At 44.4% G+C, this 72,089-nt stretch overlaps 1 protein-coding gene across 1 annotated transcript; it reads right to left on the bottom strand.

Moving 5' to 3' along the window:
• Nucleotides 1-28,794: 28,794 nt before the first annotated feature.
• Nucleotides 28,795-69,840, bottom strand: LOC128702847 (protein bric-a-brac 2). The gene is made up of 2 exons (XM_053797279.2): nucleotides 68,784-69,840; nucleotides 28,795-28,872 (listed from the first exon to the last, which is right to left on the bottom strand). Exons 1-2 carry the CDS (start codon nucleotides 69,582-69,584, stop codon nucleotides 28,810-28,812), a joined length of 864 nt encoding a protein of 287 aa, XP_053653254.1. The 5' UTR covers nucleotides 69,585-69,840; the 3' UTR covers nucleotides 28,795-28,809.
• Nucleotides 69,841-72,089: the final 2,249 nt, after the last annotated feature.

Raw genomic sequence — 72,089 nt, 5'->3', positions numbered from 1 at the left:
TTGCACTTGGTAATGGGTCATTAAGGGCTGGACCCGTAGATGAGAAGGTGGTACAGAATCCTTGATGCTGGTGAAGGGCTTTTAATCCAAGGAATTGAAGCTACCTTCTTTCCCGGATCTAACCTGATAAACTTTCCTTTCCATGAGTTCCCTTACTACTTTAGCGCTTTCTTTAAACATAATAGTAATACACCTGGGCTGAACGTGATGCAGTAAGGCCGAGGGAGTCTCTCTCCCTCTCTCTCTCTCTCCCTCTCAGCCATAGCTTATAGTCATAGGGAAGCGCCAAACTCGTATGTGTCCTACACCGCTTTGGGAACGGAAGGTTATCAGGTTTCATACGAGGAATGGGAATGTAGCGTCAATTCCTTTGATCAGTTCACCGCTGACGGCAGCGCTAACTTACAGCAGAGACCTAGAAGATACTAGCGCGTAATGTAAATGTGGGATGAGGCGTATGTTACCTGTTGGGTGAGGCGTATGTTTCCTGTTGGGTAAGGTGTGTGTCACCTGTTGGGTGAGGTGTGTGTCACCTGTTGGGTGTGGCGTATGCCACCTGTACAGGATGGTGATACTTGCACAGTACGCTCTACTCCGAGTCAAGTTGCGCTACGCTACTACGCGGAGATATAAAATACATGTGCGTATCACATCTGTATATAGGCTGGGGTTCCTAACTAAATAACAAGTGAAACGTGTACTGTAATACAAGAAGTCTACGGTGTCAAGGTGCACGTGTTCACAACATCAGTGTTCTCACACTGCATCAGAGGCGAGAGTCTTCCATACGAGTGTGAAACGGAAGTCTGTTGAACTTTTTGCGTTAGGGCAAGATTGCTGGTCTTTCCTTTCGGTCTCACGAAAATGTAAGATGGCAGGTAAATTCTACGAATTTCTACTTTTATTCCGTACACTGCTTTCCTGTTTCTCTCTCAGCGCGAGTGCACGCACTCATGCACATGCGCTCGCGAGCACACAGGTTAGAGCCACTGAGTGCATCAGAGATGAGAAAAAAAAGTCAATCAAGAAGGCAGAACATTCGTGTCTTCTTCCAAGAATGTCAACAAGAGCTTAGCCACACCACCACATTCCTACCACTCTCACAACTTGTAGTCTTTATAGTGTGCTTCTAGTACGTGCACCTATTTTGCTATGCTAACATTTACCTGAATACTTTACAATAATCTTTTAGTACGAAGACCTAATAATTTTGCAATGAAATCTCTAACACACAGCGCTCAATACTTCACAATGCACCTCTCAACACATGAACCTCAGCACCTCACAATGCACCTCTCAACACATGAACCTCAGCACCTCACAATGCACCTCTCAACACATGAACCTCAGCACCTCACAATGCACCTCTCAACACATGAACCTCAGCACCTCACAATGCACCTCTCAACACATGAACCTCAGCACCTCACAATGCACCTCTCAACACATGAACCTCAGCACCTCACAATGCACCTCTCAACACATGAACCTCAGCACCTCACAATGCACCTCTCAACATATGAACCTCAGCACCTCACAATGCACCTCTCAACACATGTACCTCAGCACCTCACAATGCACCTCTCAACACATGTACCTCAGCACCTCACAATGCACCTATAACACACGGACCTAATTACCGGCTTTTCCGATGATTATTCTTATAAACATCTTTCACCACTCCGTCAAAATTATCACTAGGATAAAAACTTATAAAAAAATTTAATATAACCATTAAATCATAACCTAAATGACCAAAATTATTATAGTCGATGAAGGTCTCAAAAACGAAGCCAAAATGTATTTTTTTTTATCACCAGAGGTTCTTGTATTTTTCGAAAACTTGTTTTAAATGAAATTAATGTGTGTGGCGCTGCATTAATTAAAACTATTTCACCCATTCAATATAATGGAACTTGAAGTTGTCGATAGACACTTTAAAACAATTCAAGACTGAGGAAACTTGCCAACTAGTGACTTCAGTCCTAATACAGAGACTACTAAAACAAGATAATATATATGTCGTGCCGAATAGGCAGAACTTGCAATCTTGGCTTAAATAGCAACGCTCATCTTGCCATTTAGGACAAGCGAAAATTTGTGTATGCAATAATTTCGCCAAAATCATTCTGAGCCTAACGAAAAAAATATACTTAAATGTGTTTGTTTAGTATTAAATTACTGTAAACAAATCTAAAATATATTTAGTTGGATTATGCTAAAATAAATTGTTCTTGTTATAATAAGGTTAGGTAAGTTTTCTAAGATTCTTTTGGTGCAAAATTATAAGTTTTTACATTAACATTAATGAAAAAAATATATCTTTAAACGTATAAGAGAAAATTTTAGAAAGGACTTAATTTTAAATGAGTTCTTGCTAATTGACCAGTTTTACATATTCGGCACGACAATATATATATATATATATATATATATATATATATATATATATATATATATATATATATATATATATATATATATGGATCCAGCTTCGGTAGTAATCGGTTTACTAAAACCCTGGAAACGGTATAGCAACCGTATTTTTGAGAGACAGGGTACTGGAGGCTGCTGTGATGACAGCGTAGGTTTCTCTCCCGAATTACTAGCTTGGCTTCTGCCCAGTTCATGAGGCGGCTTTATCTACAAGTACCATGACACTCTGGAGCACTTTTCACCATTGCTTGCTTGTCCAGCTCCTGCGGTGTACACAAGCGTTGTACTGCTCGTAGAGGTAGCAACAACTCTGTCCAACAGAGGAACATATACGGCCACCTCATAAAATGGGGAAGGAGTCAAGCCTGTAATGAAAAAAGTACCTACGCCGACTTAAGTGTATAGGAACCCGCCTTGAGAGCAACCACCAACCCTAAAAAATCCTGTAGTTACAACACGAGGAAAGTCTTGGCAAACGTACTGGGGTCCACCCTGGATGCTGCAGTTAGATAACACCAGCCAACGAGGTCACGCCTACTACCGCCGTTTATATACATTACGTCCCTGCTTTGTATTTGTCTTTGCTTCTTTTCATCTGTACTATATAATAATGTTTGGTGTAGCAGTCTCCACGTTAGGACTTAAGAAGCAACCCGTGGCACAACTTTTCCTCAATGTCTTGTGTTTTTCCACGTTGTCATTATCACCATACATGCTATTCAAAGCTGTAATTAATGATATTGGCAACAAGTAGATAAGTGGGTGCAAAAGACAGAACGAAGAGCAGAGAACCAATGTTTTTCACAATCCTTTAAGGACTAAGCTTCATAAATACTTGATTTAGCCGAATCATAGGCGAAACGTCTAAAATACAAGCTTATTCTGCATTATGTGTATCATACACTTATTTTTATACACACAGCTGCCATTATTTGAATTTAAAAAAGGCACATACAGAAGATAATACAAATAGAATTTTTTTTTTAGCCACCGAAGTGGTTAATCTATCCTGTAGACTGTAGCGTAAGAGCATGTGGATACACAATAGACCTAGGAACTAGGCCCCAAAAGGGTTACAGGTGTACAATTGGATTTATATCTACAGTTCACTTATCTGTTACAAGAAATTTTAGGAAATTTGGTTAGTATATCCGGTATCTTATTTTCATTAAGATATCTTGACATGTCACATAGATTATACTGTCTATCGCTATATTCCTCAATAAGTGGACAATTAAGCACAGTGTTCAAGACAGTGACCATATGCCTGACCGCATAATTTGCATTTAGTTTGATCATAAACCATACCACGGGTGGGGTTTGAACCCGCGGTCAGAGTCTCAAAACTCCAGACCGTCGCGTTAGCCACTGGACTAGCTAGCTTAATAAGATTCGTCCAACTAGGTATATTTCTACACCATAGGAAGGTTCAAACCCCACCCGTGGTATGGTTTGTTTGCAATCGTGTCATTACGATTTCGTGAGTCATTTTGATCATCATCTGTGTGTCTCCTAAACTGCCAGAAGTACTTGTAACCAAGCCTAAGCCTGGCCACTACAACATCAGTCTGTTCACATTGGAAGTTGCTACATAAACACACTTATCTATGTTCATGTTATCATAGTGGGTTATAGATCTACTCAGACTTCTAATTCCATTCCTATAACATTCATTTTCATTATTTACTTCTCTCCTAATATTATTCCTAATGCTAGACACAGATATACCAAAGTTATATTCTACATTCTCCTTCAGGATACTCTTCTTGGCTAACATATCATTAACATGCACTTACGCTTGGGAAATTAGGAAAACTGGACCACCGCACTCACCAAACATTCAGAGTCGCGCAGCAAGACTTATGAATCCTGTCTGTATCCAAATTGGAAGTCTGGTTCCGTAGCCAGACTCGATAGTGGCAACGTTATCCTCAATCGAATACAGCAGCGGCTGACACCCCGAGATGGATGTCCATATCAACAATGCTAAACCAATTGAAAGCGATCCGTTAACCGTGATACAATAAGAAGAATCTCCCAGTCGAGCTACCAGGGTGTTCCATCGCTACTACTGCCTTCAGCTACCAGGGTGTTCCATCGCTACTACCGCCTTCAGTTACCAGGGTGTTCTATCGCTACCACCACTCTCACCTACCAGGGTGCTTCATCGATACTACAACCTTCAGCTACCAGGGTGCAGGGTGTTCCATTGCTACCACCACCCTCACCTACCTGATGCCGTGTTCCTCCTCACAGCTCGTGTGAAATTAGTTTGAAAAAACTTGCAGTTGTGGTCACGGTGTGGCCTATCCTAATCTTACCACAGTATAAATAAAATATAAATACACTTGGACGAAATCTGATTAGGCCAGCAGGGTTCAATGGACAACACACTGGCCTACTAGTTTTCAGACTGCCATGGAATGGATTTGAACCTTCCGTTTGGTGGCTCATTCAAATATTAATGTAGGAAACATTAACTAACACACTGTCAAAAGTTTTGAAGTCATATTTATATTTTTGGTCAAAATAAAAATTTTCAAGATTAATGCTAGATAATCGAATCTAGTTTATGATAACATATTTTAAAATTTACAGGCAAGGTTACTAGTGACGCTGGGCAGTGTGTAATATACTGGACGTAGTGAAACAAGGATAGGCTGCAGTTACCGGGATTCTACTTCTCAGTTATCTGTTAGAACATAAGAAAGGAGCAACACTGCAGCAGGCCTACTGGCCCATACTAGGCAGGTTCCTGTCAAACCTAAACCCACTAACAAAAAATATTTGCCCAACCCCCTTTTCAATGTTACCCAAGGAATACGCTTTGATAACCCTGTTAACTTTTGTGCAAGTCCCACTCAAATCCAACCCCCTCTCACCCATTACAGCATAAGAATGGAGGAACAGTGCCGCATGACTACTGGTTCGGTCTGAGATCAGGCCTCCGAGGTTAAGGAAACATCGTATGATCAACAAATCTTAAGAGGCTCCATGGAGCATTAACCCTGAAACACGCCAGGCAGCGTAAGGAAAGCAAAGGTACTTATATAATAAACAGAAGTTTTCAAGGTTTACTTGCTATCTAACGTGTTCATGGGACAGAAGAGACGATCAGCAATCCTGTCAAACGAGTTTCACACTCGTCTGACAGGAAGGTAGTACCTCCCTGAATGTCTGCTATCTACCAACCTATTATCTACATAATCCAGCTGTGAAGATACTATCAGGATAAAAATATACTCGGTCTTAACGCTAAACCCGCGAATAAATAAGTTTATTAGATACAAGATACATACCTAGATACGTGTAAATTACCTAGGTACAGTTTGATACGAGATCTATCGATACCTTAGTCATAAACATACGAAAGATTTCGTGGTCGCAAATTTCTTCGCTTTATACGCCACTGAAGAAAGGAAAATATAAAACACATTACTTACAGTGCCTGAAAATAAACAAAACAATAAACTCGCACTACAGTAAACAATAGAACGAACGGGGACTCTAAAGCGCAGTCCTTACATGTGGCAGACACGGCAACATCTTGCCTATCCTGTAGGCATGACTTACTTCCACATGTAGATTTGTCTAATGTGATATCGTCTACGACTGCTTCACCTCACCTGTCTACAGTATATAAGCCACTTCTTCCCGCATATGCTGTGTTCTTTTCAAGATTGATGGACTGATTACAGAGATTCCAGGCTGAGGGACTGATAACCTCAAACTGCTGATCTTCACCAATCTTCTTTGTATAGGCCTGATGAAGCCACTGTATGGCGAAACGTTTCCTCCGTAAGTCGGTAGAACACCTGTCGGTACAACAGAGAACCTGTCGGTTCTCTGAACTATTTATCTACATGTGGCAAACTCAATGATGATACCACTCACTGTTACCATTCTTACATGTGGCAGGCACTCAACGCTGATACCACTGTTACCAATATTTTGTTTATTCACCGACAGTCGTTTATACCGCGTGGGCGTTGACTCCCAAAACCCTCTCCAGGTATACCTGGAGAGGGTTTTGGGAGTCAACGCCCACGCGGCCCGTTTTGTGACCATATATAACGACTAATCTTGGTTTATAGAAGACTAATCGTGGTTTATCACGACTAATCATAGTTTATCACGACTAATCTTGGTTTCTCACGACTAATTTTGGTTTATCACAGCTGATCTTGGTTTATCACAGCTAATCTTGGTTTATCACAGCTAATCTTGGTTTATCACAGCTAATCTTGGTTTATCACAGCTAATCTTGGTTTATCACAGCTAATCTTGGTTTATTCAATGTTTATAAACCACTCATAACTTAATCCTGACAATGTTAATTAAAATGTCTCACTTTCAGAGTACTCCCCAGACAAGCTTCACCAGTACTCCCCAGACAAGCTTCACCACTACTCCCCAGACAAGCTTCACCAGTACTCTCCAGACAAGCTTCACCAGTACTCCCCAGACAAGCTTCACCACTACTCCCCAGACAAGCTTCACCACTACTCCCCAGACAAGCTTCACCAGTACTCCCCAGACAAGCTTCACCACTACTTCCCAGACAAGCTTCACCAGTACTCCCCAGACAAGCTTCACCAGTACTCCCCAGACAAGCTTCACCACTACTCCCCAGACAAGCTTCACCAGTACTCCCCAGACAAGCTTCACCACTACTCCCCAGACAAGCTTCACCAGTACTCCCCAGACAAGCTTCACCAGTACTCTCCAGACAAGCTTCACCAGTACTCTCCAGACAAGCTTCACCAGTACTCCCCAGACAAGCTTCACCACTACTCCCCAGACAAGCTTTACCACTACTCCCCAGACAAGCTTCACCAGTACTCCCCAGACAAGCTTCACCAGTACTCCCCAGACAAGCTTCACCACTACTCCCCAGACAAGCTTCACCAGTACTCCCCAGACAAGCTTCACCAGTACTCTCCAGACAAGCTTCACCAGTACTCCCCAGACAAGCTTCACCACTACTCCCCAGACAAGCTTCACCACTACTCCCCAGACAAGCTTCACCAGTACTCCCCAGACAAGCTTCACCAGTACTCCCCAGACAAGCTTCACCAGTACTCCCCAGGCAAGCTTCACCAGTACTCCCCAGGCAAGCTTCACCAGTACTCCCCAGACAAGCTTCACCAGTACTCCCCAGACAAACTTCACCAGTACTCCCCAGACAAGCTTCACCAGTACTCCCCAGACAAGCTTCACCAGTACTCCCTAGACAAACTTCACCAGTACTCCCCAGACAAGCTTCACCAGTACTCCCCAGACAAGCTTCACCAGTACTCTAGACAAACTTCACCAGTACTCCCCAGACAAGCTTCACCAGTACTCCCCAGATAAGCTTCACCAGTACTCCCCAGACAAGCTTCACCAGTACTCCCCAGACAAGCTTCACCAGTACTCCCCAGACAAGCTTCACCAGTACTCCCCAGACAAGCTTCACCAGTACTCCCCAGACAAGCTTCACCAGTACTCCCCAGACAAGCTTCACCAGTACTCCCCAGACAAGCTTCACCAGTACTCCCCAGACAAGCTTCACCAGTACTCCCCAGACAAGCTTCACCAGTACTCCCCAGACAAGCTTCACCAGTACTCCCCAGACAAGCTTCACCAGTACTCCCCAGACAAGCTTCACCAGTACTCCCTAGACAAACTTCACCAGTACTCCCCAGACAAACTTCACCAGTACTCCCTAGACAAACTTCACCAGTACTCCCCAGACAAGCTTCACCAGTACTCCCCAGACAAGCTTCACCAGTACTCCCTAGACAAACTTCACTACTCCCCAGACAAACTTCACCAGTACTCCCCAGACAAGCTTCACCAGTACTCCCCAGACAAGCTTCACCAGTACTACACAAGCTGAGATGAACGCTGTTATTTTTTTTAGTAAGGAGCGCTGAAGCTCTAAGGGGTCATAGAGCACCTTAGGAATGAGAAACACTGAGTTTCCATGCTAGGAATGGGAGAAGATACAACTAATTCCTTGGATCAAGAGCCCCTCACTGACAAAAATCTCAAATGATAGAAAAAAAACATACATACAATACCGGGACTTAAAGAATACACGAATAACCCGCACATAGGAGAGACAAGCTTAAGACGACGTTTCGGTCCGACTTGGACCATTTACATTATTGTTAGGTAAGACACATATGCAACAGTTAGGTATCCCGATACCTAACTGTTGCATATGTGTCTTACCTAACAACCTGTCGGTATTTTATACCATTTTAATGTTCATTTACATTATGACTTGTAAATGGTTCAAGTCGGACCAAAACGTCGTCACAAGCTTGTCTCTCCTATGTGCGGGTTATTCGTGTATTCTCCCTTGATAGGACGGTGAAGTGTTTCACATCACTATTTGCCAACGTGCATATTTACACGAACTTGTTAGTACGAGAAAAAAAAGATTCCAAAATTATTACTGACAAGAGTTTCTTGTTAAGGATGAACAAGGTAATTCAAACGACGTAAGTCTGTAAATTATAGGGATGAGATCTCTCTTATTTATCCAGTTACGATTAAGCCGGTATCTTGGACGCCCTTGTGGTGTCGATCTCGTAAAAATGTGATTTGGGCCAACAGGTGAAGTTACCTGGAGTGTAGCAAGGGTTGATATCCCTGCGGCATTGATCCTCGACTAGCATCACTCGGAGAGCCTTCAAAACTCCGTGGCTATGAAAGTGGTGTGGTTCGCAGGATATCGTACACTGCTGCTTAGCAGGTTGACTGGTCGTGCGTGTGAGGCCGCAGGTTGACTGGTCGTGCGTGTAAGGCCGCAGGTTGACTGGTCGTGTGTGTGAGGCCGCAGGTTGACTGGTCGTGCGTGTGAGGCCGCAGGTTGACTGGTCGTGCGTGTGAGGCCGCAGGTTGACTGGTCGTGTGTGTGAGGCCGCAGGTTGACAGGTCGTGCGTGTGAGGCCGCAGGTTGACTGGTCGTGCGTGAGGCCGCAGGTTGACTGGTCGTGCGTGTGAGGCCGCAGGTTGACTGGTCGTGTGTGTGAGGCCGCAGGTTGACTGGTCGTGCGTGTGAGGCCGCAGGTTGACTGGTCGTGCGTGTGAGGCCGCAGGTTGACTGGTCGTGCGTGTGAGGCCGCAGGTTGACTGGTCGTGTGTGAGAGGCCGCAGGTTCACTGGTCGCGTGTGTGAGAGGCCGCAGGTTCACTGGTCGCGTGTGAGAGGCCGCAGGTTCACTGGTCGCGTGTGTGAGAGGCCGCAGGTTCACTGGTCGCGTGTGTGAGAGGCCGCAGGTTCACTGGTCGCGTGTGTGAGAGGCCGCAGGTTCACTGGTCGCGTGTGTGAGAGGCCGCAGGTTCACTGGTCGCGTGTGTGAGAGGCCGCAGGTTCACTGGTCGCGTGTGTGAGAGGCCGCAGGTTCACTGGTCGCGTGTGTGAGAGGCCGCAGGTTCACTGGTCGCGTGTGTGAGAGGCCGCAGGTTCACTGGTCGCGTGTGTGAGAGGCCGCAGGCTCACTGGTCGCGTGTGTGAGAGGCCGCAGGCTCACTGGTCGCGTGTGTGAGAGGCCGCAGGTTCACTGGTCGCGTGTGTGAGAGGCCGCAGGTTCACTGGTCGCGTGTGTGAGAGGCCGCAGGTTCACTGGTCGCGTGCGTGAGAGGCCGCAGGCTCACTGGTCGCGTGTGTGAGAGGCCGCAGGCTCACTGGTCGCGTGTGTGAGAGGCCGCAGGTTCACTGGTCGCGTGTGAGAGGCCGCAGGTTCACTGGTCGCGTGTGTGAGAGGCCGCAGGTTCACTGGTCGCGTGTGTGAGAGGCCGCAGGTTCACTGGTCGCGTGTGTGAGAGGCCACAGGTTCACTGGTCGCGTGTGTGAGAAGCCACAGGTTCACTGGTCACGTGTGTGAGAGGCCGCAGGTTCACTGGTCGCGTGTGTGAGAGGCCGCAGGCTCACTGGTCGCGTGTGTGAGAGGCCGCAGGTTCACTGGTCGCGTGTGTGAGAGGCCTCAGGTTCACTGGTCGCGTGTGTGAGAGGCCGCAGGTTCACTGGTCGCGTGTGTGAGAGGCCGCAGGTTCACTGGTCGCGTGTGTGAGAGGCCACAGGTTCACTGGTCGCGTGTGTGAGAAGCCACAGGTTCACTGGTCACGTGTGTGAGAGGCCTCAGGTTCACTGGTCGCGTGTGTGAGAGGCCGCAGGCTCACTGGTCGCGTGTGTGAGAGGCCGCAGGTTCACTGGTCGCGTGTGTGAGAGGCCTCAGGTTCACTGGTCGCGTGTGTGAGAGGCCGCAGGTTCACTGGTCGCGTGTGTGAGAGGCCGCAGGTTCACTGGTCGCGTGTGTGAGAGGCCGCAGGCTCACTGGTCGCGTGTGTGAGAGGCCGCAGGTTCACTGGTCGCGTGTGTGAGAGGCCGCAGGCTCACTGGTCGCGTGTGTGAGAGGCCGCAGGCTCACTGGTCGCGTGATTGAGAGGCCGCAGGTTCACTGGTCGCGTGTGTGAGAGGCCTCAGGTTCACTGGTCGCGTGTGTGAGAGGCCTCAGGTTCACTGGTCGCGTGTGTGAGAGGCCTCAGGTTCACTGGTCGCGTGTGTGAGAGGCCTCAGGTTCACTGGTCGCGTGTGTGAGAGGCCGCAGGTTCACTGGTCGCGTGTGTGAGAGGCCTCAGGTTCACTGGTCGCGTGTGTGAGAGGCCTCAGGTTCACTGGTCGCGTGTGTGAGAGGCCGCAGGTTCACTGGTCGCGTGTGTGAGAGGCCGCAGGTTCACTGGTCGCGTGTGTGAGAGGCCGCAGGCTCACTGGTCGCGTGTGTGAGAGGCCGCAGGTTCACTGGTCGCGTGTGTGAGAGGCCGCAGGTTCGCTTCCCGACACACGTTACACTATGTGTTACTTTCTCGATACTGTGACATTTTCAAATCTGTCTAAATAATAACCTATAAGCAGAATTTCAAGATGGGAAATCAGAAATCACATTTCAAAATGTCAGTAATAACACGAAGTTAGAAATGGGATAATCACCCAAGTAAAGAAAATGTAACAGACCAATTTCTGGTCGAGTTATTACTGTTATTAATTTTATAAGAACTAAACAGTGTGCGTCATTCTAAGCATGTCGTCAAGGCTCGATCCTCTGTCCGCTAATCGGAATATGGGAAGAAATGCAAAATAAATCAAGCGAAAAGCAGAGGGTCCATGAATACAGTAAGTGACAACTCTGTCAACATGCGTGACCCAAGACTCTTCAATCTGCTATCAGCAATCAGAAATATTCCTGGAACACATATTACATTTTTCAAGAGGAAACTCTATCACTAGCCCCACCAAGTGCCAGATCAACTAGATGGTGATGGCTATATTAACCAGCAGGCCGCCAACAGCAATAGTTTGGTTAAATAAGCAATCAACAGAAAAGCCTGGCCCCAGGCCAGGCTGCGAGGATAGACAAATTCTAAATTCTAGAAACCGGTTACAAGTATACTACTGGACTGGAAGCTGGATGAAGGACATTTCCTGAATGGAAAATTACGAATGGATTAAGTTGAATAAAATCTGAATATGAGGATATATGGTCGACGGTCCTGGTGGGGAGATGGACAATGGAGGAGAGGACAGGTGCTCCATCCGGTGTAGATGCGCGCGTTCCACCACCACTGGCACACCACACCCTGATGATCATCACTGATTGATGGATGATGAAATAAAGAAGTGATGAAATGATGGATGATGAAATAAAGAAGTTATGAGATGAGGTGATGAGAAATGAGATAGATAAGGTGATGAGGTTTCGTTATATGAAATGAGGTTATATAATGATGGTATGGTGATATATGATTGAGCTGCTGCTACTGCTGATGATTATACTACTGTTACTGATGATGGTTGGGGCACTGCTATTGCTTATGCTGCTGCTCCTGTTATTACTGCTGCTGATGTTATTTCTGCTGCTGCTGCTGCTGCTGCTGCTATTTCTTCTGGTGCTTGAGGCACTGCTGTTTCTAAAGCTGTTACAACTACTCTTGTTATTACTGCTGGTGCTTGAGGCACTGCTGTTTCTAGAGCTGGTGCAGCTGATACTTCTGCTCCTGCCTCTTTTGCTAGATGGAACCCAAGAAAGCAGTTAGTCTGGAAGAGGTGAGAATAAGGGGAAAAAGAAATGGGAGGCTGAAACTGGAAGATGGGGGATAGGTAGGAAGGAAAGGATTGGAGAAGAAAGGACGTTAGGTATGGCATAAGACGGACAAGAGGATGATGCAAGGGAGAAGATATCTAGTGAGAGAGGACCCCGACAATAAAGAAATATGGAAATGGTCAATTATTAATTTGGGGTTGAAAGGTAAAAATACAGATAATGAAAGAATTAAAGAAAAGGACGAAGCAATAGCGTGAAAAAATGAGATGAAAGAATGAGAAAATTGTGAAACTTACTTGAAGAAGAATAGTAGTAATGGGAACTGCCAAACTCGTATGGGGTTATACAGTGTCCACCTGGAGGGTATTCATGGGATCAACGCCCCCCCGGCCCGGTCCAGGCCCCCTGTGGATCAGGGCCTGATCAACGAGGCTGTTACTGCTGGTTGCACTTAGTTCAACATACGAACCACAGCCCGTCTGATCCGGCACCAACTTTATCTGTCTAGGTCCCTCTTAAAGGCAGCCAGGTGGTCTATTGGTAATTCCTCTTATGCCTGGTGGGAGGCTCTTGAACAGTCTTGGGCCCCGGACAGTGTTTTCTCTTGGTGTACCAATGGAGCCCCTACTTTTCACTGGGAGTATTTTGCACCGCCTGCCCAGTCTTTTGCTTTCGTTGGGAGTGATTTCTGTGTGCAGATTGAGGATCATCCTTTCTAGGATTTTTCAAGTGTAGATTATGATCTCTCTCTCTCTCTTGCCTGCGTTCCAGCGAGTACATTTTTCATATCAGTTATTCTATCAGTCTTTCCTGTCTTACCTGACTGTATTTTAGCTTTCTTGTTTGTCCATCCATCCACTAAATTGTTTGCTCTTGTGAAGTCACTGCTATGTTTGCATCTACTACTCTCCAAGTTATTGTAAACAAAGGGTACGAAGTTTTACAACTCGCTTGCCATGGATTCTAACCCCACCCGTACCGTAATTTGTTGTAATCACGTTATTACGATTTCGTGAATCATGATAAAGGGATAAAAATAATTAGGCATGGGGGCTAATAATAATAATTAGGCATGGGGGCGATACTAAAAAAAAATTTACCGTTACCGGTACTCCGCTTCAGGCCGATATTGATACTGTGGCACACCCCATTCCGCCATTTTTTTTAATTTATCTTAAAATGCCTTCAGCTTTTCCTTATCCCAACAATCTTTCATAAATATTTTTGTGCATATTATGGGACACTACTCGCATATTTTACTCTACTCGCTTCGCCATGAACAGGAAGAGACGTCATTTCCACAAGCAGTGATGGCTGACGTTCCTTCACAACCACAGAGAATGCATGTGTGGTTGCATGTGTGCCTGCATGTGTGCCTGCATGTGTGCCTGCATGTGTGCCTGCATGTGTGCCTGCATGTGTGCCTGCATGTGTGCCTGCATGTGTATGCGTGCTTGTGTTTGTGTGCGACCGCACTTTAAGAATTCCTATTCCTGTGACTGATTTTGAGAGCCTTTCTATCCTACCATCCAGGTCTTTGACCAGTCTTCCTGTAGAATTTTGTTTAGTTTACGCAGCTTGGTGGTAGACCTAGTCGCGGAACCATCAACAGGTAAACCAGCCTTTGGAATAATGTAGATCCAAAGTTTAATGACCTTTCCATCGGTTCTTGATATTCCGAATCCAATTTCAGAACATCTTGACAATCCGCTCAGCTATTTAGTTGCATTATTTTTTAACATAATCAAAGCATAATTAGAAATTCGAATACGAATTAAAAAAAATATAGAAGTGTAAAATAAAACCAGTGAAAAGCACAATCAGCAGAACACTATCAACATGAAGGGTCCAGGACTCTTCAACCCGCTACCAGCAGATACCAGAAATACTGCTGGAACAAAGCTGAAATTTTTCGAGAGTGAACTGGACCACATCCAGGCTGGAATGAATATGCAAGCTACCGGGTCACTAACAGCAACAACCTGGTCGATCAAATTATCGACAAGGAAGTCTGGCCTCAGACCAGGCTGCGACTCAAAAAAAAAAAAAAAAAACTTTGAAACCGGTTACAGGATTACTAAATCCGCTGCAGTGTACTAACCACTGAACTGTTAGTTTTTTGTTTTAGCCGCCGAAGCTGGTAGTTTATTGCGCACCCCATATCCATTTTATGGACGGTAGCGCAAGAGCAAATGGATACACAAAAGACCTAGGAACTAGGCCCCAAAAGGGTTACCAGAAGTACATCTGGATTTATATCTATGATTTATCTTATCTATTGCAAGCAAACGTAGGAACTTTGTTTAAAATATCTGGGATCTTAATTTCACTATCTTGACATATCACATGTGTTATTATACTATCTCTATATTCCTTAATAAGTGGACAATTAAGCACATAGTCTACAAGACAGTGGCCATAAAACTGACCACATAATTTGCATTTAGTCTGATCATAAGAACATAAGAACATAAGAATGTAGGAACACTGCAGAAGGCCTACTGGCCCATACGAGGCAGGTCCTCATCAAAACGACATCTACCTAAAGCTACTCAAGAAATAACTCCCGTACCCCTTGACACCAATCAAACCCAGCCCCTCCCACTCATATATTTGTCCAGTCTCTTCTTAAAGCTACCCAAGGTCCTAACCTCTATCACCCCACTGGGAAGACTGTTCCACGCATCTACAACTCTGTTAGAAAACCAGTACTTACCTATGTCCTTTCTAAATCTAAATTTATCTATGAGTCTGCCAAACTGCCTAGCCTAAGCCTGGCTACTACATCAGTCAGTATGTTCATATTGCAAGTTGCTGAGTAAACATGCTTATTAACATTCATGTTATTCATAGTGAGTTATAGCTCTACTCACTGTACTAACTACATTCCTACGACATTCACTTGATTTCTCTAATTATTTTTAATGATAGACACACCTACATTTTTATTCATAATACTTCGGCTAATTTATCAACTTCATCAAGAAGGAGTAATTCAGTGTGATGGAATTCTTAAGAATTGTACATGAACTCCTTTCTACGATTTTTAAGTACCTATACCCTAAAGTCAGTACCTGATCAGCCGGGCTGTGGTTCGTACTTTGGACTACGTGCGGCCAGCAGTAACAGTCTGGTTGATCAGACCCTGACACACCTGAATCCTGGTAGTCCTGGCTTTTGCCTCAGTAGCACCAGCAAACAATTCGGTTTGAAGTTTAAACGCCCAGATGTTAATTATTTCCGTAAGGTTTTACAAAAGTATCGGTATCGGCCAGTTTTCGTGGTATCGGCGCTACTATTAAGGATATCAACCAATTATGTAATAATCGGTAAAAAATAGCTTCAGTATCGTCCCAACTCTAATTCTTTTATATTCCTTAGTTTTTAAATCGTAATTATTACATCTGAAATTTAGAAGGTGGACAGATAAGCCAGCAGATGGTCCAGGTCATGACCTGAAGTTCCTCCAAGAGTGGTCTAGGTCATGACCTGAAGTTCTCCAAGAGTGGTCTAGGTCATGACCTGAAGTTCCTCCAAGAGTGGTCTAGGTCATGACCTGAAGTTCCTCCAAGAGTGGTCTACGTCATGATCTGAAGTTCCTCCTCAAAACTTTAAGGGTGATGGACTGATTACATCGTCTTCAAGTATCTTCTGCTTCTATCAACTTTTCTGTACTCGACTGAAGAAGCCTACTGTGTAGGCGAAACGTCTCAAAATAAAGATACCTAACTGTTGCATATGTGTCTTACCTAACAAGAGTCAAGTCAGGAGGAACTTGGAAAAGTCCTCTGACAAATAAAACCATAACCATAAGTGACCACACGACTGAACACACAGTGACTACGCTGGCTCGGCTGGCTAGCCAAGCAGTGACCAGTGTAGTTAGTTGGCTGGCCAAGTAGTGACCAGTGTAGCTAGTTGGCTGGCCAAGTAGTGACCAGTGTAGCTAGTTGGCTGGCCAAGTAGTGACCAGGTTGACTGGCTGGCTGGATGAGCAGTGACCAGGGTGGGTGGACGAGCAGTGACCAGGGCGAGTGGGTGGACGAGCAGTGACCAGGGCGAGTAGGTGGACGAGCAGTGATCATGGTGGGTGGGTAGACGAGCAGTGATCATGGTGGGTGGGTAGACGAGCAGTGACTAGGGTGGGTGGGTTTTCGAGCAATGACCAGGGTGGGTGGGTGAGTGGACGAGCAGTGACAAAGGTGGGTGGACGAGCAGTAATCAGGGTGGGTGAACGAACAGTGACCAGGATGGGTGGACGAGCAGTGACCAGGGCGAGTGGGTGGACATCTTCCGCCCTCAGAGGATGAGCCAATCTAGCGTTTAGTCTATTACGATGGCCGCATCCTCCCTCCCTACTCACATTCCCACACTTTGCTTAAAACCTATTACAGACGAATGGAGGGATAGTAGGCTAGAGGGACTGATGAATGGAGGGATAGTAGGATGGAGGGACTGATGAATGGAGGGATAGTAGGATGGAGGGACTGGTGAATGGAGGGATAGTAGGATGGAGGGATAGTAGGATGGAGGGATAGGATGGAGGGACTGGTGAATGGAGGAATAGTAGGATGGAGGGACTGGTGAATGGAGGAATAGTAGGATGGAGGGACTGGTGAATGGAGGGATAGTAGGATGGAGGGACTGATGAATGGAGGAATAGTAGGATGGAGGGACTGATGAATGGAGGGATAGTAGGATGGACTGATGAATGGAGGGACTGATGAATGGAGGGATAGTAGGATGGAGGGACTGATGAATGGAGGGATAGTAGGATGGAGGGACTGTTGAATGGAGGGATAGTAGGATGAAGGGATAGTAGGATGGAGGGAACGGATGGAAGGATAGAAGGACGTAGGGATAATAGGATGTAGAGATACACGGTTGGATGGTAGGATGGACTAACGGATGAATGGTAGGATGGCGGGATAGTAGGATAAATAAAAAAAAAATGATGGGACGGGTGGATGGCTAGATAAATGCTTCCCACTTCCGTATTGAGGGCCTGGTCAACCAGGCTGTTGGTACTGGCAGCCCCGCACCACCTGCAGCAACAAGATGAACTTGTATTTTTTAATGAAAAATAACAAAAATAACTAAGGGAAAGTTTTCACTCATCTGGGGATGGAAGGTGACGGTGAGGATGAGTGAAAGTGACGGTGAGGATGAGTGAAAGTGACGGTGAGGATGAGTGAAAGTGACGGTGAGGATGAGTGAAAGTGACGGTGAGGATGAGTGAAGGTGGTGGTGAGGATGAGTGAAGGTGACGGTGAGGATGAGTGAAGGTGACGGTGAGGATGAGTGAAGGTGACGGTGAGGATGAGTGAAGGTGACGGTGAGGATGAGTGAAGGTGACGGTGAGGATGAGTGAAGGTGACGGTGAGGATGAGTGAAGGTGACGGTGAGGATGAGTGAAGGTGACGGTGAGGATGAGTGAAAGTGACGGTGAGGATGAGTGAAAGTGACGGTGAGGATGAGTGAAGGTGACGGTGAGGATGAGTGAAGGTGGTGGTGAGGATGAGTGAAGGTGGTGGTGAGGATGAGTGAAGGTGGTGGTGAGGATGAGTGAAGGTGATGGTGAGGATGAGTGAAGGTGATGGTGAGGATGAGTGAAGGTGGTGGTGAGGATGAGTGAAGGTGATGGTGAGGATGAGTGAAGGTGATGGTGAGGATGAGGATGAGTGAAGGTGGTGGTGAGGATGAGTGAAGGTGATGGTGAGGATGAGTGAAGGTGATGGTGAGGATGAGGATGAGTGAAGGTGGTGGTGAGGATGAGTGAAGGTGATGGTGAGGATGAGTGAAGGTGATGGTGAGGATGAGTGAAGGTGATGGTGAGGATGAGTGAAGGTGATGGTGAGGATGAGTGAAGGTGGTGGTGAGGATGAGTGAAGGTGGTGGTGAGGATGAGTGAAGGTGATGGTGAGGATGAGTGAAGGTGATGATGAGTGAAGGTGGTGGTGAGGATGAGTGAAGGTGGTGGTGAGGATGAGTGAAGGTGGTGGTGAGGATGAGTGAAGGTGATGGTGAGGATGAGTGAAGGTGGTGGTGAGGATGAGTGAAGGTGATGGTGAGGATGAGTGAAGGTGGTGGTGAGGATGAGTGAAGGTGATGGTGAGGATGAGTGAAGGTGATGGTGAGGATGAGTGAAGGTGGTGAGGATGAGTGAAGGTGATGGTGAGGATGAGTGAAGGTGATGGTGAGGATGAGTGAAGGTGATGGTGAGGATGAGTGGTGATGAGTGAAGGTGATGGTGAGGATGAGTGAAGGTGAGGATGAGTGATGGTGAGGATGAGTGAAGGTGATGGTGAGGATGAGTGAAGGTGATGGTGAGGATGAGTGAAGGTGATGGTGAGGATGAGTGAAGGTGATGAAGATGAGTGAAGGTGATGAGGATGAGTGAAGGTGATGGTGAGGATGAGTGATGGTGAGGAGTAAAGGTGATGGTGAGGATGAGTGAAGGTGATGGTGAGGAGTGAAGGTGATGGTGAGGAAGAGTGAAGGTGATGAGGATGAGTGAAGGTGATGAGGATAAGTGAAGGTGATGAGGATGAGTGAAGGTAATAGCGAGGATGAGTGAAGGTAATAGTGAGGATGAGTGAAGGTGATGGTGAGGATGAGTGATGGTGAGGGTAAGAAGGTGATGAGTGAAAGTGGTGAGGATGAGTGAAGGTGATGATGAGTGAAGGTGATGAGTGAAGATGGTGAGGAGTGAAGCTGATGGTGAGAATGAGTAAAGGTGATGGTGAGGATGAGTGCAGGTGATGGTAAGGAGTGCAGGTGATGGTAAGGATCAGTGATGGTGAGGATGAGTGAAGGTGATGGTGAGGATGAGTGATGGTGAGGATGAAAGTAACGGTGAGGTTGGTCACCATGAAGGTTATAGTGATAATGACGAGTGAAGGTGTTGGTTAGAATGCGAGTGATGGTGAGGGTGGTCATGGTGAAGGTGATGGTGGTGAGGATGAGAGTATGGTGAAGGGTGAGGATGAGTGATGGTGATGAGGATGAAGGTGGTGATAAGTGTGATGGTGATGAGGATGAAGGTGATGGTGAAGATGGTGAGTCAAACACCAGTAGGTATTTGACCTGACCTGCGACCTGTCTGTCACATCAGGTGACAGACAGATCTGTCATCATCAACCTGGCCATTATGAGTGACCAAGTCAAACACAACCACGAGTCAAACAGATCATATCAACTAGAAACAGCAAAAATCACTGTCTCCACACTTGGCCTATCAGCGTAGGCTTCCTAGCCTCACCCACAGCGAGGACCAATAAAAACTCAGCCCTGAGGTCAGATGCTTAACCAGTGCAGGTTTACCTTGGTCTCCGACCTCACAAGACCTGGTCTGACTAGTCTCGTAAGTGCCTGCTAGGCATCCTGAGGAGGGACTTACTAGGGTGAACTAGTTCTAGTATATCTGGGGAAGTAATTAAGGAAATAATGACATTCTAAAATGTAAATATAGGATAAAACTCTAGTCCCATATGACGAGAGAGAGAGAGAGAGAGAGAGAGAGAGAGAGAGAGAGACTGACTTGCTGCACTTGGGACTAGTGAATGCTAATTTATCGTGTGGGGAAACACCAGTTCTTACATTTGTGTACACGTTAGAGTAGATAGCTAGGAAGGAGAGATGGGAGGGTAAGGTAGGGGAGGGGAGAAGGGAGAGTGGGAGGAAGTATAATCGGAGTGGAGAAGGTGCAATGACAAGGACAAAAGGGGAGTTGAGATGGGGAACCGAGAGTGGACAAGAGAGAGGTGTGGGGGTGAGGTATGGAGGTGAGGTGTGGGGGTGAGGTATGGAGGTGCGGGGGGTGAGGTGCGGGGGGGAGGTGTGGAGGAGGGATTTACCAGTATCTGAGCAAGGAAGTGGCCAGATCACATTTTGGCAAGCACACCCTCGTGCTTTCTTGGTGAGCTGTGTGTGTGTGTGTACTCCTTGCCCCTCTGTGTGTGTGTTTGCAGAGGTCGAGCCACAGCTCCTGGCCCCGCCTCTCTTCTGGCCCCTACTGGTTTCAATCTCCTGGTTGTGTGAGCTCTATCATACCTATTCTTAAAACTATGTATGGATTCTGCCTCTACCACTTTACTATCTAGATTCCACTTCCTGACCACTCGATGGCTAAAGAAGCATTTCCTAACATCCCTGTGACTCATCTGTGCTTTTAACTTACAGCTGTGACCTTGTGTACCTGAGACTCACCTCTCAGACTCTCTCTCTCTGTCAACACTGTCAATTCCTGTCAGCATCTTGTACATCGTAATCACGTCACCTCCGGTACTTGTGTCCTCCAGTGTCGTCAGGTTTAGCTTCTCTTCATAGTTCATACCTCTCGGTGCTGAGACTAGTTTCGTAGTAAACCATTACAACGTACGTGTTCGTACGTGTGTTTTTCTATCTGCCCCCCTCGTTCACGTGCGTTTTCCAGAGTATCTATATTGTGGTCATGTCCTCCCTCCCTTTCATCCCCCCTTTCTCCGTTCTTCTCATGCATTCTATTTTCGTATCTATTATTACTCACCGGAAGTAGCAACTTTGCAGCTAACCTTTAGTCCTTTTCAATTTCATGTTCTTGACTCTATGCACTAAATACACTTTGCAAAATCTAAATTACTATCTCATACACTTCCCATCCAACAATTTTATAGTCAAAATATTTTTTTGTATTTTTATATTCACATTTAATTTGCTTTTTCAACCACAAACAGATGATTGGCTCCAACTTGCTCTCTCATATTTTTACATTTTTAAAAATTCTCTCTTTTTTGCTGTGCCTTTTTTAAAATCATTTTTCTTTTTCCATTATGTTCACGAGGAAGACCTAAACCTGTACAAGTTACAGTGTCTGGGAAAGGATAATTAAGTTTTATCCAAAGACGAAGACAACTCCAGGTTACCAGTCAAGAGCTGATGAGCGAGACGTGCAGCAGTTGAATATCTTTACTGTTGACACGTTTCGCCTTCATGGTAGGCTTCTTCAGTCAGATACAGAAGCAGCAGGTGTAGTAGAGAAATGACGTAATCCGTCCATCACGCCCAGCTGTTGCACATGTGTCTTACTCATCAACCTGTCGGTATTTTATACCATCTTCAACATACATCAATCAAGAATCCTTCACCGGTGAGTTGGCAACATTCTGTATTGGACTCAGGATTTTGGATTTCCATAACACTCGGCCACTTCTTGCCAAATCTTTGTCTCGGCTTTCGTTTGCTCCTTACCCGTGACTAGTTTCCAAGTTACTCTACCCTCACAGAACGCTCTAGGGCCTGTTCAAGCAGGCTGTTCCTGTTAACGGCCTATTGACCCATATAGCTATCACAGCTTGGTTGATCTGGCACTTGGCGGATGTATTGATCAAGTTCCCGCTTGTAAACCAGTAATATTTCTGATATCTTGTGGCAGGAGGTTGCGTCTTGGACCAACCTACTTGTGGCTCTCCACGGGGTCTATTTTACACTTCCTCCCATCTTTCTCACTTTAGTAAATAATAAGATATATATATATATATATATATATATATATATATATATATATATATATATATATATATATATATATATATATATATATATATATATATATATATATATATATATATATATATATTATATATAATTTAGGACCATGCCCACAATATCTTCCACATACGTATCACCAGGTATCTTCTTCAGTCCAGAGAGTACATTCCCAGTGCTTCGAGGCAGTCCCAACAGCTTAAATCGTTTACTGGCTCTTTCTCAGCAACAGCCTCGGTGTAGAAGGAATCTTCTTGCTGTCCCTGCTCGCACTGGGTGCTACATGCGTTATCTTTAACACAACATGATCGCATCTTCAACTCTTGACAAGTTCCGAGTTTTTCTACTCTCAGAAGCCAGCCTTGGGCTAGGCTCGTCTTGTGATTGCCTGTTCAACCAGGTTGTTGCTGATGGTGGCCCGCTGACTCACATCATAACCTGGTTGATCTGGCACCTGTGGATTCAAGTAACGTCCAGGATTATTACTGGCGTTTCATCGAACACAAGATATATAATTGTTACAATGTCACTTTTACTCACTCAAGTTAGTTTCTCACTCTCTCTCTCTCTCTCTCTCTCTCTCTCTCTCACACACACACACACATTTACGTATAATTAACTCAAGTTATAAGGAATAAACTTTAGCTCTCTGAACAGCTCCTTAGCTTTCACTTGGCTGCCGTGAATCAGCGTGAGCATCTGTAGGCTTCAAGGACCGTACATGGAGTGAGCATCTGCTGTGCAGTTGTGTAGCTCGTTCCACTTTTACCGTTCTTGTGTATTATGTCTGCTGGCGTCCCTGTCACTCGGGTGGGTGGGCACTACACACCAGCATCACCTTGGTTCCTCACCAGTGGTAGGTAACAATTTTACCATACTTGCTTCTTAAGCTAACTCAAAAACCGTAAAGACTCCCTTTCCATAAAAAAAAATATATATATAAATGCAAATACTATAAACACAACAATAATAATAATAATAATAATAATAATAATAATAATAATAATAATAATAATAATAAAATAATAATAATAATGTGCAGAACCGCCGGTCAACTACCTTTGAAAAAATTCAAGAATTATCTTTGGAAATGAATCATTTATGGTAACTAACCCAGCGGGTAGAGGCGAAGCTCTTGGGTCCAGAATTACTCCCTGGCAATGTGACAGTCGTGGTGTTGTTTATGTCGTGAGGTATAATGTATGTTTCGATCATATCACCTCATGTTCAATGTTGCTACAGGTACAAGAGCTGTAGCTCTTGCTGTCTTTCTTGGTAGGGTCACGCGACGCTGTCCGGCACAAGTGTGACCTCACTCAGCTGTGTGATTGCTACATTTTCACCTAATTGTACTCGCCTAACTGTGGTTGCAAGAGTTCGAATCTCAGCTCCTGACCCCGCCTCTCCGGTGGTTGCTACTGAGCCCCATCTGTTCTGTTGTAGATTCGCCGGTATAATCGCCCGCCCGGGCCTTTTCCAAGAGGTGGCCCGGCCTCGGCTCCCTGTCATAGGAGTGTCTCAGACCAATGTCTGCCATAGGAAGAGGTCCAAGTACCTCACCGTCTTCTGTGACCAACTGTCCCCAGGCCTAGCTCTATTCCCCGCCCCCACGGGGCTTGGAGGGAGAAGCTAGACACTTTGGGCTGAGCCCTATCATAACTGTTCTTAAAGCTGTGTATGGATCCCGCTTCTGCCACTTCGCTGTCTAGGTCATTCTCCTTCCTGGCCACAACCTGCACTTTGCGTTTTGTTTAAATTTAGAAATACATGTTCAGATATGGGAGGAGGGGGGTTGGGGTTTCCCATGGTTAGCCAACTCTCAGCAAGCACTGCTTCTGGGTCTCAGCAAGCACTGCTTCTGGGTCTCAGCAAGCACTGCTTCTGGGTCTCAGCAAGCACTGCTTCTGGGTCTCAGCAAGCACTGCTTCTGGGTCTCAGCAAGCACTGCTTCTGAGTCTCAGCCTTGAATTGGGAAGAATGAGAAGCTTGTGCAACATTTTGGGAATCTTTATTGAGGAGACGTTTCGCCAGTCATTGGCACAAATGCTTCATTCTTCACCTTGTCAGTTTTCTAAACTGTTTACATCACACTTGAAGTGTGAGATCTGAGCAATACCTCTTTCGACGCTGTCGTTCACAGCCATGAAGCGATGGAAGGTTTAACCATCATTCTCAGAAAGTGGAGGTTCTCTCTCGTTCCACTTACTGTCCTTGTTCTGCTGTGTAAGAAAATATTCCCCTAAAAATAACGAAGTCACAATACCGTGACTGGAATACACAAATAAATGGTCCAAGTTGGATCGAAACGTCGTCGTAAGCTCCTCTCTTCTATGTGCGCGTTATTTGTGTAGTGTACAATATTCTCCCATACGTCTTGTTCAGCCTGGAAGTCAAATCCCTCGATCTTTCGGCCATGTCCCAACCGCTGTGAGTGTAGGTCCCTCCCTACGTGTGCCCAGTGTGCATTTGTATTCCGCACCTGTCGCGTTCACGTGTGAGTGCATATGCGTGCGTGCGTAAATGTGTGAGCTCGTGTGTGTGTTAAGTTGCGTGCGAGGTATGAAAGTAACCCATCACCCAGTTTATCACCATGTAGAACTATCCTGCGGTTAATTCCCACGCTGCCTACACCTGCACCAGTTATGTACGCCTCCCTCTGTACACGCGTGGTGTGTGCACATATGTATGAGTGTAGCTGTGTATACCTATCTCTGTATACATGTGAACCTCCCTTTGCGTACTCGTGAGTGCTTACAATATCCACGGATACATTAAGATGATTATGTAGGGTCACGCCGCTCTCGTGATATCTGTGTGTGAACGGTAACACTTCTATATTATAATTATTATTAATTAGGAGGCACTAAACACGTATGGGTCATACAATTCACTCAATGGTCCATGGCCGAAGTCGGACCGAAACATCGTCATAAGCCTTCTCCTACGAGCGGTTTGTTTATGTACAGAAGTAGTCGAGTATGATTCAAGGACCATGGTCCTCCACCCATCCCCATGAAGGGCTTAGAGTACACAGTTTCTCATACAAATCTACCAGTCATCTACCAAGACTCACCTTTTATACCTGACAACAGAAAGGAAATTGACGATTTACTTCCAGGTAACATACTAAACGATTTTATTATACTTTCCGCCAAAACATAAAATAGTTTTGAAAATTATTTATACTGCATCAGATGCCCTTGTATCAGTGTAACAAATGAATCAAAATGCTGGTAATATGTTCATGATTTTAACACCGTAAAGCTATCAGAATAAAATACTTATGCTGTAGAGGGCAAGGAACTCGCGGCCCACTGTTGGAGAGATGCTGCTGGAATACACAAATAACTTACACATAGGAGAAAAACGCATGACGGCAGGAATGCGCCATGTGCGCAGCCTGGCATGCTTCATGACTGTCTCGTGTAAGGCCTTAGTAGTAGGTTCGCCGGTACTGTCCCGGCCCGGGAAAGTACCGGCGAAGTACTGCCTCACAACCAAGTAGTTAGTTTAAACATTTATCGAGGCGCAAGACAATGATAATGAACCTGTGATATACCTGTGATCAGTTTTGAGAATGTTTCTTCCCTAGCAGCCTGGCCTGGCTGCTTGAGTAGCCAGGCTGTTGCTTTAGGCAACATCATAACCTTGTTCATCTGTCACAAGGCGGAGGTAGATATCCAGTCTCCTCTTGAAAAGTTGTATATTTGTTGCAGTAATATCTGTGATATTTACTTGTAATAGGTTAAGAATCTTGGATCACGGATGTCATCACGATGTTCTGTTTTTGTGTCTATGATGACCCTGCTTTCACTGGGTTTATTTTACACTCCAGTAAGTTACGGTAGTGTGTAGCGCTGAGCCCTGACCTGAAGTACCTTCCACATGGATATTATCATGCATTATTTCCTTCTACACTTCCAGAGAGCACGTTGGAAGTACCTTGAGGTCTAGCAGTTGAAATGCTTTGTTGACTTTATGCTCTAGCTCTCCACCTCACTACTTTCTGCTGTTCTTCACTCTACTATTACCTACTGCTCTTCACATTGCATCTTCCTGCTGCTATTCACTTAACCTCTTTCTCTCCTTCCTCTTCTACTTTCTAGGACAATGCCCCACGACGCAGTTGATTCCCAATTGTGACTAAAATAAATGAATTGTAGCCATCATAGCTTACACTGTCGCCCATAAACCTGGCGAGGAATTTACAGCAGGAGGGGAACAAAAGACACGTCTGGCTACACTTGTTAAGACAATTAATATTCCTCCATTATTACTCTCCAACGGAAGGTAACTGTGACTTACACATTACGTATTAAAAGAAATGTTTCGAAACCCTGGTTCAATTCCTTGGATGGGCGAGACGTATGGGCAAGTCTTATACCTGGTCCCCTTGTTCACCTATATGTAAATAGGTCCCTGGGTGTTAGCCGTACATGTCTAGGAGACTTGTCATCTTGAAAGCTGAGGGAATGATCGCCACAAACTACCTCTCCATTTCTGTCTCCAGTACTGTAATCACCTCTGTATTCGACTAACGAAGCCTGCTGTACAGGAGAAACAGAGTCAATAAGATAAAACCTAAGTGTTGCACATGTGTCTTATGCATCAACTTGTCGGCAATAACATATTTATTGGGATGTTCCATGTTAACACCTCAGGGTGAAATAAATCTTAGGCTGTGTCCTTATTAAAACAAGAATGGAGGAACACTGCAGCAGGCCTACTGATCCATACAAGGCAGGTCCTTATTCTCAGTAGATATTTACAAGGCGAGTGCTCAGAACAGCGGCCGGCTGCAACAACTGCCACCACCAAAATAATGGCCCAACCACTCCCACTGACGATAACCTAAAGAAACTCTCTCGCCAAGACCCCATTCCTTGTCAACAAAATTAACTTCTCATCCTGAGCCATGCCTCGGGCCCTCCTTCATCGCCCCCAGCAGGACGATAACCACCTTGCCAGCACCCCCTTCCTCCCACCACCTCGCTCACTCTCTTGACGAATTGATGCCCCGCACAACCTCGCTCCCACATACTTAACAACCAAATATAAATATAGCTCTACTGTTTGTCCAGTAAAGTATTACGTGTTAGTAGCCCAGCGTGAGGACCTTTTTTAACTTAACACACAGCTGGGGCGTACTTATAAAGGCATTTGGCGGGAGAAGAGCAAGCAGAAGCAGACGCAACAACAGCAGCAGCAGCAGCAAATGCAGCAGCACCACCACGCGCACACAAACACAGCCAAATCATCTTCTGTGGGGTATGCCAAGCAGTAGTGGGGAGGGAGAGGGGAGATGAGAATAGGTAGAGGGGGGGGGGAAACGAGATGAATCGTGAAAAAAAAATATATTTCATCCCTGTTACTTCTTCCCAAGCTGCTAAACACCATGATCACAGGAGCACGTGGTCGACCTACATCAAGATTAACCCCGTGGCCTCAGTGTCATGTAACCCCGTGGTCTCATTGTCATGTAACGCCGTGGTCTCATTGTCATGTAGAAGAGCCTGTCAGGACGGGAGGCTTAAGTTTAAATCTGCTTCCTTAGAAATGTGAACCATTACAGTGCAGGGATCACATGGTCTCCAACACGATCTCCACTACCAACAATAATAACACGATCTCCACCATCAACAACACGATTCCCACCACCAACAACACGATCCCCACCAACAACACGATCTCCATCAACACACTGAAATCTCCACCACCAACACACTGACTTCACCACTGTCAACCCACGATGGCCTCCAACAACACACAGATCACCACGAATACGCTCAACAATCAGCCTGCGTTGTTTCATTTATTGAGCCAGACAAGTTCGAATCTATTACCTTCTGGCCAGAGGATTCCGTTCTTTCAGTCACACGCAGTGCGTTAAGCCACCAGTTGGAATGCATCAAGCCCTCTGCTGGAAATGCGCCAGGCTATCTGCTGGAATGCGTCAAGCCACCTGTTGGAATGTTGACAAAATTCTTGCCTATCCGCTTTCCTTCCACAAAAAAAATCACCCTTATCCACCACTAAAATTACCTTTATCCTCAACCTACCTTACCTTACCAGGGAGGCGCCAGACAAGACTGGTCCAGGGCCGGGCTGCTAGAGTAGGAAAACTCTCGAAACTCATCAACGGTACATCATAGGTACTCCTTATCCACCACGTAACCTATGCAAAAATCTTTAATCCAAAAATTTACCTCCACAAAAAAATCATTCTTATCCACAATTTACCTCGTACAAAAATTATCCCTATCCAACTCTTACCATCCCAAAAAATTATTCCTACCCACATCTTCCAATCATCTACAAGACGACGCTTCGAAAGTAGTTCTTAAAGAAAATTGTAATCATGGGGAAGCGCTAAACCTGTAGGATTATACAGCGCCAGTGGAGGGGGGGGGGATGGAAGGTATTCAGGCTTAATTCTGGGAACTGGAGCATAGATCAAATTCCATAGATCAAGAGCCCCTCACCAGCGTAAAGGAACCTCTCTTGAGAGGTCTTAAAGATCACATTTACTGAACAGTTCTTAACCCTAAATACATCAGATTATAACCCTAAATACGTTTATTCAACAACTCTAAATACATTACTCCACTTTCAACCATAAATGCGTTTATTCAACATTTGTTAACCACAAATACGTTTAACATTTCTTAACCATAAATACGTTGTTAGTAACACGTTTGTTCATGAGTTAACCCAAAATACAACAGTTCTTAAGCCTAGAAACGTCAACACGTTATTCAACAATAACTTACGTTAAAAACTGCATCGTGTCCTGGAGAGAACCTCATAGTGTTTATCACCTATAACAAAAATAATCAAAATCAGTTACATTTAATAACTGTTGCTGATAACGATAGAACAATGGCATTAATGAGGGGTAATTACTGAAATGATTAAAGGGACAAGACTTCATATTTAAGGGGCAATTAAGATTAAAAATATGGAATTAAAAAAAAGAATATTAACTGAAAAAGAAATTAAGGTAATGTTTAAAAAAAATCGGTAAATTATATTGGTAACGGAAAGTAATTAAAGGGAAATAAAAGGTAAACAACTATCCAAAATAAAGGCAATTTTAAATAAAAGGTAATTCAAAGTAAAGACAATTCAAAGTAAAGGTAATTCAAAATATAGGTAATTTAACATAATTCAAAATAAAATAAAAAAATAAAGGTAACACAAAAATAAGGGTAATTAAATGAAGGTAATTAAAAAAATAAAGGTAATCCAAAATAAATATAATCTAAAATAATGGCTATCCAAAACAAAGGTAATACGAAAAACAGTAAATTAAATAATAAAAATGAAATAGGATATAAATAATCCAACCCAACGGAAATCGCTAAACAATATAAACGGCACCAACGTTATTACTAAATAGTACCAACGGTGGTATAAACCTTGGTAATAAATACCGACAAGTTGGTTTAGAAAGACACGTAAGCAAACACTAACATATTTATTAGAAAACGTTTCGGTCCTGGGACCTTGATCACTTCTAACATACAGAGGTAGAAAGACATTAAATATATAGGCGTTGAGTGAGATGTGACGCACGTGACCTGAGGAATGTCATAAGAACATAAGAATGGAGGAACACTGTAGAAGGCCTACTGGCCCATGCGAGGCAGGTCCTTATCAAAACAACCTCTACCTAAGATGAGGACGGGTAGACGATGAAATCATGTGACTCCTGTGTTGTTGGGTTGGTGCTGCTTAAGTATCAAGGTCCCAGGACCAAAACGTTTTCTAATAAATATGTTAAAGTGCTTGCTTACGTGTCTTTCTAAACCAGTACCAACGGTACCAATAGTATAGATCATCGACGGTAATGATCAACGGCACCTACGATAATCATTAATGTCAACGGCACCGACAGTAATAATTAAACAGTACCAACGGCACTAACGGTAATGGTCACGGTAATAGTACGATGACTATTAAATCGCGCCAATAGTAATGACCACTTAGTGACAAAGGCACAAACGGCGACTACCAAGTAGTACTAACGGCACCAACAGTAATTAGCAGTACTACGAACATAAACAGCAGAACCAGCAGCATAAACGGTAATGACTACTTAAAAAACAACTAAGGGGTAACTACTACAAAACAGCTAAGGGGTAACTACACAAAACAACTAAGGGGTAACTACACAAAACAACTAAGGGGTAACTACTACAAAAGCATCGCTCCTCGCCGCTACACCAGTCATTAGTACCACCATCACCAAGCTACTGGGTTAAGCTCTGGTACTCTCTCTACCACTCAAAACCTTCCTCTCACCAACTTATTCTTACTCTATCATTATTTCCCCGCTCATCTCACCTTAGATCAACATACAGCATCGCTAGTGGTTCAACATAACTAACAGTGACATTCACAATAACAAATCCATGGTTCATCAGAGCCATCAAGAACCACTATGAAAAGAGAACCAGTATTACCACTTTTGGGTAATTTAATTTTTTTCCACTAATTTTTTTGGGGGGTTCAAAAAATATTAATTTATGGATTTCAATTAACTTTTCCTTTAAATCTATAATCCAAAATCCGTACTGTTTTCACACCATCTTTATTATCGGCAGTAGAAATACCCAAGTTCTTTACGTGTCTTTTTTTTATCAACTTGTTGGTATTGTATGCCGTTCAAGATGTGTTGTATATTTAGGTAACATATATAGTCGTCAGTGCCATTTTTTTTTTGTCTATGATATTCCAAAAGACTATGTTTAGCTCTAAGTAGAGCTGCATTTAGACAACATTTTGTTTAGAGCGAAAGACTCCAAATAAGAGCTTATCCCGCATTTCTTGGAATCTCTCCACTAATTCATGATTCCTGAGCAAGTTTGACGCTAGTTAAGGGCTAGTCTTCCTTTCCTTGAATCAAGTAAAACTTCCCCCCCCCCAACGCGGGGGGCGCTGACCCTCAGAACACTCTCCAGGTAGACTCCGGGTATTGTAAATATCGATTAAAACTAAAAATGTCTTATGACCGTGATAAACATTTAAAGGATTTCTGATGAGTTAAGAACTATGTAAACCATTAGCTATCTCTTAATGGCTAGAGGAACTAAGTAGACTATCAGCTATCTCTTAATGGTTCAAGGAACTAAGTAAACTACTGAGCAGCTCACTGGTAAGATGCAGCTCCACATGTGTGAAAGATGACAAGTGTGATACGTATAACATGGAAGAAAAATCCTTCGCTTGGGATTACCGTTTAAGCTACGGATTATAGTGCTTAGCTAGGGATCACTGCTCCTAGCTACAGATTACCATTCTAAGCTTCGGATTACCATTCTTAGCCAAAGTTTATCGTTCTTAGCTAAGTATCGTGCATAGCTAGGGATCACTGTTCCTAGCTATAGATTACCATTCTAACGGTCGAATTACCGCTCTTAGCCAAAGATTATCGTTCTTAGCTAGGGATTACCGTTGATTTCCGTTCATAACTACAGATTACTGTTCCCAGTTTCAAACTGTTGCTCTTTGCTACAGTTTAAAATTCTTACTTACGGATGATCGTTCTTATCCACGGATAACCGCTCTAAGATACAAATTACCTTTAACTTGTAATTACCGTTATATCAGCCTAACCTCAAATAATTTAATAAAGAAGTCTCAGGAAGATTTCACAATGGGCCGTTCTTGCCGAGCCAAAGTGATAATTTTTTTTATTTTAGTAGAACTTGTGAAACAAACACACACACACACACACACACACACACACACACATACCTAAAAGTAGGTACGAAAAGGCTTTAGAAGACAGTACTGACCATCAAAGAAGACAGAAATCAGTATTGACCATCAAAGAAGACATAAATCAGTACTGGCCATCAAAGAAGACAAATTAGTACTGACTATCAAAGAAGACAGAAATCAGTACTGACCCTCAAAGAAGACAAATTAGTACTGACTATCAAAGAAGACAGAAATCAGTACTGACCCTCAAAGAAGACAAATTAGTACTGACTATCAAAGAAGACAGAAATCAGTACTGACCCTCAAAGAAGACAAATTAGTACTGACTATCAAAGAAGACAGAAATCAGTACTGACCCTCAAAGAAGACAAATTAGTACTGACTATCAAAGAAGACAGAAATCAGTACTGACCCTCAAAGAAGACAAATTAGTACTGACTATCAAAGAAGACAGAAATCAGTACTGACCCTCAAAGAAGACAAATTAGTACTATCAAAGAAGACATAAATCAGTACTGACCCTCAAAGAAGACAAATTAGTACTATCAAAGAAGACATAAATCAGTACTGACCATCAAAGAAGACAAAAATCAGTACTGACCCTCAAAGAAGACAAAAATCAGTACTGACCATCAAAGTAGTGTAGGCACTGCCATGAGTTGAAACTCGATCCTCACAAATACAGTTCGGTTAAGACACTCTGAGACAAATGGATAAATATCTGCGAAAATGTTCAGCAGTTTGCTTTTATAAAACAAACTTTATCTATTCAGTTTATTATATTATGGTAGTTACAGATACTGAATGTTATTGTAATTACCTCGAGTCTACTTGCAGGGTATTCCGGGGGTCAGCGCCCCAGCGTCCCAGTCCCCAAGTTTTAAAAATTATGTAAGGACGAAATGGATAAATAGTCTGCATTTTCTCAGGTTTGTTGTTTTAACGTTCTTGACATGTATCTTGACAAATTAAAGTGGAAATGGGAAAATAGAGAAGATATACATGATAAATTATTGCATTGTTTGGCAGATGAAAAATGTCTTCCTGTGGTGATGTCACTAGCGGGGTCTTGAATGTTTAAATGCATTCAGGCTAATTTATATAGTTACTTTGTTGCTTGAGGGCAACATGGTGGACAAAAATGTCTTGTCAGTAGCTGCCACGAACCACATATTGTATGACTAAGATATACACAATACCTGGGAATCTTTATTCTGATGTTTCGCCAACGAGTAGCGATATCAATTCAAAACAGAGGTATTTCAAGGTGTTGAAACTGGGAAGAGTAGAGGGCGAGGTCATCAGTGATGAACACTCATTTAGGCCGAGGGACTGATTACCTCATCTTCTACTATCTCCAGTTTCAACATTTCAAATTACCTCTGTACTGAACTGGTAAAACCACTGGTTGGAAAAACGTCTTCATAATAAAGATGCTTATCTTTATTATACACCATTACTACTACCATACAAATATTGCCTATTCATACACTTATCTGTTCACTATCTTAACCAATTAAATACACAACAACTGTCCCTTTGGGTGAATCGCCCTTGGTTCTGTATCTACAAGTAATTCTGGGGATTATCTTCCCCAAGATCCGGTCTCAGACCAGCCCTCCTAGGTTGGAAAGGAAATATTACACTATTAAGAATGTAGGAAAATAAAGGCGTGTGTATACCTAATGTAAGGAGAAGTGTGAAAGATTTACCAGTCCTCTAAAGTGCTCACGAGACAGAGAAGATCAGCAAACTCGCCAGAGTGAAAAAAAAAAACAGGTTTCCGTTTCACACTCATTCGACAGGAGGGTAGCACCTCCCTAGATGGCTGCTGTCTACCAACCTACTGCCGTACTTTTCTTGCTGCGTTTTTGTTCCCAGACTCTCACTATCTGATCATTGTTGAGTAAATATCCTGTTGCATCTGTGTGATATATCGAGGTTTTATTTCATATTTAGAACCTGATGCCACACTGCTGCTGACCCCCCAAAAAAAATATATAATTTCCTGGGAGCTGTCGTTTTCTTTTGTTCAGAGCAACTCTTGATTTTTTTTTAGCTCATGTTTGAATTTTTTTTTCCTACAGATATTAACAATTCTTTTATCAGCCTTTTGTATTCTCTCCTCTGTAAATTGCTTGCCTGCCCTTACAGCTCTGACAGTCCCTAAATTGCAGAGCTCTTCCTTAGAGCGTAATTTCGGCAGCCTGCTTCACCGTCTCTGTATCTGTCACTATTTTAGTTTTCTCTTAAGTCTGTTCCCTTCCTGTTTTCGGTCTAGTACTTCCTACTTCCTTCACTAGGATGGGACCAGCTTTTCATCGTCCTTCAGAGCATCCACCTCTTTTCACACACTGCCTGGTCCCTTCTCCTACCTTCCTGATAAACACATCTTTGCCTCTATCTCCGTATTTATCCAGCATTCTAGTCCTTCAGTTCAGAGATCCAGCGACATCCATCTTCCCTTGCCTGCCTTCTTATCATTCGCGTCACAATTCCTCCGCTACCTACACCTGTTTATCCTTTTTTTTTCTATCTGTAATCTCTGTTACCTATTTTTCTCTTTGTTACCCTCATTACCTACCCTGTGCACTTTCACCGTCCAAGGTGTGCACGCGTGGGTATTCTTGTCAATTCTTTAAAAATTTAGGGAACATAATCAAGATTTAAATGTGAATTTGACAATAACGGCAGCAATAATAATAATAATAATAATAATAATAATAATAATAATAATAATAATAATATACATCTGACTTAATAAATAATATTACATTAAGAAGACTTCACTCTGGACACGTGTCCATATGTTATATAGATACAATACATATGACGTTAGAAATGATATTCACACCTGCGCTATACGTGCTATTAGTAAAAAAAGCATAATTCCAGTCACTGTATTATGTATAATAATTGTCGGTCACTGTATTATGTATAATTATAGTATGAATATCAACACATGTTGCTGCATTCATAAACATTTGATTATACTATTATTATTATTGTAATACTCTAGGAGGAAAACTGATCATCAAGTGATTGCGGCCGCAATGAAGCAATGAATGCCCTGACGGATCGCGAAGAAACTTGTCTCAGCTGACCCTCCTATCCCTTCTACCTTCCCCCAACCATTCCTCCCACCCCCTCCACCCCATTACCTATCCCAGCAACCCTCTCCACCTAACCAGCTACTCCCACCCACCTCTTACACCAGCTCCCTTCCCAACTCAGCTTCAGTTCCCCGGTACCTCCGTCCCCTCCCACCTTCCCTCCCTCCTCAGCCTGCCAGCTATACTCACCAAAGCCTAAAAATACAGAAGCATCAGCACGCCCGTGGCCGTTGCTCGCCTCACGCCCACGCCCACACCCCGGCGCTTACCAAGCAAGTGCATCGTGGGCGCGCATACCACGCCCGTGACCACCATGGTATTATTGGAAGGTGGGCGGGGGTGGTGCGGGGAGCGTGGTGTGGTAGGTGGGGGTGGAGAGTGGGTGAGAAAGGGATGTGGGGAGATGGTGATGAGGTTGTGTGGAGGACAGGTGTGGGGTGAGGGACAAGGAGGGGATGGATGGAATGGAGGAGAGGTAAGGGAGGGAGAGAGAAATATGGAAATGGTAATGGAGGGGAAAGAGGAGGCGAGGGATAAAGGAGTGAAGGAAGGGGTGGAAAGAAACAGGGGTATGGGGGAAGGGGATAGCATTGGCTTGGGGGAGGGAGGGGTGACACTGCAGGTGGTGGCGAGACAACAACAACACAGCATAATATACCTCGTGAACACTAACAATCACAGTGAAAAGCTAGAGAACTATACGGCTGATATAAATACTGGTAGCAGTGGTGGTGGCGATGGTATTGGTGATTCTTCTGTAGTAGTACTAGCAGTAGTATTAGAACTAGTAGTACTAGTAGTATACTAGAAGGACTAGTAGTATACTAGTAGCACTAGTATACTAGTATACTAGTAGTACTAGTATATTAGTAGCACTAATAGTATACTAGTACTAGTAGTATACTATAGTAGTACTAGTATATTAGTAGCACTAGTAGTATACTAGTACTAGTAGTATACTATAGTAGTACTAGTAGTATACTATAGTAGTGCTAGTATACTAGTAGTGGTGAGGGTTATTGTGGTGATCATACAAAACAACAGATTCTAAAGCAACAGCTGCAAATGGAACCGAATAGGAACAGAAAAAAAATAAGAAGTTTACGAGAAGCTCAAAGAAAATATAAAATTTAGTATTAACAAATATAGGCCTATAGAAAGGAAGGCGAATGCATAATATATATATTATATATATATATATATATATATATATATATTATATATATAATATATATATATATAATATATATATATATATATATATATATATATATATATATATATATATATATATATATATATATATATATATATATATATATATATATATATATATATATATATATATATATATATATATATATATATATATATATATATATATATATATATATATATATATATATATATATATATATATATATATATATATATATATATATATATATATATATATATATATATATATATATATATATATATATATATATATATATATATATATATATATATATATATATATATATATATATATATATTATATATATATATATATATATATATATATTATATATATATATATATATATATTATATATATATATATATATATATATATATATATTATATATATATATATATATATATATTATATATATATATATATATATATATTATATATATATATATATATATATATATATATATATATATATATATATATATATATATATATATATATATTATATATATATATATATATATATTATATATATATATATATTATATATATATATATATTATATATATATATATATATATATTATATATATATATATATATATATATATTATATATATATATATATATATTATATATATATATATATATATTATATATATATATATATATATATTATATATATATATATATATTATATATATATATTTATATATATATTTATATATATATATATATATATATATATATATATATATATATATATATATATATATATATATATATATATATATATCACTAATAGAATACAGGCCTATATATCGTAACATTGCAGTATAAATGTTAATGCTGATCTACATATCGTAAGGCAATATTACGTAAATATTGTTGTACATAAAATTACTAGTTGTCTAAAAACAAATAGCGGGAAAAATCTGTCATGCTGCTTCTTCTAAGAGTAGAATTTCATGTAATCCATCACGTATCTTACGGCTCTTCAAGATTTAAGAATGTTTACCTTGATGCTGGTGAAGAGGATTTGATTCAAGAAATCTGAGCTACCCTCCTGTGGGACGAATCACATCACTCAGTTGTCTGTATAATCTCTATGGGTCCAGTACTTCACCGTAAATACTAAAACTAAAGTGCAATGTATTTGGGTTGGTTCACCAAAAACTCAGCACTTTGGAGAAATACCTTACGGCGACATTTGGGTCCGAACCTAAACGTAGTCATAAGGTCCCTTTCTCCTACCTAAGTGCGGTTTTTGGTGAATTGAGACTTATATTCTTTATTTGGGTTGGTGGACTTCTATGTGTCGCAGCACCATAATAAAATTTACCAAGTCTGTGGACGCCAGCCATCATAGCAAAATGAAATTTGTTAAAATTATGCAGAGAATTTGAAATAGCAGGCATAATTTTATTCCTGGAGAAGAGGTGAACGTTGACGAATGAGAGGTAATGACTTCTGATCAGAGGAGAGGGAATATACTTCCAACTCCTTGGGTGAATAAGTCTTCACCAGAACCAAAGAACCTTCTTCATGGGTATAAAAATGATAAAAAAAAGTGATACAGCTGTGGTTGCAAGGTATTGCAGAAAGAGCTGACTGCCGGGAGACATTAAAAACATCAATTCGGAGACTTGCCGCCAAGGTAGAGCTGGAGAATATAACCACTCGTCACTGTACAATAAAAACCTCTTGAGACAAAAAGCAAAGTGGTCAGGCTACTTACTCCTCCCTACCTCTCTTCCTGTACACCCACAACCCTTTACGCAGTTCTATGCTTCCCCCCGAGTCCTCACCCTCCATCCATCCTTGCCAGAACAATGACCTACCAAAAACAGCTTTCTCTATCTGTTTGCTATTTAGCAACAGTGACAATAATGCTGCCTACGTAAACACGTTGATGTAACAGGATGTTTGATGCTGACCGTAAAACTGCAACAGTCAAAGGAAGTATGTTGATTACCAACAGCCTGGCTGATCAGAAGCCAGGCCACAGTCAGAGGAAGGCGAGGAGAGCCGCCTCCATCTCATGCGCTAAATGACTCGCACGGGTCTTGCGCTTAATGAAATACAACGTACAATTAACTGAAATTTCCTTACCGGTAACCAGACGTTCACTGATATTTTACGAAAAATAAATTGCAAGTTCAGCCTAAAATGATCATACATTTAAAGAAAATTAAATTAGTGCAGCTGAATCATCGTGTTATAGTATGGATTAAATTTCTATTGTGCCAACTGCAAAACGCTACCAATGTATGCCAAATTTCTGATATAACCCTAACTCCACTAGACTGAGGAAGCCAACGACATGCCCATGCACTCAGCCCCAGGTAAAGACTCGTAAAACTCTGTGTTCATTAAGAAGCGCAAGAAACCTCTCTTACGGGCCCTAAGTATGCTATGGAGAAGGAGCACAGACACTGGTGAGATTCCACAGTCATTTAAAACAACGGATAAAGGTGGAAGCAGAGCAATAGCTAAGAACGATAGACCAATATCTTCAACATCCCACATCATAAAAATCTTTGAAACAATTCTTCTAAGAAGCAGGATTGCATACCACTTGGACTCCCAAAAATTGCACAATCTAGGGCAACATTGGTTCAGAGCAGGTCGCTTCTGCCAATCGCAACTATTGGACCACTATGATATGGTCTTGGATGCACTGGAAAACAAACAGAATGCAGATGTAGTATACACAGACTTTGCAAAAGCCTTTGACAAGTGTGATCATGGTGCAACAGCACACAAAATATGTGCTAAAGAGATAAATGGCAAGTAGGCAGATAGATCTTCAACTTTCAAACCAATCGAACACAAATACTAAACAGAGTTAAATCGGAAGCTGCCATAATGAAGAGCTCTGTTCCACAAGGCACAGTACTCGCCCCTAGCCTGTTCCTCAGCCTCATATCAGACAGAGATGTCAACCGTATCACTGTATCATCCTTTGCAGACGATACTAGGATCTGCATGAGAGTGTCACCCATCGAGGACACGGCAAATCTCCAAGAAGATATAAATCAAGTTATCCAATGGGCAACGGTAAACAATATGATGTTCAATGAAGACAAATTCCAACTACTCCGTTATGGAAAACTGGAGGAAATAATAGCTAGAACTGAGTATACTACAAACTCTAATGACACAATAGAGCGGAAAAGTAATGTGAAGGACCTGGGAGTGGTAATGTCCGAAGATCTCACCTTCAAGGATCACAACAGTGCCACTATCAAATCAGCGAGGAAACTGATAAGATGGATAATGAAAACATTCAATACAAGAGAAGCCAAGCCAATGACGATCCTTTTTAAATCACTTGCTCTCTCTAGGCGGGAATGCTGCTGTACATTAACATCCCCATTCAAGGCAGGTGAAATTGCAAATTTAGAGAATGTAAAGACAACCTTTACTGCACATATAAGTTCCATCAAACACCTTAACTACTGGGAACGCCTGGAAACACTTGACATGTACTCACTGGAGCGCAGGCGAGAGATATACATCATAATCTACAACCGGAAAATCCTGGAGGGACTGGTTCCTAATCTGCACACAGACATCACTCCCTACGAAAACAAAAGATTTGGCAGGCGATGCAACATACTCCGAGTGAAAAGTAGGGGCGCCATTGGTACAATAAGAGAAAACACAATAAGTGTCCGTGGCCCAAGATTGTTCAACAGCCTCCCACCAGCCATAAGGGGAATTACCAATAGACCCCTGGTTGTCTTCAAGAGGGAGCTGGACAGACACCGAAAGTCACTGCCAGATCAGCCGGGCTGTGGTTCATACGTTCGTACAGCAGTAACAGCCTCGTTGATCAGGCTCTGAGCCACCAGGCGGCCTGGTCATGGACCGGGCCGCAGGGACGTGGATCCCCGGAATGCCCTCCAGGTAGAAGATACATATTATTGTAGGTGTGAGAACGCTGGCCGCCTGCCGAGTTTCTTCACCTCATAACTACGTTTGAAATTTTAATTAAGAGGCCTCGGGGATCCCACAGGAGGCCTCGGGGATCCCACAGGAGGCCTCGGGGATCCCACAGGAGGCCTCGGGGATCCCACAGGAGGCCTCGGGGATCCCACAGGAGGCCTCGGGGATCCCACAGGAGGCCTCGGGGATCCCACAGGAGGCCTCGGGGATCCCACAGGAGGCCTCGGGGATCCCACAGGAGGCCTCGGGGATCCCACAGGAGCCCTCCGCTGGATCCTGGATCACAGTTAAAGAATCACTCTTATAAACATATAAAAATATTATATGGTGCGTAAAGCATCAATTTAATAGTCTTATTATATAATTATTACAATCATTAAACAACTTAGATACGAATCAAGTGCAGGTTGTGGTTACGTCGACCTGCTTGCTACTTGCTGCCTGCCTGCCTGCCTGCCTGCCTGGCTGCTTGCCTGCCTGGCTGGCTGCCTGCCTGCCTGCCTGGCTGCTTGCCTGCCTGCCTGCCTGCCTGCCTGCCTGCCTGCCTGGCTGCTTGCCTGCCTGCCTGCCTGCCTGCCTGCCTGCTTGGCTGCTTGCCTGCCTGGCTGGCTGGCTGCTTGCCTGCCTGCCTGGCTGCTTGCCTGCCTGCCTGGCTGGCTGCTTGCCTGCCTGCCTGCCTGATTGATTGAACAAGTCAACTAGGCAGTCTGCTGTGAGACCAACCTGCCGGGTGATAGTAACAGTATTGATAGTAGCAGTAAGAGAAATAGTAATAGAAATAATAGTATAAGTTATAGCTTAATATTTACAGAACATATTGACCGCACAATAAAAACAACTATAAAATCAACAATAAAAGTTGTGAACAAACACTCAACACAAATAAAATATCATACTAGGACTAGGTCATAATAATCAGAATCAATTAAAAAAACGTTTAAATTGTCAAAAGACTCGTGTAAAAGTTCACCGAGGACCCTACAGGCACCCCGGTAACTATAAAAACCATGACGAAGCCCGAGGCCAGGGCTAACTACTGCCGGGATTGAGACTAATCTCGGTATTAACGAAAGACAAAAGCTTTAGAAAACAAAATTTTGCACATTACAATCCATTCATGTAGCTACTAAATAGATCCAGTCATGTAGTTACTAAATAGATCCAGTCATGTAGTTACTAAATAGATCCAGTCATGTAGTTACTAAATAGATCCAGTCATGTAGTTACTAAATAGATCCAGTCATGTAGCTACTAAATAGATCCAGTCATGTAGTTACTAAATAGATCCAGTCATGTAGTTACTAAATAGATCCAGTCATGTAGTTACTAAATAGATCCAGTCATGTAGTTACTAAATAGATCCAGTCATGTAGTTACTAAATAGATCCAGTCATGTAGTTACTAAATAGATCGGAGAGCGCTAAACCAACAGGGATCACGCAGCGTTGAAGCTGAAAACTTTCAACACTATGTAACCCATCCTGCGTGATGTAATGTGACAGGCAAACTCAGTTACTCTGACTTTGGTCCAAGTGCCTAACTATCGTATGAAACACGTTTCGGTCCGACTTGGACCATTGACAAAGTCAATGGTCCAAGTCGGACCGAAACGTCGTCGTAAGCTTCTCTCTTTTATGTGCGGGTTATTTGTGTATCGTTCCAGTCACGGTATTGTGCCTTTTTTTGTTATCGTATGAAAAAGGGTGCCAGCATAATGCTGATGTATTCAACTTCGTTTAAAATATAGGTAACTAGGTTTGATCCGAGGATAGCTCTAATCTCTTGGATCAAGAGCCCTCCACAAGCATCTAGGCACCTCCCTTCACGGGTGTTGCCACGTGAAGGGCGAGATCGTGAAATTCTGCCAACATTTCATTTAGAGTTGCTGGCACAGAAGCTGCCCTACCAACACTTCATTGAGAGGTGCTGGCACAGAAGCTGCCCTACCAACACTTCATTGAGAGGTGCTGGCACAGAAGCTGCCCTGCCAACACTTCATTGAGAGGTGCTGGCACAGAAGCTGCCCTACCAACACTTCATTGAGAGGTGCTGGCACAGAAGCTGCCCTACCAACACTTCATTGAGAGGTGCTGGCACAGAAGCTGCCCTACCAACACTTCATTGAGAGGTGCTGGCACAGAAGCTGCCCTGCCAACACTTCATTGAGAGGTGCTGGCACAGAAGCTGCCCTACCAACACTTCATTGAGAGGTGCTGGCACAGAAGCTGCCCTACCAACACTTCATTGAGAGGTGCTGGCACAGAAGCTGCCCTACCAACACTTCATTGAGAGGTGCTGGCACAGAAGCTGCCCTACCAACACTTCATTGAGAGGTGCTGGCACAGAAGCTGCCCTGCCAACACTTCATTGAGAGGTGCTGGCACAGAAGCTGCCCTACCAACACTTCATTGAGAGGTGCTGGCACAGAAGTTGCCCTACCAACACTTCATTGAGAGGTGCTGGCACAGAAGCTGCCCTATCAACACTTCATTGAGAGGTGCTGGCACAGAAGCTGCCCTGCCAACACTTCATTGAGAGGTGCTGGCACAGAAGCTGCCCTGCCAACACTTCATTGAGAGGTGCTGGCACAGAAGCTGCCCTGCCAACTACACACCAAAAGTGCCCAGTTTATCATTAGCTGCTTGGGTGGCATACTTCCCGAGGGAGGGAGGGAGGAGAGGAGGGACGGCACCAGGAGGGAGAGCAAGAGGCGGAGAGGGACTTTAGAAGGCAGAGTAGGAGAGGGAGAGTGGGGAAGACAGGAGTGAAGAAAAGAGGGACGAAAGAAAGTGGTAGGATACAGGTAAAGGAGAGAGAGAAGAGGAGGGGGCAAGGTGAGAAGGCGGGATGGGGAGGAGTGAGGGAAGGAAGGGGGGGCAAGGTGAAAAGCCGGGAGAGGGAGGAGAGAGGAGAGGGAAGGAAGGGGTGGGAGAGAGGGGGAAGGAAGGGGAGGGGGAGAGAGAGAGAGGGGGGAAGTGTGCATGAGGTTAAGAAAACCACACCAGGCACAATGCCAAGGTTTTGATGCAACTTGTAAACACGTACTTCAACACCTCAAACTTGGCCGCAGCAACGCATTGTCATTTCTGATTAGCCAAACTGTTGCTATTCGCGGCACTTCAGTGTTAGCACCTCCCCACGCAGATTTCAGCACGTGACGGGAGGCAGAGTCCAGCCTGTCACAAGTAACCCATGTTTCAGGCATCTGAAGATACCGACAGCCTAAGAAAACAGGTTAAATGTTAGTGGGCCTGGAGATTATCTTTCCCAACGGCCAGGTCTCAGACCAGGACTCAGACCAGGACTCAGACCAGGACTCACACCAGGACTCACACCAGGACTCACACCAGGACTCACACCTGGACTCACACCTGGACTCACACCTGGACTCACACCTGGACTCACACGTTGGAGAGGATACCTTAGAGGAACAAGAACTAAGAAGCACGCAGGAAAGGAAAGGAATGATAACCATTCCTGCCAAACTGAAAATAAAATAATAAGATTTCCATTACAGGTTCATCTGATAATAACAAACAATGCTTATGTCTCCGAGTCATACGAAGATTGTAGATAAATATATTAGCACAAGAGTAGGCACAAAAACCCCAGTTTCTCCCTAAGGTAGTAGGCTGTGAACCAGCCTACTACCTTATTTTCATTTATAAATGAAAATCTAAAGTTCGTCGATAAACATGTTATTATTATTATTGTTGTTGTTGTTGACTAGAGCCGTAAAAAATATTTAGCGCCTGGGAAATGGAAGGTAATCAGGTTCAATCCAGAGGAGAGGGTAGCTCCAACTCCTTGGATCAAGTGCCCTTCACCAGCATCAATGCACAGCCTTGAAGGTCCGATGAAGACAACTTGGACGTTCCAAACGTTGACACTGACTTCAGGTATGGCTGACGGGTGTACCCGCCCGCTGACAGTGACCAAGTATGGCTGACGGGTGTACCCGCCCGCTGACAGTGACATCAAGTATGGCTGACGGGTGTACCCGTCAGCTGACAATGACCAAGTATGGCTGACGGGTGTACCCGCCCGCTGACAGTGACATCAAGTATGGCTGACGGGTGTACCCGCCCGCTGACAGTGACATCAAGTATGGCTGACGGGTGTACCCGCCCGCTGACAGTGACATCAAGTATGGCTGACGGGTGTACCCGTCAGCTGACAATGACCAAGTATGGCTGACGGGTGTACCCGCCCGCTGACAGTGACATCAAGTATGGCTGACGGGTGTACCCGCCCGCTGACAGTGACATCAAGTATGGCTGACGGGTGTACCCGCCCGCTGACAGTGACATCAAGTATGGCTGACGGGTGTACCCGCCCGCTGACAGTGACATCAAGTATGGCTGACGGGTGTACCCGCCCGCTGACAGTGACATCAAGTATGACTGACGGGTGTACCCGTCAGCTGACAGTGACCAAGTATGGCTGACGGGTGTACCCGCCCGCTGACAGTGACATCAAGTATGGCTGACGGGTGTACCCGCCCGCTGACAGTGACATCAAGTATGGCTGACGGGTGTACCCGCCCGCTGACAGTGACATCAAGTATGGCTGACGGGTGTACCCGCCCGCTGACAGTGACATCAAGTATGGCTGACGGGTGTACCCGCCCGCTGACAGTGACATCAAGTATGGCTGACGGGTGTACCCGCCCGCTGACAGTGACATCAAGTATGGCTGACGGGTGTACCCGCCCGCTGACAGTGACATCAAGTATGGCTGACGGGTGTACCCGCCCGCTGACAGTGACATCAAGTATGGCTGACGGGTGTACCCGCCCGCTGACAGTGACATCAAGTATGGCTGACGGGTGTACCCGCCCGCTGACAGTGACATCAAGTATGGCTGACGGGTGTACCCGCCCGCTGACAGTGACATCAAGTATGGCTGACGGGTGTACCCGCCCGCTGACAGTGACATCAAGTATGGCTGACGGGTGTACCCGCCCGCTGACAGTGACATCAAGTATGGCTGACGGGTGTACCCGCCCGCTGACAGTGACATCAAGTATGGCTGACGGGTGTACCCGCCCGCTGACAGTGACATCAAGTATGGCTGACGGGTGTACCCGCCCGCTGACAGTGACATCAAGTATGGCTGACGGGTGTACCCGCCCGCTGACACATCCTCTTCCAAGGTATTTTTATTTCCTTTTCGTTACGCTAAAAGCGTTGAATTAGACACTTGGGCAACACTTGGTTAATTTTACTGTGGAAACGTTTCGCCCACCAGTGACTTCCCCAGTACAGAGAAAAAGAATTGAAGATCTTCAGCTATTCTGAATAATTTTTTGGAGAATAGTTGCAATTCTTCAATTATTTTTCTCTTTATTGACTAAGGAAGCCACTGGTGGGCGAAACGTCTCCGCAATAAAATTCACCAAGTGTTTCGCCAGTTGTCTAATTTATCAACTGTCGGGTCTATGAATCAGTTATCTACATTACGGTAAAATTGATTGATGATCAATTTACATCAGTAAAACCCAACCTACAAATTGATTTATGTAGAAAACGTCAGAAAACTGAGTGATCAAAGTGGCAACGTTGGTTTTCCTGAGCTCTCTCATTATCACATTCATGGAGAAGCGCTAAATCCGTAGGGGTTGTCATACCACGCCTCGGGAATGGGAGATAACTGCCTGATCCAAGAGAGGATAGCTCTTAATTTCTTGGATCAAGAACACCATCAGCAGGGTGTAGAAGAGGACACGTTGGAGACCAAAGTCCTTTCTCCGGCGTCCGGATTCAGGCGCCGTACAGCCACTAAGGGTTTAGCGCTTCCCCTGATCATAAATCATGAGCATAGACTAGATTCCTCGCACAATTCAGCGCTAAACACGTAGGGGTCATATAGCTCCTGGGGAATAGGAAGCAGTGAGGTTCGATTCAAGGAAGGGGATAAGTTCAGTTTTTTGGATCAAGAGCCTCCCACCGGTATCGAGGAACCTCCTGCTAGAGGTTGTGAAGGTCCCGCGAGAGGTTGTGTAGGTCCCGCGAGAGGTTGTGTAGGTCCCGCGAGAGGTTGTGTAGGTCCCGCGAGAGGTTGTGTAGGTCCCGCGAGAGGTTATGTTAGGTCCCCCGAGAGGTTATGTTAGGTCCCCCGAGAGGTTATGGTAGGTCCCCTGAGAGGTTATGTGGGTCCCACGAGAAGTTATGGTACGTCCCGCGAGAGGTTATAGTAGGTCCTGCGAGAGGTTATGGTAGGTCCCGCGAAAGGTTATGGTAGGTCCCGCGAAAGGTTATGGTAGGTCCCCCGAGAGGTTATGGTAGGTCCCCCGAGAGGTTATGGTAGGTCCCCCGAGAGGTTATGGTAGGTCCAGCGAGAAGTTGTGTAGGTCCCACGAGTGGTTGTGTAGGTCCCACGAGTGGTTGTGTAGGTCCCACGAGTGGTTGTGTAGGTCCCACGAGTGGTTGTGTAGGTCCCACGAGTGGTTGTGTAGGTCTCGCGAGAGGTTATGGTAGGTTCCGCGATAGGCTGTGTAGATCCCGCGAAAGGTATAGATCCCGCGAGAGGTTGTGTAGGTCCCGCGAGAGGTTGTGTAGGTTCCGCTAGAGACTGTGTAGGTCCCGCGAGAAGCTGTGTAGGTCCCGCGAGAGGCTGCGTAGGTCCCGCGAGAGGTGTAGGTTCCGCTAGAGGCTGTGTAGGTCCCGCGAGAGGCTGTGTAGGTCCCGCGAGAGGCTGTGTAGGTCCCACGAGAGGCTGTGGCGCATAGCCGAAAAGTGACGAAACAAAGTCGTGGGGAGAAACGCTACTGAGACGTTTCGCCTGTGGGCACTTTCTCCAAGGCCGAGAGAGTGATTACCTCGACTTTCGTATGTAGTGCCACAGCCTTCCCATTATGACTTAGAATTTGTATCGATAAAGCAACCGGAACAACGTTTACAAATAAAGATACCCAGGTGCTGCACATGTATACCTTGTACATGTACTTGGAGAAATAAAGATTATTTATTATTATCATTGTGTCTAATTATTCATACACAGGGATGTATACCTTGGTATAAATGTGCCTGTACCTCCCTGTGTATGGACTGAAGCTGCTGGCCAAAGGCGAAACGTCTCAACGAAGTTCATCTCTGCGACTGTTTCACAACTCCCCAGAAAATTAATTATCGTCTGGCCACCATATCAAAGACTTGTGTGTGATAGTGCTACTGGTGTGTAATATACAAATAACCCGCACATAGGAGAGAGAAGCTTATGACGACGTTTCGGTCCGACTTGGACCATTTACAAGTGACTTGTAAATGATCCAAGTCAGGCCGAAAAGTCGCCACAAGTTTGTCTCTCCTACGTGCGGGTTATTTGTGTATTGTTCCAGTCACGGTATTGTGCCTTTTTGTTGTTTAAGGTGTGTAATGTTTTGCTACTACTGCCTCCCTTGTGCACACAAACTGTGGCTGCACTTTTTGAAGTCTGAGATGTCATCTAGATCAATGCACTGTCTGCAAAGAATACGGAGAGCTCCTTGTAATGGTATTTCGCACTTTCTTAAATGTTGTCCAGATGCTGCATGTGTGGGCATATTTTCTATTTCCTTTCAGAATCTAAAGGATGTGTGTTGTCAGAAATATGATTACTAGGGTGGACAGAGAAAATGGAAAAAAATGACCTGCATCCTGAACACTCCTGTCCTCCTCGGATTGCTGAACACTGATGCACAATATACTGTTCTTTCAGAATTTCGCTCATTTCTTTTACATTATCGGTGGGAGAACCTCCTGAGTAGCGGGCCAATTCTAGATGCGAGTCTTAACTTGAATTCTGTGCATGTGTAACAATATTTATATATATTTGTTTTTGCAATTTCCTGAACGGACTTTTGATTTTGTACCTTCGTCTTGTATGAATATTTTAGTTTCTTCTCCGTATCTACTCTCTTGGTGTAGATTATATTGTCTTCGTTGCGACACTGCTCGTTTCTAAACATTACAGTAATATTTAATCTTGAAAACAGGCACAAGTGCGGTATAATGTGATCCTTTATCGACAACGCTTCGCCCACACAGTGGGCTTTGTCAAGTCATAAACAGATTTGTATGAAAGAAACCTTGTCAACAGAGAATCGGATTATACTGCAGCGTCTCTTCCCATCGTGTCAGTAATTTATACCATTCCACTTCATGTAATCATCTTGTAGGTTTTCTCAGGGGAATGTGTGTTATACAGACCTTGTATGCTTCTGCTGTATTCAGCTTTTCCAAGTACTGGAGTGGGTTATGAGTGCTCAGGACTTTCTCAAGAAATGTCTGATAGTTCTTTGTGTCTGCGTTGAGCTCCACATCAAACAGCTGACGGTAAGCAACACGTCAAGAAAGTACAAAATGAACTAGGAAAACGAGAACAAGGTGACGACAACTACTACCACAGCCGCCGTGGTCGCCGCCACTGCAGCCGCCGCTGTCACTACCACTGCCGCCGCCATCGCGACTACCGCCGCCGTTGCTGACACCGCAACTGCCACTACCGCCGCCGTTGCTGCCACCACAACTGCCACTACTGCCGCCGTCGCTGCCACCACAACTACCACCGCTGCCTTTGCTGCCACTCTCCACCGGGCTGTCTGCCTCCCGACCACTCTTATACCGTCTTTAATCACCAAGTTTGAAAAGTCGGCTGTTTCTCTTGTTTACGTTCCTTAATTCTGCTTATGGTACGGCTTTCCTTTTTCCGCATGTATAGTACGGCGCTCCTTTTTTTATTTTTGGTTTTTGCTCGCATAGCACTAAGTTTCCTTTTCTTGGCTCGTTTGGCACAGTTCCTTGATCGTGCGTATGATTCGGCTGGCTCTCTCTCTCTCTGAAAGAGTTTGAGCTCATAGCGAGTCGTAAAACTCCATCTCTTTTGCTCGTATGGCACTGCGTTCCTTGCTTGGCGTTCCTCTTTTTTTGTACGTGTGGCATCCATCCTGGGAGGTACTACTCTCCTGTCAAATGAAATGTAAACCTTTTATCTGATTGAACTCTGGCAGGGTTCTTGAACACTAAGTGCTAAATTGTTAACTTAGTGAGGAATACAGATACACAGCATAATAACCACAATATGTCACGATATTATATTAACAAAGATAAGATACCAGATATATTAAACAAATGTCTTGAACTTCCTTGCAACAGGTAAGACAAATTTAGATATAATCCTGTTTACCCTTTTGAGGCCAAGTTCCTAGGCTTCAAAAGGGTGCACAATAAACTAGTCACCACCCTCCACAGGATGGATATGGGATGCACAATAAACTAGCCATTACCATCCACAGGATGGATATGTGGTGCACAATAAACTAGACAATACCATCCACAGGATGGATATGTGGTGCACAATAAACTAGACACTACCATCCACAGGATGGATATGGGATGAACAATAAACTAGCCGCTATGGCGGTAAAATCTGATCTGGCAGGATAACTGATCTGTTCTGTCTCGCTTACACGTTAAGATGCCAGTTAAATCTTACAAGCTTCTAATTACATTAAGTATACACAAACCTTTACTTCCCTTTGTGCTCCATCATAGTTCTTAATCCCCTAATATTTCATTTCCAGCCCAGAAGACCTGATCTGAGACTTAGGAAGCCTAGTCTGAGGCCTTGGAGGCCTAGTCTGAGACCGAGCCGATACCATAAATTTAATTGCTACCATCAGATAACATAACTGAGTGCACAGTGATCCTTGACCGTGTGTTTGGAGCGGCGTTCCTTGAGTGTTATGACAATGCGTTCTTTGTACATGAATGGTATACAATACTGACAAGATGAAGAATTACATACATGTGCAACATCTACAAATTAAGATACACAGATGTTGCACGTGTCTAATTCTTCATGCCACTGCGTTCCTGTGTGTATAGCAGGGCGTTCCTAAACTCTGTGTACGGTATGGGGCTTATTGTATAGCAAAACACTCCTTGATTGTGTGTACAGTACGGAACTACTTGACAATATACAGAAGGGCGCTACTTGATTGTATGTACAGGAGGGCACTACTAATTGTATGTACAGGAGAGAGCTACTTGACTGTATGTACAGGAGGGAGCTACTTGACTGTATGTACAGGATAGAGCTACTTGACTGTATGTACAGGATAGAGTTACTTGATTGTATGTACAGGAGGGCATTACTGATTGTATGTACAGTACGGCGCTCCTTGACACTGTATAGTACGGCGCGCCAGAGACTCACTGTACGCAAGGTTGCGTTTCGAAGACTTGGCACCTGTCGTGCTTAATTAGCTTTACACATCCTGGGTTGTAGAATATTATATCCATGGAGAAGCGCTAAACCCCTCGGGGGTCATACATCGCCTTGCGTCACAGAACGAAATTGGAGCGATTCTTTCATTCCCCCCAAGCAATTCTGCGTAGTAATACTTTTGTGTTGTCGCAGTTTTGCATCCTAGTATTTCTGCGTTCTCGCAACTCTGCGTCCTAGTATTTTTGCGTTCTCGCAACTGTGCGTCCTAATATTTTTGCGTTCTGGCAACTCTGCGTCCTTGTATTTTTTGAGTTTTCGCAACTTTGCGTCCTAGTATTTTTGCGTTCTCGCAACTTTGCGTCCTAGTATTTTTTGAGTTCTCGCAACTTTGTGTCCTAGTACTTTTGCGTTCTCACAACTTTGCGTCCTAGTATTTTTTGCGTTCTCGTGCTTTTACACGTAGCTACTCGCAATTTATCACGAGAGCGCCAAACCCGTGGGGACCATACAGCGGCTGGGAATAGGAGAGCGTCAGACACAATCCGAAGAGGGTAGCTTCAGTTACTTGGATGAAGAGCCCCAAACCAGAATCAAGGCACCCAGCTGGTAGACAAGGCTATCGTATGAGCGAGTAACGCAGGTCTCTCCTAGGAGCAAGTAACGCAGGTCTCTCCTAGGAGCAAGTAACGCTGGTCTCTCCTAGGAGCAAGTAACGCTGGTCTCTCCTAGGAGCAAGTAACGCTGGTCTCTCCTAGGAGCAAGTAACGCAGGTCTCTCCTAGGAGCAAGTAACGCAGGTCTCTCCTAGGAGCAAGTAACGCTGGTCTCTCCTAGGAGCAAGTAACGCTGGTCTCTCCTAGGAGCAAGTAACGCAGGTCTCTCCTAGGAGCAAGTAACGCAGGTCTCTCCTAGGAGCAAGTAACGCAGGTCTCTCCTAGGAGCAAGTAACGCAGGTCTCTCCTAGGAGCAAGTAACGCTGGTCTCTCCTAGGAGCAAGTAACGCAGGTCTCTCCTAGGAGCAAGTAACGCAGGTCTCTCCTAGGAGCAAGTAACGCTGGTCTCTCCTAGGAGCAAGTAACGCTGGTCTCTCCTAGGAGCAAGTAACGCAGGTCTCTCCTAGGAGCAAGTAACGCAGGTCTCTCCTAGGAGCAAGTAACGCAGGTCTCTCCTAGGAGCAAGTAACGCAGGTCTCTCCTAGGAGCAAGTAACGCAGGTCTCTCCTAGGAGCAAGTAACGCAGGTCTCTCCTAGGAGCAAGTAACGCTGGTCTCTCCTAGGAGCAAGTAACGCAGGTCTCTCCTAGGAGCAAGTAACGCTGGTCTCTCCTAGGAGCAAGTAACGCAGGTCTCTCCTAGGAGCAAGTAACGCAGGTCTCTCCTAGGAGCAAGTAACGCAGGTCTCTCCTAGGAGCAAGTAACGCTGGTCTCTCCTAGGAGCAAGTAACGCTGGTCTCTCCTAGGAGCAAGTAACGCAGGTCTCTCCTAGGAGCAAGTAACGCAGGTCTCTCCTAGGAGCAAGTAACGCAGGTCTCTCCTAGGAGCAAGTAACGCAGGTCTCTCCTAGGAGCAAGTAACGCAGGTCTCTCCTAGGAGCAAGTAACGCAGGTCTCTCCTAGGAGCAAGTAACGCTGGTCTCTCCTAGGAGCAAGTAACGCTGGTCTCTCCTAGGAGCAAGTAACGCAGGTCTCTCCTAGGAGCAAGTAACGCAGGTCTCTCCTAGGAGCAAGTAACGCAGGTCTCTCCTAGGAGCAAGTAACGCAGGTCTCTCCTAGGAGCAAGTAACGCAGGTCTCTCCTAGGAGCAAGTAACGCTGGTCTCTCCTAGGAGCAAGTAACGCTGGTCTCTCCTAGGAGCAAGTAACGCTGGTCTCTCCTAGGAGCAAGTAACGCAGGTCTCTCCTAGGAGCAAGTAACGCAGGTCTCTCCTAGGAGCAAGTAACGCAGGTCTCTCCTAGGAGCAAGTAACGCTGGTCTCTCCTAGGAGCAAGTAACGCTGGTCTCTCCTAGAAGCAAGTAACGCTGGTCTCTCCTAGGAGCAAGTAACGCAGGTCTCTCCTAGGAGCAAGTAACGCTGGTCTCTCCTAGGAGCAAGTAACGCTGGTCTCTCCTAGGAGCAAGTAACGCTGGTCTCTCCTAGGAGCAAGTAACGCTGGTCTCTCCTAGGAGCAAGTAACGCAGGTCTCTCCTAGGAGCAAGTAACGCAGGTCTCTCCTAGGAGCAAGTAACGCTGGTCTCTCCTAGGAGCAAGTAACGCTGGTCTCTCCTAGGAGCAAGTAACGCTGGTCTCTCCTAGGAGCAAGTAACGCTGGTCTCTCGTAGGAGCAAGTAACGCTGGTCTCTCGTAGGAGCAAGTAACGCTGGTCTCTCGTAGGAGCAAGTAACGCTGGTCTCTCGTAGGAGCAAGTAACGCTGGTCTCTCGTAGGAGCAAGTAACGCTGGTCTCTCGTAGGAGCAAGTAACGCTGGTCTCTCGTAGGAGCAAGTAACGCTGGTCTCTCGTAGGAGCAAGTAACGCTGGTCTCTCGTAGGAGCAAGTAACGCTGGTCTCTCGTAGGAGCAAGTAACGCTGGTCTCTCGTAGGAGCAAGTAACGCTGGTCTCTCGTAGGAGAGAGTAACGCTGATCTCTCGTAGGAGAGAGTAACGCTGATCTCTCGTAGGAGAGAGTAACGCTGGTCTCTCGTAGGAGCGAGTAACGCTGGTCACTCATAGGCGCGAGTAACGCTGGCCTCTCGTAGGAGCGAGCAACACTGGTCTCTCGTAGGAGCGAGCAACACTGGTCTCTCGTAAGAGCGAGCAACACTGGTCTCTCGTAAGAGCGAGCAACGCTGGTCTCTCGTAGGAGCTAGTAACGCTGGTCTCTCGTAGGGGCGAGTAACGCAGGTCTCTCGTAGGAGCGAGTAACGCAGGTCTCTCGTAGGAGCGAGTAACGCAGGTCTCTCGTAGGAGCGAGTAACGCAGGTCTCTCGTAGGAGCGAGTAACGCAGGTCTCTCGTAGGAGCGAGTAACGCAGGTCTCTCGTAGGAGCGAGTAACGCAGGTCTCTCGTAGGAGCGAGTAACGCAGGTCTCTCGTAGGAGCGAGTAACGCAGGTCTCTCGTAGGAGCGAGTAACGCAGGTCTCTCGTAGGAGCGAGTAACGCAGGTCTCTCGTAGGAGCGAGTAACGCAGGTCTCTCGTAGGAGCGAGTAACGCAGGTCTCTCGTAGGAGCGAGTAACGTAGGTCTCTCGTAGGAGCGAGTAACGCAGGTCTCTCGTAGGAGCGAGTAACGCAGGTCTCTCGTAGGAGCGAGTAACGCAGGTCTCTCGTAGGAGCGAGTAACGCAGGTCTCTCGTAGGAGCGAGTAACGCAGGTCTCTCGTAGGAGCGAGAAACGCAGGAGCGAGTAACGCTGGTCACTCGTAGGCGCGAGTAACGCTGGTCTCTCGTAGGAGCGAGTAACGCAGGTCTCTCGTAGGAGCGAGGAACACTGGTCTCTCGTAGGAGCGAGTAACGCTGGTCTCTCGTAGGAGAAATTAACGCAGGTTTCTCGTAGGCGGGAGTAACGTAGTTGTTTAAAACGCAGACAAATAAAGTCTCTTAGACGCGGGTGACGCAAGCTGGACTCCGCCGTATTTTTACACGGTGAAACAATATTATTAATAATTCGTTATTATTACTATTCACTAAGACATTTATAAGAAACCGATTTCCTTTTTCAAGAGTTGTACATTTTTACGCTATTTAGTATTTTTCATATAATTCCGTATAATTTTCATAATTTCATATATTTTTTTTTTTTTTTTGGGGGGGGGGGGGGGGGGGCAAAATTTCCATGCTATAATTGTAAGGCATGATAAGTTAGACTTCTGTAACCTAACAGTATAATTTATGACGTGGGAAGTTACTGTCCGCATTGTGTTTAAATTGGCAGTGGACACCCACCTTATGTTCCATGGTCCATCAACAGACCAGCGTTGCGGAACAAGCTTTGAGACAACGTTTTGTTCTGTGTAGAGCTTTATTAAAGTGATTCAATAAAGCTCTGCACAGATTGAAATGTCTGTTAATACTACTGTCTACTGTCGACAGTGCTCAATGTGGGTCCTGACCAGCACTTGTCATCTTGTCCACGGCTTAGCACCAAAAACTCGTACTTAGGAGAGACCTTACGAAGACTTTCCGGTCCATCTAGGTCAAGGGTGGACAGAAACCTCGTCATAGAGTTCATCTCCTCAGTGTGGGTTTTCGGTGAATTGTTCTAGTGCCATAATTATTATAATCAAAGAAAAGCGCTAAACCTACAAGGGTTATACAGCTCTAGTGTCATAAGCGTCCTAATAGAACGCTGCTTACGAAAGTCAAAGCGGACGGTATTGACAGGTGTGTACCTAGATGGTTTGAAAACATTCTCTGGGAACCACCACCAGAGCTGGATGTAACAAGCTGTGTACCACAGGTGTCAGTCTGGGTACCACCAAGAAAGTTGGATGTAACAAGATGTGTACCACAGGTGTCAGTCTGGTGTAACAAGCTGTGTACCACAGGGGTCAGTCTGGGTACCACCACCAGAGCTGGGTGTAACAAGCTGTGTACCACAGGGGTCAGTCTGGGTACCACCACCAGAGCTGGGTGTAACAAGCTGTGTACCACAAGTGTCAGTCTGGGTACCACCACCAGAGCTGGGCGTAACAAGTGGCGTACCACAGGGGGTCAATCTTCACCAGTTCTATTCTAACACGTATTTACCTTATTTTAACCTACGTTCCGTAGAGCTGAGTTAGGTTACGCAAACCTATATAGAATTATTTTATACAGAATATTTTTTATTGTATCTATGAACAATTTCCGGGGACCACGATCCCCGCGGCCCGGTCTAATACATGCAAACCGGAAACAACACTAGATAGTAAAAGTGGCTAATGGTTATAAGGCCAGAGGGATAAATGCTAAAAATGTAAATCAAGAAGCAGTCTTAGATTTAGATTTTGCTTCCATAGCGGATAGTTTATTGTGAACCTCATTCCATCTTGTGGATAGTGCAAGAGCATATGGATACACTAAAGGCCTAGAAACTAGATCCCAAGAAGGTTTACAGGAGTATATCTGGATTTATATCTATACTTGACTTTACTGTCAGATAGTCACAATGTGGATCCTTGAAGATCACGTTCACTGGAGGGTGTTGGTAAGACTGATTCTTCAATGCTGCGTAGGATTTTTGTGATCAAATATCAGACGAAGGATACAGCCTTTACTCTACACATTTCACTCAGGATTGATATATCAAGACTCGATAAAGTTCAACAATGAGCGAAACTTCTAAAATAAGGATTTGTTTTGAATTTTATATTTTTATACTCATTGGGCTTGCAGCGCCATTCACTCACCCACCAGGACGGATTTAAACCCACCAACTGGACGGTGTTCAACGCCGATCATCTGTGATGATATACATACAAAAGACTAAAAAAAAAATATTTTAAAACCCGTTTAGAAGATGAATTTATTCAGTCTTACAAACTGCAATTTGAAGCGACACGACACAGTCTTCTAAATGATCAAAGGTCATGAAAAATTTGATTTAGAAAACATAGGAAATATTGCCCAATATGAAGAATAGTTTTTAAAATTATATATAAATGATTTCACTGAAACAGAGCGAAATGTTATTTTTTTTTAATGCAGTGGTCCTATATTCATGGGAAGCAGTAAAACCGTAAGGGCTGTAAGTGCCTGGAGAATAGGAAGTAATGAGGATTGATTGGGTGTGAGGCCAGCTCCAGTTCCTTACACCAAGAGCCCTTCTCCAGCAATGAGATCCCCCTTTCATTTTCCTCCACCTCCTTTTTTAAGAGACAATGAAGGGGGTGAGAATAAATTATCAGAAGTCTGAGTAATGCCGTAAATACATTTAAAAAAGAAAAAAAAGACTGGTAAAAGACTGGTTAAATACTTGATAGATACGTGTTTACAAATCCGATACTTCCATTTCTCAGTAATTTTTTTTATTTGTAATAGAACTTCGTTTGGGCCGAAAGGCTAGCAGCTGCTGCTGCTCTTGTTGTTCAATTCCCTTATGTTTCACCTGTGACATCACCTATGGGCCACCACCTGTCACCTGCATCACCACCTATGGGCCACCACCTGTCACCTGCATCACCACCTATGGGCCACCACCTGTCACCTGCATCACCACCTATGGGCCACCACCTGTCACCTGCATCATCACCTATGGACCACTACCACCTGTCACCTGCATCACCACCTATGGACCATCACCTGTCACCTGCATCACCACCTATGGACCACCATCACCTGTCACCTGCATCACCACCTATGGACCACCACCACCTGTCACCTGCATCACCACCTATGGACCACCACCTGTCACCTTTTTCATCATCTACCCGAATTGTTGTCTATGCTACAAAATTCTCGCAAAATCTGTATCACTTGCATAATTTTTTAATTTGTGCAAGGAGGGGTGTTAATGTTGCAGTTTTACAACTGTAGCATAAGCGCGCCTCTGGCAAGACAGTGATGGTGTGAATGATGGTGAAAGATTTTCTTTTTCGGGCCACCCTGCCTTGGTGGGGAAACGGCCGATGTGTTAATAAAAATAATGATAATTATTATTTTTATTTTTAAACAATGTGAGCCCCTGATAGTGTACAAGGTGAGAAGACATGGTACAGAGAACCAGACATGGTACATGAAGGACACCAGTCATGGTACAGAGAACCAGACATGGTACATGAAGGACACTAGTCATGGTACAGAGATCCAGACATGGTACAGAGATCCAGACATGGTACATGAAGGACACCAGTCATGGTACAGAGATCCAGACATGGTACATGAAGGACACCAGTCATGGTACAAGTATCCTCACCAGGTGCCAGATCATCCAGGCTGTGATGGTTATGTGGATCAGCGGGCCACCAGCAGCAACAGCCTGGTTGACCAGGCAAGCACCAGATGAGCCTGGTCCATGGCCGGGCTCTGGGAGTAGAAAAACTCTTGGAACTCATCAAAGGTATATCAAAGAGTGGTATAAACCTTGGTAATAAATACCGACAAGTTGGTTTAGAAAGACACGTAAGCAAACACTATAACATATTTATTAGAAAACGTTTCGGTCCTGGGACCTTGATCACTTCTACCTCTGTATGTTAGAAGTGATCAAGGTCCCAGGACCGAAACGTTTTCTAATAAATATGTTATAGTGTTTGCTTACGTGTCTTTTTAAACCATATTAAAGAGTGCAACAGACATGGTACAGAAAGAGAACCGGACGAGGAACAGAGAAAGAACCAGACATGGTACAAAGAAAGAACCAGACATGGTACAAAGAAAGAACCAGACATGGTACAAAGAAAGAACCAGACATGGTACAAAGAAAGAACCAGACATGGTACAAAGAAAGAACCAGACATGGTACAAAGAAAGAACCAGACATGGTACAAAGAAAGAACCAGACATGGTGCACAGAGAGAACCATACATGGTACAGAGAACCAGACATGGTGCAGAGAGAGAACCAGACAGGGTACAGCAGTGTTTCTTAATCTTTTTAAGTGCCTGTACCCCCTCCTCAGTTGTCTTAATTTTTTCGCATCCCCTGTCAAAAAACTTTAAACTTTAATTTCTTTCGGAAACCTTTAAGAGTAAAAACAAATATAAAGTTATAGTCGACACAGTTACCAATAAGAACTTACAGTACACACGTTGTCATAAACAGAATACATGCATTTATATAGTGGATTTTTTGTTGTTGACGCTCTTTAGTTCTAACGTAAGAAGGTTCTTGTTCCCACACGCATGTCATCACCTACGTCAAGACTGTTTCTAGCCTTTTTTTATGCGCAGAAGTGTTGACAAAGTTGTCTCGCACAAAAAGATCGTAGCAAAAGTATGAGAATCTACATAAAAAATGTTTACTGCCAACTGTAGGAACGTCTTGAGATACGTACACCAGAAGGTTTCTACCCCTATTAATTCAAATTCAACTTGGATTCCTTCATTAACTTTGAATTCAACAAGTTCATCTTTCATCACATCACTATCGACCATAGATTTCATATTAAAATAAATGGGCTCTCTATCCGTCCCTGAGCAATCTTTGAAAAACTGAATCAGTTACCACAGTTACTTCAGTCACGACGGACGGCTCTTTTCACCACCAACAACCTCATCGAGTAAAGAAAAATTAAGAAAAATTTCAGTTATGAATGCGATTTATCGAAAATGAAATTGTTTAGGTGAAGGCAGACAACTTTTTCCTGGCAGCAACCATATTCATTCCTGAAACGACATATTCACTTCCTTGAAGTGAGTTCACCTACCAAGTATACCACAATTTATCAATTTCTCTCATACCCCCAGCTTTGTTTTTTCGTACCCCCAGGAAGCATAAGTACCCCTGGTTAAGACCCAGTGTTGTACACACCAGACGCTATACTGGACGAACACCAGATAAGGTACAGGGTGAGCACCACTGTACAGCGTGAGCATCAGACATCGTACAGGGTGAGCATTGTACAGGGTAAGCATCACTGTACAGGGTGAGCACCATTGTACAGGATGAGCACCACTGCACAGGGTGAGCACAAAGTGCACCTGTATGTAAACTTCGCGATCCTACTGAAGGGCTCTTGCTCCCAGGAAGCAAAACCCTACCCTCTTTTCCCGGGATCAAACATGAACTCTTAATCTCCAGACGCTGACCCCTACAGATTTACCGCATCAGTGTTTCTCTATAAAAATGGGGAAGCACTGAACACGCAGGAATCATACAACGCCCAAAGAATGGGAGGTAATCAGGTCTGATTCAAGGGTAGGATAGCTCAGGTTTCCTGGATCAAGATCATTTCATTGCCATTATATCCCCGTCCCTCTTCAAAAATTTAATATGAATTATATTTTACGATTTGTAGGTATTTTATTTACTGTAACGATGAAGGCTGATTATAGATTAAAGGTTGTCACTGATGACTGTTTTAGGTCATCAACAACCGCAGTTATCATTCTTGTTGTAATTATAGTGGTCACCGCCGTCGCGGTTGTCGCCTCCGCCGCAGCTGTCTAACTCTTCAGGGAGAAAATGGCCTGAAACGAGTGTTTTGTATGGTGCATTTAGTAGTGCCGACACTGTGACGGTGGGCGGCAAGCCGCAGCCGCTGACGTGCGTCTCTCTAGAGTGTAGACGCTGGTGTCTACTAACAGTGGGAATGTGGTGGCTGTTGGCCCCATGACGGTCAACGGTACCATTAACAACTCTTGTTCACCCCCATCCCCAGTACCGGTAACAAAGCCTTCCATCGTAACATACTGTCCGTCTCATTTAAATTATGGGGGGGAGCTAAACCCGTAGGGATTATACAGCACCTGTGGGGGGAGGCATTCAGGCTCAATTCAGGGAACTGGAGCACAGATCCAATTCCTTACATCAAGAGCCCCTTAACAGCGTCAATGAACCTCCCATGAGGGGCGTCTCATTCGAAGCCAACCTACAACATTATCGAAAACGAATCGCTTTTGAACGCTGCTTCATGTAAATGTATTTTTTAACGTGTTACTAGTTCAGGGAATCATCGCCCTCGCAGCCCGGTCTTACATTACGCTTAAATCTAAAAAGGAAATATAACAAGGATAAGAGTTAATAAGAAAGCTTATACTGAATGTAAGCGCAAGCTTTCACGGTTATTTGTCATATGGCATGTTCATGAGGCAGAACATAAGACCAGCAATTCTGCCAGAGTATAAAACATTTAACAAGCTTCAATTTCACACTCGTATGACAGATGGTTGTGCCTCTCTGGATGGCCGCTGAAGACATTCTTGTGGAACATCACCGTACAAAGGACAGGGCGTTATTGAGAGCCACCCTCCTAAGAAAACTTGTCTATAAAAACGGTTTAATTAACGTTCGAAAAACGTTTGTCAATGCAGACTGCATTTGGTTTTCAAGCGTTCTTTGCTGAGAAGTATTTTCTCAGTGTGTTGAAACTTAGCCTAAAAGAAAAAACGTGCTCTTTTAAACGTCTTAGCGTGCATATGAAAACTGGCGCCTCCATTTTTTTTAATACACCTATTGAGTGCAATAGCCTATTTTAGGTTCGGTTAGGTTAACGCAAATTAACTATTTTTTAAAAGGACGTCGCAAAATATTTTGTAAAATACACATGTTCAATTTATAGAATATACATATTTACTTTATAGAATATACATGTTTATTTTATAGAATATACATGTTTACTTAGGCGTTGGGTAATCACGGAGATGACGATGGAGTGCAAGAAAAGTCGAAAAATTACCGCTGTCTTCACTGGCGAACGTGGTTTTCTCTACGATCCGTATTTCACTTATAAACCAATGTTTTCTTAGGAAGATGGGAAGTATCTTACCTGAAGTAAACTCCCCACTCAATTATATTTTTTATGTTCTGTTAGAGCTGGTTAATTTTGACTAATTTACGATATCCTAACCTAAAATAACGTATATCGTGAACTCGGAAACACAAGGGATTGCAAAAGAAAAAAAAAATACCAAACATTACTCTTCATACGCTCTCTCAATCTCTTAAAATTCAGAGATTTTTCTATGACAGGCTGTATATTTGTGCGGAGAACAGCGTCTGTACGGAGGCTGGCGAGGCATTAGGATATATAAAAGCCTTAACATACACATGGAGCGAGTGAGATCACCTGCAGATGGCTGGCTGACTTGCTTCCCGCACCCACCCTTGAAACACGCCTTCCTTCCCATTATTAACCTGCAGTATTGAAGTGAGAGTTTGGTCAAATTTATGAAAGGAGTCAGAGAAACCTGTTAGCTGGATTTTAACCCTGGAGGTGGTACGTAGACTGCCTGCACTCTAAAAGAGTGAGGATGATGTTAGCACGCTTCTGGCAAGACAGCGACTAAATGAATTAGTGACTGTGAATGTGTTTGTTTTTTGTCACCCATATCTTGGTGGAAGACGATCAGTTTGATAAAAAAAAATTAACCCAGGATTACTCATGAAAGCCAAACAGTAATTAATTTTCCTTGAGGTTCATTGGTTCTCTTAACAAGGATGCGACCCACAGCAGTCTAGTAACTCCTTTACTAAATTGGAATGGGTCAAAGTGTAGAAAGACTTGTTCATATGTCTCAGTTGTCCAGGGACCAACATGAGTCCTTTCGGCTGTGACCCAAATATTCTAACACAGAGCCGCTTGTTTCTGGACGAAGTCATTCATTCTGACGATGTCATGATGTGGCTGTAATCTCCTGTACCCGACAGTGCCACTGCTTCACGGTTGGAATATTCTGTAGACTGGCTCCACCCTACGAAAGCAAGAGGCTTGACAAACGGTGCAGAATACTTCCAACGAAAAGCAGGAGCACAATGAATACTAAGAGAAGTCAGGTGTAGAGAGACCAAGACTCCTGAACGCCCTCTCTTCGTGCACAGGAAAAATACCAAGAGATCTCTGGCTGTCTTCAAGAGGGAACTTCAGAAGTTCTGCTCAGTTACCGATCAGCTGGGCTGTCTTGCATACGTTGGACTGCGTTCACTTAACACCAATAGCCTGGCCACCAACCACGAGGTCTGGTATTGGGCCAGGCGGCGGAGGGCGGTGACCCCCTAAATCGTCTGCAGGTAATCACTGATCTAGCCTAATCCAACACAAACGTCAGACAGAAACAATCCCGAAAACGAGTCTGACCTACGCCAACTGATCTAGCCGGTGACATAGATCTCGCCTAGCTGGACACAGCGAGTTATAGTAGTCGAAGACTTCCTCGCGTCCTGGGCGAGCCGTGCGTTGGGCTGAGATGTAGAGGAAACAATTATGTCCACGGGGGAAGCACTAACTCGTAGGTCATACAGCACCGGGGAAATGGGAGGTAATGAGGCCTGATCCAAAGATGAGGGGGGTAGCTCCAACTCCTTGGATCAAAAGCCCTTCACGAGCATCAAGGCACCCTTCCACTTGTAAAGAGGAAAATATAAGAAAGTAGAAACCAATAGGGAAGAACTACACTGGAGGGTTAGCAGAGGTGACGGAGAGTAAAGAACGGCTATTTGTTATCTGTTTGTGGCAATGGGGATTACCTTCCTCACAGCCCGATCTCAAGCCAAGCCTCGCGCCTGCTGAGACTGGCATATCTTAGGTGGTACTAGCCTCAGGTCTGGCTGCGACGGAAGATACCTTGAAATTGGTCACAGGTATGTAGTGTTGTTACATTCACGAGAAAGCCCCGAATTCGAATTCGAAAATGGGGTGAACACCCAGCACTGACAGGCCAGCGGAGGCTTAACCACTTAGCTGGTCATCTGACAAAGATTCGTGCCAGGAGGAATTTGTAATGTTTCATGACGAGCAAACCACCGTCGCCTAAGACGCGAAAAGCGGGTCTCGGCAACTGGAGAAGAGTAAGAGGGGAGGAGGTAGGAATAGGGGGGTTGAGGGAGGGGAAGGGGACCGGAAAAGGCAGGGGGAGGAGCAAGAACGGGGCGGGGCATGGAGGGTCGTGGAGTGAAGAAGGCAATAGATGGTGGGCGGGTACAAGGTGGTTGTCACCTGGCCATATACAACGCCACTGAGTACACGCTGACACCTGCTGACACCACCCGCAACACCACCTGCGACAACATTGCACACAAAAACTTGTACTAAAAGGTTATGAATGGAGGAAGTGCGAGTCATACGGTGGACCTTGCCTGCACACACACACAAAATGTACACATGTATTTTACAGTAAACGACCCGCTATTCGTCACTGTGTACAGCTTGGACGTAATGCCGACTGTGGGGACACCCTAGACTGTTATTAATTTATGGTATACAGTGTGGGGGAGAGTTTTGCGTTATTTTTCACAGTGTAGCGACAGCATCTGGCCCGTTGCCGCCGCCTCCCTCACCGATATACGTTCGCTCAACATTATTACATTCGTATACAGTGTAAACTTCATTTACACTCGATAAAATACTCCCAAAAGCATCATTTGATACAAGTTTTGTTATACTGAAGGCAAGACCTGGTACTTCGCCAGGAGAATCAAGCGCTGTACAGCACCTTCTGTGCGGCAGCTGTGAAGCTCAGCGGCAACACATCAGCCTGCCTGTAGAACCGCATCCTACCATAAACACAAGTTGTTGCAGCCTACGATAGAACACCAGCCCTTCTCTCACACACTCAGGACGGTTCATAAGCTAGCCTGCCTACGCCGCCCTCCACCCACGCCCGTCTCCGCCACAGGACGTCTCATAGTGCCTCGCGGGGGAGATGGCACGCCGCCTGGGAGCCAGGGTGGGGGTGGGGGTGACCTAGGAAAGCACTACTATGGGACAAAGATGCACCCCTCACGGAGGATGAGTTGCGGCGACCCACGCGGGCGGAGACGATACTCCCCGGGGAAAACTTTAGTACGCGTCTTCCGCTAACACAGATTTCACCTTACAGAAATGCGAGGAATCCCAGTCTAAATTTTAAAGGTTCAAAACACGGGTGTCGTACCTCCTCCCCTCCATCACCAACCACACCATCGACAATGCACTTGTTTCACCGCGTCAGAAGTTAGGGTATTATCTTGTCCCCCTCTTTCCCCTCCCTCCCTCCCTCTCCTACTCCGGTAAGCCATGTATTAACCTTAAGATCAATACCTATTGCTTCTGTCAAGGTGAGCGGGAAGGAGGGTTGAGGGAACTTGACGTGTGTGTGGGGGACCGGGGAGATGCCTCATTGACTGGGGATGGAGATGTCTCTGTACAGGAGGTGATGCTTTAGACCAGGGGTCATGTTTTTATCAAGGGAAAGCCTTTTATAGCGGCAGTCTTGAGATGGAGAAAGGCTGGGTTGAAGACGTACGAGTGTGGAGGCGCATTTTTAATAATAAACAAATATTCAATAGCACCAAGTGGCTTCGTTGAGGTAAGTTTTTTTTTTTTTTTGCCATCCAACGAATGAAAATTTGCTTTACATAAAGGAACAAAGCCTTATTAACGGTGGGGAAGGATGTCTTACTGTGGCAACTAAGAAACCTGGTGGTCCCCAGAGGACGGCCCGGACACGTATCATTTACAGAAAACTTGGACGGGAAGATTCTTAATAACACGTCTGCAATATTTAAGCATTTACTCGGAAGAGTTATATTGAAGTTCTTGCTGCAGGAAATAAATTTGATACATTAACGTGAAAGCATTTTAATGTCGAATATAAAAAAAATCGACTGACCGATGCTCAATTAAAAAAATTATATATATAATATATATATATATATATATATATATATATATATATATATATATATATATATATATATATATATATATATATATATATATATATAAGTCGTGCCGAATAGGTAAAATTGGTCAATTATCAAGAATTCATTCAAAATTAAGTCTTTTCTAAAATTTTCTCTTGTACGTTTAAAGATATTTCTTTTTCATTTATGCTTATGTAAAAATTTATATTTTTGTACCAAATGAACCTTAGAAAACTTACCTAACCTTATTATAACAAGTGCAATTTAATTTAGCCTAATCCAACTATATATATTTTAGATAAGTTTACGATAACTTAATAATAAACGAACACAATGAAATATATTTTTTCCTTAACTTAAAAATGATTTTTGCTAAATTATTGCATACACAAATTTTCGCTTGCCTTATTCGGCACGATATTATATATATATATATATATATATATATATATATATATATATATATATATATATATATATATATATATATATATATATATATATATATATATATATATATATATATACACACACACACACAAATAACCCGCACATAAAAGAGAGAAGCTTACGACGACGTTTCGGTCCGACTTGGACCATCGACAAAGTCACACAGTGTGACTTTGTCAATGGTCCAAGTCGGACCGAAACGTCGTCGTAAGCTTCTCTCTTATGTGCGGGTTATTTGTGTATCGTTCCAGTCACGGTATTGTGCCTTTTTTTGTTATATATATATATATATATATATATATATATATATATATATATATATATATATAAACAGAAAAGTGGGCGAGGGGCTCGAACCACGGTCCGTAAATTGACACTTACGTTTATTCACAGACAATTGTTTATTACTAATTAATTTCAGTTATAACACACACACACACACACAAACCCTATCCAGGGAGGTACTACCATTCTGTCAAGTGCGAAATGAAAACCTGTTTTTTTTTCTTTTTTACATTGGCAAGATTGCTGATCTTTTCTTTCTGACTCATGAACACGCAAGATGACTTTTTTTTTTTTTTTTTTTAATAATACTTAAGTCAGTATACACATACCTTTATTTTCGTGTGTGCACTTCAGTCGTTTTTAATCCTGTAATAGTTCCTCTCTAACGTTAGAGGCCAAGGCTGAGATCGGACCGTGGGAAGAAAATACTCAGACATATCCATCCTCAATTTATATATATATATATATATATATATATATATATATATATATATGTATATATATATATATATATATATATATATATATATATATATATATATATATATATATATATATATGCACACATGTAAAACCTGCAATCGATAAATAACTCAACGCGCTATATTAATATATACTATAAACTTACTTAACGTTCAATTAACTACCATCTTTCAGAATCATACCAGCGTTGGTAGAATTCATTTTTAATTCAGAATTATGTCCCTCTTACAGTACATATAGAGGAAAAAGAATAGTGGGTGGGTATGAGCGCTCGCACGCACACCATTCCCTCTTTTTTTTTTTTTTAATTAGCTATGATAGTGCTTGGATAGGCCGTGACATTTCGATGCTGGGAGTGTGTTTAATTTGAAGGGTATGGCTCGTATGGGCAAGCTACCTTCACTATACAAACTGGAAGATGGAGTCGAGTGTTTTGAACTGACGCAACTATACTGGACAGCTTCAAGCTAAGATTGAAGATGTTCTGAGCACACAGAGCTGCTGCAACGCTTGAGCTAACAGGCCTTCCACTGATATCTCTCACTCACTCACACACTCACTCACTCTCACTCACACACTCACTCTCTCTCTCTCTCTCTCTCCTTAAGATCTGTCTGTCTGGCAATTTATTTGGTAATGGTGGAGGAAACTTACGCGATCTGCAGTGTTGGCTTGTTTTATTTTGAGGAATTAGACTGTTATGCAACACTTAGGAAGTTTTATTGTGGAGACGTTTCGCCAGCCAGTGGCTTCTTCACTCCATCACAGAGAAAAACCGTGGAAGATGAGGAGTCTGAGGCAATCAGTCCCGGTCTTCTCTGTATTGGACTGAAGAAGGCCCTGGCTAACGCAACTTTCCACAATAAAGATTCCCAAATGTTGTAAAAGTCTCATTATTCAACTTCTCGGTTTTCTAAACCATTTACATCATGTTTTTTTTTTTTTTTTTTGGGGGGGGGGGGGAGTACCTGAATGCGTCACCGCCTTCTCACATTTCCCATTATAATCATTTTAGTAGCCATTAAGATCTTGGTAATATTACAAATTTTAACTGTCACTCGGTAGTTCCCGAAACTTGTATGCTAGGGAAGGTATTTAACTAATGAATGCAAATAAGGTCTACCGCGGGTTCCTTCATCACGTAATAACGAACCCTCCCTCTCATTCTCTGGGGGTTTTGAACTACACATAGGCTGCTTTAGCAAGAAGTTTTACGTTCTGTGAAGCTCTGGACTACTATAGCACCATGTCTCATTTTTCTTGGGTTCTGGGTTTCACACTGTTAATCCTACCGGAAAAGCCTCGCGTTCTGTGGGGCTACTACGTCTGCTACTCTAGCAACAAATTTCACATTCTTAGTTTACACTAGCCATAAAAGCCTCCCTCACGTGGGGCCCTGGGTTACCCATTTGCTATATTAACCATAAAAGCCTGTGGGTTATACACTTAATGTAGCCACAACTTCCACATTCTTAGTTTCTAGGCTTTGTTGTTTCAGTAACAAAAACTGCACATGTTGTGCTCTGGGCTACACTTCTGCCAAAATTATCTTACGTTCTGTTGGAGTCTGGATTACACCTGCCAAAAATAGTGTTTACGTTCTGTGGTCCTCTGGGCGACACATACGTCATTCGACTCCTCACGTTCTGTGGGGCTCTGAACCACACCTTGACTCCAAAAACCTCCCTCACGTTCTGTGGGACTATGAATCAGATCTACCACAATAACCCTAGTTCTGTAGGACTGAAATATTTGTCATAAAAACCCTCGTTCTGTGGGGCTCTAAACCACTCATCTGCCACAAAAGCCCTCGTTCTGTGGGGCTCTGAACCACTCATCCACCACAATAATCTCCCTCACGACCTGTGAGGCATCGTACCTACACATCTATGCATCACTAATTTTGTTCCTAATCCCTACAGCGACTAAACACGGAAATTGTACCAGATATTTTTTTCCCCTCACTGATGACACTCGTTGAAGTCGCCGTGAGTCCAGTACAGAGCGGCGGCGGCCGGTCCCACACCAACACAAACGCCAGCCCCACACACACACACACAAACACACACACACGCACGCACTCTCCAGCAACACACCCCTTCAAGGTAGTGTTTTGATGTTGCTTTCTCCTACCTTGGATCAAACCTCTCTCATTCCACAGCGCTGTATGACACCAATGGGTTCAGCGCTTCTTCAACAACACTAACAACACTCAAAGTTCCAGGATTAGAACTTTCTTGGACTTTTTTTTTTGGAACTATTCTGAGCCGCAGATAGTTTCATTGACAATTTCAATTAGTTTCGTCCCCAGGTTTCCGTTCTCAGTTGCTACGTAAGTTCCCATAAACGCCTGCTGGAAACTGGTTATAATGATTTGGGGGGGTTGGGGATAGTTTGAACCCAGACTTTCATTAGATAAGGACCGATCGTTCACTACCCAGGGACCGGTCGTTCCCACCTCGAGACCGGTCGTTCCAGAGCTCGTGTTCAGGACAAAGCTGCATGTCATCTGGATATGTTTAATTCAAGATCTTTTTATTGAGCAGACGAGATGTGACTCTGAGATGAGTGGTGTGGCTGGCTGGCTCGCCGCGGCTGTCACAATTTTAAGTTGCAGACTAAGTAATGCTTTTGATCAGAACAACGTTTTGCTACATGGAGCTTCATGTCAAATTATGACTTTGGTAAGTTTTTCACAAGACGAAGCGTTCTCCCTGTGAAAGTATGTTTTCTGCAATGTGGTTTTTGTGGATCAAGAATACACGAACACGAACGAGAGGGATAGAAAAGTTGTAGACATGTGGTTCTCCAACACTCCCTTCCCCTACTTTCCCGGGCAGGTGCGAGCTACAAGTAGATTATCGTCTGGTCTCCTACATATTCACAACACTATCGCAAATCTTTGTAAACCGTGCTCTAGACGGGAGAACATTATGAGTGATGGTGGTGGGTGGGAGGGCCACGTGGTGCGAGCCATGCAGGGTGCCAGTGTCCCATGCAGTGCCACGCTGTGGCACCTCCCTCCCAGGTGAGGTTACTTACCCTCTCCTCCTCTCTTATCATCTCAGCGATGCCGGGTCGAATCTCGAAGTCGTCGGGCACGTGCGGGCGGGGCATAGAGTGCATATTGAGCAGTGGTGAGAGGGGCGGCAGGTGGGTCAGGTGAGGTGCCATGGGTGCAGGGGGCGGCATGGCACCTGGCAGGCGGGCCGCCAGGGTAGTCAGTGGTGACCCTGGCAAGGGGTTGTTGAGGCCACCACGGATGAGCGGCCCAGTCAAGTCAAGTGAGCTTTCCATCATCTCCGGCACGCTGGTGGGCGTCATGGGCGTGCAGGGGCGGCTCAGCTCATCACCAGACAACCGGCGTCGTTTGCGGGCGGCGGCGGCGAGGATTGATGAGGGCGAATTGTCGTCGAGGGCGTTGAGGTAGGCACGAGCGATGGGCGAAACAGAGGGTGAAGTGATCACTGCTGGCTCAGCTCCCTCACCATCAACCTCTGCCAGACCTCTGATCTTCAGTGACTCTGCCACCCGCAACAGTGACCCTAGTTGCTCCTGGCAGATGTTGATCTCTCCCTTATACATGAACTCCACCACTGCCTTGAGTTCAGGCCACTTGACCCCCTGTAGTATGATGACAGGGTGTGAGCAGGGAGCATCACTCAGGAGACACTGGAAGTACGGGGAACACGCAGACAACACCATGCGGTGAGCCTTCACGCTGTTTCCTTCACACGAGAGTGTCACGTCCACAAAACTCTCCGTCTGCAGCAACTCGTCGAAAACTTGCATCAGGTTGCTCTGGTAGTTGTTCCATCGTAAACAAAACTGTTGGTTGGCCATGATGGAGGTCAGGTCAGGTCGGCCACGGCTGGCCCAGCCAGATGTGGTCGCCAGGCGCGGGAATTCGCTCTCAGGGTCAAATGTAGCTCCTTGCAATTACGACAGTCTATTTTAGCAACGGTTATCACAAGTGTCACTGGCAGTGTGCCTGACTGCAAGGACGCACAAGCACGGGTGCCAACACTCACACAAGCACACCTTCCGGGACGCAACATACGCTCGCTCTCGCTCCGTCCCGCACACTGACTGCCTTCACACACTGCAGAACAACAAGTTCCACTCACGCCGCGCTGCCAGACACAGAAACAAGTACATTAATAATCTCACAATATTCACATTTATTTTATTTATCTTCAATTTTATCTAGGTAATTAGCCCTCATTTATGTATATGACCTAACCTGTGTCATAACATGGACCACTAACAACAAAAATAATATAAACAAATGTAATCTGCCTCGCTCATATAATCATTTATGTAAACAAAAATTTTAACATGATAGAGATAACGTTTTAACGACTAAGAACGAAATCTAAAACACCAATCCTCATTTCAAACAACCATGCAACACTCCACCACAAAACAATCGAAAGAGTCCACAAAAACCGACCAAATAAAATAATATGAGCAAAATAAATCTGGCTACTCTGTAGACTCCTCCCCCCTGCTTGACTCCGCCTCATAGACTAATAAACTGCACTTGGCCAGCCCCGGCAGCCGGGTCCTCCTCACACAAATACACTCTAATACACTTGCTATGGCAGTTAGTGTTATATCACGTGGGAATTAAGAGATACTAGCATAGATATGACGTTTTATGGCTCTGATATCATTTTCTGTTAGTTGGTAGTGTCGGGGCGAGGATTGTAGAGGGTGGGTGAACACGTTGTGGGATGTTATACCCAGTGTTGTTGCTGCTGCTGCTGCAGCCATTCTAAACATTGATTATTTGTTGAGGAATATGGTTTTGTTCTGACGCATGTGACTGTTACGAGAGTGAGGCTTGCTCCAACGGCGATTCTTACACTAATGAGCGAACTTAGGGAAACAAACCACATATACCATAGCTGTAATGATGTCGCTGTTCCAACCCGTTGGACAAAACTTAAAACAGCCTGCTTGTTTTTACCAGCTCTGGCCGTTCCTCAGTTGCCGCGGCTTTTACTGTGATTTAGGGAATATAATTTATAGTGATTTGAAAGCAATTGATCTTATTTCATGCGTTGTTTTAGCCTGATAGGTAGGGAGGTAGGTTAGGGCGGGAGTGTGAGTGGCTGTGGTGGGTGGGTAGTCAGCGAGGGGCGGTTCCTGTGAGAGATACAAACAGCGACCCACTCACACTACCTCTGCTGACGGCCTTCTGCTGCTGTCGGTGTATGGCGGGGACCTTGCTCCTGCTCCTGCTGGTGTAGGTGTATGGTTGGGACCTAGCTCTTGCTGTCGTTGGTGTGGTGGGGACCTTGCTCCTACTCCTGCTGGTGTAGGTGTATCGTGGGAACCTTATTCCTGCTCCTGTTGCTGTGGGTGTATGGTGGGGGCCTTGTTCCTGTTCCTGCTGATGTAGGAGTGTAGCGGGGACCTAACTTCAGCTCCTGCTGCTGTGGATGTATAACGGGGACCTAACTTCTGCTCCTGCTTCTGTGGATGTATAACGGGAACCTAACTTCTGCTCCTGCTTTTGTGGGTGTATAACGGGGACCTAACTTCTGCCTCAGTACGGAAGTTAGGCTTTATAATGCTGGAAAAAACTCTTGGCTTGTGTAAATGATTATAAAAGTGATATCTACAATATATTTACCGAAAGAATATATAAGAAAATAGATTTATACGGGTGACGTTGAAAATTTAGCTTAAGAGCCTAAGTGAAAACACTAATAAGAGTGGTAACAAAATAGCCTCATTGATACTCTTGAAATTGATGGTAACACGTGAAAGCTCTGAATGTGTGTGCTCTTCCTTAGCGTAAAGCCCCATATGTAGCTGGTCCCCTCCCACGCTGAGAACCCCCAGTACCGCCCCCTCCCACACCAAGGAACCACCAGTACCGCCCCCCTCCAACACCAAGGAACCACCAGTACCGCCCCCTCCAACACCAAGGAACCACCAGTACCGCCCCCTCCAACACCAAGGAACCACCAGTACCGCTCCCTCCCACACCAAGGAACCACCAGTACCGCCCCCCTCCAACACCAAGGAACCACCAGTACCGCCCCCCTCCAACACCAAGGAACCACTAGTACCGCCCCCTCCAACAACAAGGAACCACCAGTACCACCCCCCCTCCAACACCAAGGAACCACCAGTACCGCATCCCCCTCCAACACCAAGGAACCACCAGTACCGCGTCCCCCTCCAACACCAAGGAACAACCAGTACCGCCCCCACCCATACCAAGGAACCACCCCTTCCCAAACCAAGGAACCATCAGTATTTTCCCCTCCCACACCAAGAAACCAGTACCACCGCCTCCCGCACTAAGGAACCACCAGTACCACCGCTTCCCAC

This window comes from Cherax quadricarinatus, chromosome 82, assembly GCF_038502225.1.
Source record: "Cherax quadricarinatus isolate ZL_2023a chromosome 82, ASM3850222v1, whole genome shotgun sequence".
Classification (NCBI taxonomy): domain Eukaryota; kingdom Metazoa; phylum Arthropoda; class Malacostraca; order Decapoda; family Parastacidae; genus Cherax; species Cherax quadricarinatus.
The sequence above is the reverse complement of the archived record's forward strand: the minus strand, read 5'-3'. Positions and strand labels throughout refer to the sequence as shown.

What these genes read in the sequence shown, in the direction of transcription:
- LOC128702847 (XM_053797279.2), bottom strand. Translation starts at nt 69,584, where the DNA reads ATGGCCAACCAACAGTTTTGTTTACGATGGAACAACTACCAGAGCAAC. An exon ending in TGATAAGAGAGGAGGAGAGG is followed by an intron (nt 28,873 to 68,783) that starts GTAAGTAACCTC and finishes TTTTTGTTATAG; the next exon opens with GTGATAAACACTATGAGGTT.